The 72,089-nt window shown below is 32.9% G+C and overlaps 1 protein-coding gene across 1 annotated transcript; it reads right to left on the bottom strand.

Moving 5' to 3' along the window:
- Positions 1–35,773: 35,773 nt before the first annotated feature.
- On the bottom strand, positions 35,774–67,074 carry LOC123528167 (G-protein coupled receptor dmsr-1-like). Its single transcript, XM_045307906.2, has 4 exons — positions 66,871–67,074; positions 40,446–40,728; positions 37,547–37,664; positions 35,774–36,557 (listed from the first exon to the last, which is right to left on the bottom strand). Exons 2-4 carry the CDS (start codon positions 40,720–40,722, stop codon positions 35,870–35,872), a joined length of 1,083 nt encoding a protein of 360 aa, XP_045163841.1. The 5' UTR covers positions 40,723–40,728; positions 66,871–67,074; the 3' UTR covers positions 35,774–35,869.
- Between the last annotated feature and the right edge of the window lie 5,015 nt (positions 67,075–72,089).

The raw sequence follows: 72,089 nt of genomic DNA, 5'->3' as shown, positions 1-72,089 counted from the left end.
ATGATATACATCAGCAGGAACGCCTTCTTTATATTGTGATTTACACCAGGAATAACGCCCCTTCAATATTGTCATGTACATCACAAGAAAGGTCATTTTTTATATTTTTGTTTGCGACGTTGATATTTTGATATGAATAAGTTGAAATGCCTGTCTTATATTGCCATGTTCATCAAGAGGAACGCCCTTTTGATATTGTGATGTTTATCGAGAGGAACTCGACTTTGACTTTGCAATGTACATTAGGAGAAATGCCCGGTTAATATTCTGATTTACCTCAGGAGAAACGCCCTTTTATATTTTGATGTACGTCTGGAGGAACACTACTTTGATAATTTGATTTACCAAACCTTTTCGCATGTAACCATACCATATTTACATTTAGAGAGAACAACAGCAGTATTTCAATTTCTGTATTTGTTATATTTCTAGTTATTTGTATTTAGATTTTATTTGTCATATTTTCAATTATACAGGGGAAAATCTGAACACTAATCTTTACAAAGTATTATTCTCCATAATCAATGTTTGATTGAAAGTCAAACTTTTGTTTTATATTTCGTAGAATTTGTTGTGTTTGATGTCTGTTTTCACTGTATTTTATTTCTTCATTTGAACGTATTTGCGAGTGTACCCTTAATGTTTTCGGTGCCTCATTGCGCAGAGTTGTTACTGAATTATATTCATTTATTTACTAAACTCAAGCACCTTTTCATACAGTACCTTTTCTCTATCTATATGTTCATTTCTAACATAATGTGGATACACGTGTTCATGATAATTATTATGCAGTTTAAACTATTTCCTTATGTATTGTAATGCCTTGTTCACAATATAAACATGCCATAATAATAATGCATACTGACGTCTTGGCTCTGAAGATAACTATCAAAACTCGTTTACGTCTTTTAGTTATTTTTAAACAAGATCTTCTGACTGCTGATTAGTTCCACCATCTGTTAGAGTAGTCTCGTATTATATCCTCTCAAAAATACAAACAAATCTTACAACGTGAGAGTGATGGAAATTCAATATGGTTATTTATGATTTCATTTAACAGCCAAATAGACTATTTGTATGTTACAGGTTGAGAAACTGTATTGCATTATACCTCATGACAAGATCAATGTTTCTTGTCTCTAACTATTATTTGCATAATTGTGTTTCATCTCTATGCAACATAATAACTTCGTTGGGTTTTAAATAAACCTGATCCACAAACAAGTTTTACTGTATTCAGCATATGTATGAGTATTATGTTGCTGAAAGTGTACGAATGTCATGTTGTTTACGGCCTTAATTATTTTGCCTGTTATACTGAAGTATTATTTTCTTTGAAAACTGTAACATTGTTCAGTTATTATAGTTTTATTTTTCGTTTGTTGGAATTAATCAGTACTGTTTCAAAAACGTCTCAGTTCTTTTGTTTATATTTCTAATAAATCTCAGTCGAATGCCGGTTTTTATATTCATGTACCACACATATGCAGCGGTTGTGCATTCGATGTGTATCTAAATATCAAACGTAAAGTTAGTTTTTAGCTATAACTGTTTCTGTAATCTATGTATTTTAAGTGGTTTTAGTCTTTTTGCCCAATTTACTGGATTTGGGTTGTGGTGATTAATTTACTTTGTTTTGTATCTCCTTCTGTCATTAGCTTCAAATATATTCTTATTTTACGTGCTGCAATTCGACGTACGACGACAGTGATTAATAAAGACCCGGAAAAGCAGTCTCATTTCTTCACGAATCAAAAATCATTGAATTTTTGTTATAATAATTATAATAATGTAGTAAGGACATATACAGTTGAAAACCAAATGATATTTTTGGGGTAAACATTTGGTTCCCATGACAATATTATATAACGTTATCTGATCAACTTGTGCCTATAATTCTTTTCTGCTTTGATTATAACGTTACATTCCACTTACTCATTTTTATGTTTTCCTGAAATGGGGACGTAATTACGTTAAAAGTTCTTGTAAAATCAGTAACACAACTTAAATGTTTGATAGGCAAAGAAGAATTAGTACTTGACAATATCATAAATGACGCGATATGCCTATGCGATAAAAAATATTGAGAAAGTGCGACTGAAGCATGACGGATGATACCAGTTCTAAGTGAGAAACGTGCGACTGAAAAGGGCTAGTGAACTTTCCCGTTGATGATCATGGTTTCCGTAGTAAACAGTGGAGTGGGGTACATTAAATAACATGCGCATTGGTTCTGTTCTGATGCCAATGGGTCCGTTAAAGTTAAGTTGTACCGAAGCAACAGGAGACAAATGCATAATCGTAAGGTTTGTCTCCTGATACCGTCATAACAGAGCGCATTGTGTTACCTTATGCTGCAACGTTGGATAACACGCATTCGTCTTAACGTTTTGGCATCGCTCAGATGACATCTTGGATGTTCTAAACAAATCTAGTCTGAACAAGTACATATTTTAGTTGTGTTAGGTTTAACACACACAAAAAAGAACTAAACAAAAATCAAACCTTTATTAGTAGCAGATTTAAGAAAATATTCACGAATTTAGCATTTAATAAGGCGAAATAGCTGTTCGCTAACAGTTTCTCCAATTCCAATAGGCATTAAAAGCGAAAAGCATGGATCCTGACCAGACTGCGCGGATGCGCAGGCTGGTCTGGATCCATGCTGGTCGCAAACCCACTATGTTGGTTTTCTCATGGCACGGCTAAATTGATAATATGGCAGTTAATAAACCTGTAATGAGATACTTTGGAAGCATATCAGGCAACAAAGCAAACTAATTGCAGGTTCGATTTAATTTCGTCTTTTCATGAGGCGAAATGAAATATGCGCATCCCTGACGCTTCCCTGAGTGAATGATACATTGAATAAACACGAACTAAAGCCTGTGTAAACTTGTTTGAAAAGGGTATAAAGAAAGTTGCTTCTAATGAGGAAAATATCACAATGTAGCAAAATACGTGCACGTAACATTGTATTTAGTGTTTCCAGAACACTGGCCCAGTTAGACAAATAAATTGAACATATACGGATCCCGCATTTTGTATGACGTTGTACTGTTTCGATGTATGCTACTTAAAGAAAAGAAAAGCTGATGTAGCTTTATTAGGAAGGACGTCCTGACAGGTCATTTGTTTCTATTATAGTGAGGCTTTTTCAACGTGTTTCACATTATTTGATATATTGGATTTGTAGTTATGTGTATTTACTGGCACCGAAATGGAACGTTATAGAAATTGTCTTGGGAGCAGTGAACAACTGAATTATTAATTTTTTGTCAGGATATGTACCAGACAGTTAAGTAACGATTTGATCATTTTTATCCGGTCAAACATATTGTATTCTTCTTTTATACCCTTTACTAGGTCAGTTCTACTAGAAACAAAAACCAAAGCAAAAGAAGGTCGTGCAGTATACTTTTGCATGTAAAATATGTATCTGGTTTTCCTACTATTTATTGCTTTATATACAGCCTTATCATGATCATGATTGATCAAACGCACGCACGCACGCACCTATTTTGGAATAATCATTTCCCTACATTTATACGCTTTTATTACTGGCGTGAATGTCTTATCTAGTCCATGAGTTCGTATGGAAAAAATGAGGCATCATCAAGGACGATGCAAAGGCCGACATACAAGAAATAAAATGGATTAGTCAGTCTATGATCTGTGAGGAGATATTTTACATCAAATATCTAATACAGATTGTAAGATACATCTAGCAAAAATACCAATTATTTGTGTCAATAACAAGAGGTTAAATACATAAGAAGGCATTTGAAAATGTAAAATGACTTACGAAGATCCGTTAGGAGGTAATAATGCATTGCAAACGGTACATAGTCAGGCATTGTTAGAATATCCGAGATTGCTATTCCAGTGAGGATACAGTTGATATAATTTATCATTTTCTTCTGGCATAAGATGGCGATATTAACAATATTTGTGGAAATCCCAAATGTACAAATTATAAGACTGATATATGGATGCATATACCAATACGCAAATGCATAAGCTTCCATATTTCGATACATTGTAGATCGTAATCCGTCACTACCACTTTCGCTGTTATTCATCTTTGTCTGAAATGAAAAAGACCAGAGCTTTATAAATAATAAATACAGTTATTATAAGAATACAAGTACCTTGATCAGCAATGTTGTATAAGGCTCGAGAGGATTTTGCCAGACCTAGATTCAATCAGGCGCTGACGCCGAGCTTGATCAGGCTTAGCGAAATATGTGACAGCCGAATGCAGCAATGTACTCTTAAAATACGCTTTTTAATTTATATACATATACCTATGTCTTATGTTATATCATCTAACATTGACTATAATTACTGTCAAATGAGACTGAAACTCCCTTGAAATGGTGAAATGTTTGACGCATGGAACGTCAAGACGCCATCATAACGTCATTTCTGACATAACATTTTAAGTAAAAAAACTGAAACAAGTATGCCTACCATTGATTAGTTTTCCGGATGCGATGGGAGTTTAATACAGGGTCTAATATTTGCTAGTGAAATAAAGGCTGTACTTTAAATAGAAAGATAAATAATAAATGCATTTGTGTAGTAATTATAATTATGGATAACAGTGTAACAACAGCGACACGTTAAATTGAATAAATCGGGCTCATTCTAAAAAAAAATATTTTAACACATTTTAAGGAATTCAATCGAGAGAAGATGGTATTTTATTTATGCTATTAATTCCAAAATGATGAACAATCTTTGTGTACTGTTTTGATATCATATTATTTAAGCCAATAGGCTTTAGATAAGAACTTTTCATGACCACTCGATATGTTATTTTTATAGTACCAACAACGAAATATATTCAGTCGTATTTAATTCATGACTGAACAAAAGAAAGGTTGTTGAAAGTCTTATTGATCGAGGCCGCGATCATATTGAATAGGACAAGTATTTGCACGCAGGGGAAAATATTTCATGATGGACCTGTCAATTCTTTACTTATAGGTGAAACAGGTCTCATAAGCGTAAATACGACTAGCTTCTACTGATTATAAAAACATACCGTACGATTTGTTGTGAATTAACTGTTGTTGTACTTTTAGTAGTTCAACCGCCACCCTTGTTTAAGAGCAACATTTAAAAAACACGTTTTTTCATCCTTAAGTAGACTCGCCCAGTTTAATCAATCTTGACGCATAATCTAACTGTACGAGCGTCTATTTCACCCGATTTACATTCGGAACATTTTCACGCGTTTCGGGCTTTATCGTATGTTTAACATGGGATTTTTGAACCGTCCAAAGATGTTGGAAATGTTTGTCTCATTGTTTATTCTTTTTAATAAAACTGTTACTGCTTTCATTGTTTACCACTTTTTTTCCACCCTTGCCCGAAAAAACAGTAATGAGTTTGTACACTGTTCAGACAACTGTGCTCTGTTGAAATTTAACCAAACACAAGTTTACCTGCATAAACAGAAAGCATGATATGTCGCCATGCGCGGATCAAGAGGGGGGGGGGGCGGGGGTACCGGGGGTCCGGACCCCCGCTGGAAAATCTTTAAAAAAGGAAAGAAGAAAAGAAGGAAAGAAAATGTTTTTCGAAAAAGGCAACATTAGGACTGCATGTAAAGTATATGCGGCTGCTGCTACATACGACCCCGACATAATTCATATTATTTATCTAAGAGAAACTAAGAATTTTACCTGCAAGAAAGCTTGATTTTATCATTTTCCCAAATTTAACAAGTTAGTCCATAAAACTGTCCCAGAATGCAAAAAATGAAGTGCTAAATTTCAAAATGTCCAGGGTTGGGGGGGGGGGGGGAGCAGGGGATCGGCCCCCCTCTGGGAAAATTGGCTGTGTCCGTGCATGGTCACTATACCTGTCCAGTACTGGACATTACGGTAAACGCTTCTTTCCTACACAAATGACAATTTTGCAACTTCTGTCCGGTTTGTACTAATTTCTGGCCGCGATAAACCATTTGACTTGTTCTTGTATTCTTGTTTCAAGTGCGAACAGTCATGAGGGATAACGTAACATCATTCTGTATAGTCTTATGGAACTACACCACTGTCAAATGGTTCACAAAATACTAAACCTTAGCTAGAGATCCTACCTGAACGATCAGATTTATAGCTTTTTGTTTAATCAAATCTCTGTGATTGTGAATAAATATCAACATAGATAAATAAAACTACACGATCATATATCTTTCAGAAGATTCAGTCTCATTTAGTATTTAGATTCTAAGATTTCAATATGTAGCACTACTTTTAACTTGATCATCATCTAACCGTATAAAACTCTGAATGTAGAGAGTGAATAGATAATGGCAATCGGGCAAACTGCTTCTGACTGAAATACATCATCAGTTACCATAGCAAAGTACATGTATCTGAGAATTACGAGCCCTAATAAAATATATTTGTACATAAATATACAACTACATTACTTTGTAGTAAGTACAATGTTGTAGAGATATCACTCTTACGTACTAATGTACGTTGAATGGAAATATTGTCTTGATACATTTGATTGTTTTTGTAGATGCAGTGTATAAAATGCTATGTAAGTGTTAACGTTGATGCTAGAGTCATAACTGCTATAAAATTAATGCTAGATAAAGTTTTCATCCTGACATACTCTTAGGGAATAAAACATAATCATAACCAGATCGACAAAGACAAAGCATTTATCACTACCATCCCCAGAAACGTCTTAACAAATGCTCTGTTCAGTCTTCGTTTATGGAACCCTTAATCTAATAATGTGTGTAGCAACAGGGATAAGGAATAAAATGTATTGGTGTAGAAAAGACGTAGAGTGAATAATGAGAATTCAGAACTCATTCAGGAATAAAGAGTGCATAATGTGATCATTTATCTTAGTTTTAAAGAAAGGCTGAATATATAAGTCTGGAGGCTATCACACTCTTGTGTTTAATGTTGACAATATACAAAATATGTGCTTTTGTATCACTTGTATTGTCCTTAACAGAATAACATTCATTTTAACCTATTTGATGTCAGACATTTAGATTGGACGCATCGTGAAAACTGAGCTAGCACTGGCTCACAAAAAAGAAAACTATTGACTTATTTAAGTCAAGACATAATCAATTAAATGTTTATATTGTATCATTTATTCTATTCGAATTTTGCATTCCAGATGTTATGTTCTCTAACAAATCTACATAAACAAACCGTCCAAAGACGCTGCCTCCCCAAAACGAAGCTCACAGCAGACAGACGTGCACTCTACCAACACACACGCAACAAAGCAAACACACGGGTACAAAACAACACAGTGGGGCACCGCCTTGGAACTGTCAGATGCAAAAACACCACTGGGGAGCTTAAACAGGTTAAAGGTGTGCACCCAACCTCAGTCTTATCTCAACCGTGTTCCAAAGTCACTGGACAATGTAAATAAAACTACTCCCCGCCGGGTGAATCTCTAAAGACACTATATACTTTTAATTACAAATAGAATCTCACTTTTAATTACAAATAGAATCTCACTTTTAAAGTGGCATTCTGCGCATCTTACTGCACACAGTATGTTTTTGGTGAATGTTTTATAAAAGCAATTTTCGGTTACTGTGCATTTAAATGTGTTAAATCAACTATAATGCCGCACAAGTATTCGAAGTTGATGATATAGAAATAAAGAATCGGACTAACAAATAATAGTTTTTTTCTTCAATCTTCTACGCAGTGATCTCCCTTACCTATAGGTAGAGATTTCTGAAGTTGAAGGGAAGCAACTCCTGCGTGCAGTTTGACTTTTCTTAAAAAGACTGTCCCAGTCAAAAATAAGAAAAGTCATATTTGGAAAGTTATTATTTCGTACTGATAACAGGTAAAGTTTGGTGTATTGGCTTAAAAGCTATAATGTTCCCCATCCTTTTTACACACACATTTATTTCAGCTGGATTTTTCCTTGAAATTGTGCATAATTCCACATTAATTCGTTTAATTTTTAAAATTATGGGAATATTCTTGTAACAAAATGACATTACATCTATTTGCTTTACAATATTTGTATTAATGAATGCAATGCAATTAATGTATAAGTTAATTCTATTGTGAAATGAATTGCGTGAGCCGTCGCATATAATTTGTTAAACTGACATTAGCTTTCAACAATGTCAAATTGACCCCGTAAAAGCAAAGGTAGGATAAATTGCCTATCGAATTAAATCAGAAATGATTCTTGCATCGGAATACATAAAACAAACACCAAACACAAAGTCCTGTTTTGAAAATCAAAGCATCATTATTTACTTCAGTAATTCAAGTAACGTGCACTCATCACTAAAAGCCCAGATAGTATGTTTAAAGAATAATATGAGTGTCAGGGGTGTCTTACATGAAACCCCTTTACTCGAATGTAACCATTTTATAAGGCCGTTTCCTAACATCGGCATTTTGTTTGATACATGTATATGATTGTAATAATTCAAAAGTATCAAAACAAAATTTTATCGTTTAGTATAAAGTTGAGTAAGAATACATATTAGTTTGGAAAGGACATATCCGAAAACAAATGACTGTCAATAATTTCCTCAATGTGATCATTTATTTAATTCTTAAGGTAGGGCTGAAAATATTAGTCTAGATACATTACACTTCAATGTCTAATGTTCACATTATATGCAATATGTGCTTCTTATTCACTTGTATTGTCTTTAACGCTGATATGTTATATGTGATAACATATTTACATTGGGCAGGTTTGAAGGTTATTCTCAGATCTGGACTGAAGTAAAACATTGAGATGAAACATTGAGACATTGAAAAGATGAAGTTGCAAAAACACCAAAGGTTGGCTTGACTTGCGTTTGAAATGGCCAAAGAGTGCCAAATATGTGTCGTTTTTAATTTATGTTTAACGAGATCTAAACCATTAAATGGAGGAGCATGTCGTATTGGCAATAATAACAGTTACTGTATATAAATGTTAAATCAAATTATTTGGAGGTGTGCAGTAAATATTGCAACATGGAGAGAATACTGCCAATAAAGGCGTGGGCGAAGCAGACAGAAATTCTTCGAATTTAGATAATAAAAGCGTTGTGATATTTGTTTTATTATACTGAAAGATAATAGAAAGATCTTTAATTGTTGTCCTTTCTGATATTAAATTAGAAGTATTTTGCAGGAGGAAAAGATATTTCAGTCAATAAAGACATGCACATCATCAAATGTATTAGATTAAAACGCAATGAACTAATGAATAACTCTCAGTTTCGATGATAGAAAATATGTTTGCTTTCCTATAAATACACCCTATATTTTGTGAGGGATATAGTGACAATATGTAGCATTTTGCATATGGCATTTAGCATTGGTAATGAGAACAAGAAATCAGAATATTTATTGACCGACAATTAGTTATAAATTAGGCAATTATAGCTCTATTACAGGTTGCAACATGAAAAGGAAGCCTCGAATTAAAGAACTTAATATGCGAATTTATAAATGTTTATATGTCAAGCCGAAATGTTTTAAATGTTGTTAATGTTGCCATTTATGGACTAACTTACACACGTGTAGACTCACATTTTTAACACTGAACATATGTGGTGATTCTAAAAACCCAATCGAAATTACCAAAGATATTAGATTATATTAATTTCCCTGGCCCTGATATATTAATTTCAGTGGCCCTGATAATTCAAGAAAGAAACAAGAGTGCAAGAATGTCACAATATACGCCCGTCACAGCAAATTTCTTTACTCTAGCACCTGTATTTGCAAATGGAATTTTAATTTTGTGGTTGTTTAGTAATAACTAAGTGTTTTGTTTTCTAAGTCCACAAAAAAACTCCTTACCAGGTAGAGATACCTTAAAATACACCTAAAATTGGAAAGTAACATCTATGTTGTACCACAGAAAAGTGGTCTTGGTTTTTCCCTACAGTCAATTATAAAAAAGTTACAATATAAGTTATTTATAGTAACAACTAAGGGAAGTTAATCTTAAAAAAAAAAAAAAAAAAAAAAAAAAAAAAAAAAAAAAAAATTGTAAGTCCTCACAAAAATCTTTACCAGGTAGAGACTGGTCAAAATACACCTCAAAATTGGATGTAGCATGCATGTTGTACTACAGAAAAGTGGTCTCGATTTTTCCCTACGACTAGTAATGAAAAAGTTACAATATAAGCTATTTATAGTAACAACAAAGGGAAGTAATTCTAAAGAAGGGAACTGCGCATGACACTTCGTCTCATGATGGTGTATAATTGTGTCAAGTAACATCAAAATCCCTCCATGCATGAAGAAGAAATGCTTCGGACAAAGTCATTCTTGTATCTGACCTTTGGCCTCTAAGTGTGACCTTGACCTTAGACCTAGGGACCTGGTTCTTGCGCATGACACTACGTCTCGTGGTGGTATACATTTGTGCCAAGTTATATCAAAATCCCTCTAAGCATGAAGAAGAAATGCTCCGGACAAGGTTTTCATTCTTGTATCCTTTGACCTCTAAGTGTGACCTTGACCTTAGACCTAGAGACTGGTTCTTGCGCATGACACTCCGCCTCATGGTGGTGAACATTTGTGCCAAGTTATATCAAAATCCCTCTATGCATGAAGAAGAAATGCTCCGGACAAAGTTTTCATTCTTGTATCCTTTGACCTCCAAGTGTGACCTTGACCTTAGACCTAGGGACCTGGTTCTTGCGCATGACACTCCTTCTCATGATGATGAACAATTGTGCCAACTTTCATCAAAATCCCTCTATGGATGAAGAAGATATGCTCCGGACAAAGTCATTCTTGAATTTGACCTTTGACCTCTAAGTGTGACCTTGACCTTAGACCTAGGAACCTGGTTCTTGCGCATGACACTCCGTCTCATGATGGTGAACAACAGTGCCAAGTTTCATCAAAATCCCTTCATGCATGTAGAAGATATGCTCCGGACAAGGTCTGTGGACGCCGCCCGCCCGCCCGCCAACCCGCCCGCCCGCCCGCCCGCCAGGGGCGTTCCCATAATACGTCCCGTTTTTCAAACGGGCGTATAAAAAGATACATCTAGTAAGGTATCAACATAGTGTATATTTAATAAACGGAATACTGAACTGAATGTTCCCTTTTCGGATGTACAATGTATGGCAAACTAAACAACTGGTCAGACATATGATCTAATGAAAATGACATATATATTAAGTAAAATATATAAACTGACTGTTTGTCATACATCATTTATTTTTTAATAAAGCTAGAAGATAATCGTATTCCAGATTATAAACTTTCGCACAAGTGCGAATTATAAGTCATCATAAGTTAAACGGACAATGCACTTATATATGTTGGAAATAAACAATATATATATAAGTTAAATAAACAATGATCCCAGCTTATCATTTTGAGGAAAAGGAAACAGCTCTGATAAAATCTAGAGGACTAAATATTTTAACAAAGTTTGATCTCCTGCAAATCAAACATCATTTTCATCATTGAAAAAGAATGGAGCCCTAGGGACCTCGTGACATTTTCTGTATTGAAATTTGGCAACAAACAAGCGAGTTTCTAATAAAAATGTTAACATCCTCAGAAATTTACATGGTTGAAATTATTGATTAAGAAAAGAAAGATCTTGGCTATATATGTGTATGTTTCAAAGAATACAACAAATATTTCAAAATATGAAATATTCACATAAATAGATTGAAAAATGCTAGCAGCATGGTTGTGCTAGTTATTCTCTTGTGCATTAATACAAATACATTACTTTACCGTGGCTTTTGAATGTACACACTGAATATCTGATAAGGAATTATAAAGTGTACACGTCGATAATTTATATCGCTTAGACAATTAAGCAAACAGGCTGTTTTCTTGTAGATAGTGGCTTAAGGGAAAATGCTAAATGAAAAAGGACATAACGATAGGATGAACCCAAACACTTTTGTTTTTATCTTAAATGAACAAATCTGTTTTACAAAGATGTATATATGTTCTCATGAAGCATTCTTTATGTCTGGTACAAGGTTGTGGGGTCTAAAATATTTTTCGTCTATGTAACTTGACCTCATTAAGTAATAGTTAGATTTAATTGAACGCACCCTATTGTAATTGTTACATTTATCCGGGCAATGATCTAATTATAGCAATGTAATCGCATCTGTTGCCTAAGCTATAATCATATAAAGGGACAGATAATTAGGAAACGTTATAGAATTAGCTGTATCTCGTGTGAAATTAGTAAATGTAATCAGGAAAAAGCAGTTTGCACATAACGTGATTTGTGTTAAGTGATGATATTTGAAGAACTTTGGTTTAACTTTATCAAATTACAGCAATTAAAAAGAAACTTAAAGACATATCGGACAGTTCTCTATATGTATATAGGCAACAGTTTTTCTACGGACAGAATTTTTTTTAAACTTTGTGTACTGACCGAGAGTCAAGTTTAAAACGGAAATATGTATTAAAAATCAAAGATACACGGCTTAATCTTGAATTATCTGCTCTTGAAAATCATAAAATACTAAACAAATCAGTTTTCAGGGGAGGATAATTTAATATCAAGGCAAGGAAACTGTGCATTTTAATTTATATTTCTGAAGGAGTTCAAACTTAAACAAGGCTTCAATGTAAGATCACTGCTACCGTAAATCGACCAAGTTTTTCAGTATCCTATCGCTTTTTTTTTGAGATATAGTTTTTCGTTCATGCGCTTTCCAGTGGGCATTTTACAAATCAGAAACGGTCATTTCCCACGAAAAAGCCACTATCACATTCAAATTTAAAGAGAAAATAGAGAATAGTGGAAACTTCAAAGGTCGCTCAACACGACAAAAACGAAAATGTTGCAGGCTCGGTTTGATTGAGCCTGTTCATGGACGGAAGTAGAAAGGAAATGCATGCTACCGTCCACGCCCTCTAGCCTCGGGTTGAGCAGAACTCAACATATACACATACTAAAAGTACAAAAAGCAATTAAGAGACATCCGCAGATGTATTCAAACGGCGGTGAACATGGAACCTTCAATGATACACGTGTTGAGGCGTATCAAAGGAACTGTCAAAAGACAAAATTAAAAAGCAGGCACCATATCCATGGGATGATTATACAATACCCAAGGCTACATGTATGAAAGCCACTATTCCATTCCAATTCAAAGGGAAAGTTGTGTTTGACTATATACTCGTTTTAAATGATCCAAGAAGCTTTTCATATGCATAATTATAAGGGCCTAAGTTTGTACAGCACTTGAATTTGTGCACCAAGTGTTCTATTTGGGATTTCACTCAACCAGAGCAGAATTAAGGTCCTTGACTTAGTAAAACATACGCATAAATTTCTTAAAAGATTGTGTTGCATAATATCTTATAAAGATTTCACGTCATAAAACCATGTAGGAATAGTATCCATTATGTGAATTTGTGCACCTGAGGAGTCTTTTATTTTGGATTTCAATTTGTAAGGCCAGAGTTATGGCCCTTAACCTAGTCAAAAAATAAAAAAGTATGTCCCGTGTATCTCAAAATGTACTTGACCTAGAATCATAAAATATCAGAGGAGTGTTATATAGCATGTGAATTTGTGTTCTCCTTAGGAAATCACTTAGATTTGTCAGAATTCTGGACCTACTTTTATTGCAAAAGTGCTTAAAAGTTAATGCTGCATATGTCTTAAGAATCATTAACATTAAGTCAAATATAAATTGGCAGCCATTTTAAGTGACATTTAGGCTTGCCTTGCACTTAAGTTAAAAGATATATAAAATATGACAGTATCATAACAAGACTGAAATGATTTACAATTATGTATTTCAACTGTAGTTATTATAATTACATTGGCTTTTTAACACATTGTCATATAATCGAGAATGTCTTTTCAAATTACTCAAATTTACACGTAACTGTAAATTTAAAGTGTTGTACAGGACAAACATTTTCTGAAGAAAAAAATCAAAAAGTCAGTCCAAAAATGTATGTAATTCGGCAACCGTTTTAAGTTGTTTTTTTTTTTTTCAAATTAAATATCATGTTATTCATTGCATCTGCCTCGGAAAACATCAAAATTGATGTAAACGATAACCAAAACCTCTTTTACGCCACAAAACATCTGTAAGTGATTGTTATTTAGAAAGGAATAACACTTACTTAAACATAACTACTAACTGTCGGGCAAGTTTGAAATGAGATCAAACAAATGTACAAATTGTAAAACAGACGACTACGCATTAAATCTGTCACTCAACGGCACCATTTGTCTTGTATACAAATGTCACGGGTACATCTCCTCTAGCAAGTCAGTTAACCAGTTATTCAAGGCGCTATTAATATGAATAATAATAGACGACAATCGAACCATTATGCACTGCTACGCACTCGTGATTTAATTATTACGCATCCGAACTCCTGCCCATATTTTATTAACGGACATATTATTTTTCTTAATTAAATATGACAGTTGTCAACATGATTTACTGTTACACACATACATTTCTTGAAAATGGAAACATAAGCCAATTTAATTAAAGTAAATAAAACATTTATAAATTTCATAGAACGAACATGACTTAATAACCTTACACTTTGGAACTAAACCAAACAATTACGTTCATTGGATTTGCTTACATTTTTTAAAACGTCCGTTTCTGTTACAATTATACACATATGTGGTAATCAGATTTTTATGGACGAAAAGAAAATAGAAAAAAAAAATAAATACTGAACCATCAACTACCAATAAATGACAAAACTTAGCAATAGTTACTTGCTGATGTCGTATGCCCCTATTTGATAATCCATATTAATATTTTGTCGTTCTTTTTTGCCAAATCACGCATATATAAAAACCAAAGCTCTTCATTGGGTAGGATATACTTGTTTAAAAATAACACCAGCTGTATTTCAACAGCTGTATATCCTCTAGATATTCTCTGAACATATATCAGACGTAATAAGAGTATCGTGTGTGTACTGCATGATAAACGCATTGATCAATCAACTGGAAGAATACTTTATGGTTTTAAGCAAGCTCATGGCAAGTCAATTTGGAGTAGCAGATATTCTTTACAGTCTGAGAGCAGTTCCTGTGAAACTACAGGGATTAATCTGTTTTGGCTCTGTCAGTCACTGATATTCCAAACCAGATACATTAAATACTTCGAGGTTAGAATACATTTTGAAATCTTAAAGCATGTATTTTGTTTTTTATTATTTAGAATAAACGTCAGAATATAGATTGAATACCTTGAAATAACGTCACACATATAAATCTACACGAATTTAGAATAAATCGTTTTACATTTTATATATTCAAAGCTTCTGAAGTATGCTTTACTTAGTCAAAGGTTTCATTATAGACATAGTTGCTTGTTTTTTGTTTTCTGTGACATTTCTGTGACATTCTCTAAATAGTGATATATTTCGCATACCTGATATTCCAGTTAATTCACAATAATTTCAGTTAGTTCGTCAACGATTGGTTCACACTGGAACATACTGGTATATGTTTTCTCAAAGAGTGAACGGATTTCTTTCCTACTAAAAACCTAATATTGGTTGACATGTAACGATTCATGTTTTACAGTGTTTGAATGTACAAAAATCCAAAGGGTTAATTGCAGAACCCTGCAGGAAAAAGAACAATGTCTAAATGACGATTTTGCATTTTTTTTTTTCTTAATTAGAAATTTAATACTGTCGTTTGGAGCTGGATTATGAAAAATATATAGAATGTCACGTGTATTTTGCGATGGATTCCTTGGCAATCTAAAGGGAATTGATATTGCTGAGGGGTATTTTGTAAAATTACGCAAATTACGCTACATATGGTGGACGGAAATGACGTTACGACATGCCGTAATATCTGGTTGGGTGTGACATTATTTTGTTTCGAAATAGCTGTACATAACAACATGATTTTTAGAATACAATGATATAAAATATAAAACGTAGAAAACCAAACTTTCTATTTAAAAGATTTAGACCGTCATAGAGTTACTATGTAGAAAGAGAATACAATGAGTTAAAGTGTTTCGGAAAGGAAAACTATTTGTTAAAACGCTGAAAAGTAAACACAAAAAATGTTTTATTCGCTACTTTTTAGCACTGTACATCCATTATTTCCCAAATCCTTTTTGCGAAACATCATAATTAACAAATTGAAGCTGATGATATTTGGAAATGCCAAAGGAACGGTAACAAAACTCGAAGAAATGGGAAATCTTTATTAAGTGCCTTTAATTCCATCATATATCTTAATACTGGAGGAAAGAGTTAACAAAAGTGTCGCGAAAAAGTACATTCTACTGATTAATGTTTACAATATCAACAATGACATCGCTTCAATTACATTAAGCTCTCCTCTGAAAATGTGCTTCAAAACGTTTCATTAGATATCTTAATAATCTCTTTTCGCTGATTTATACGACAGGTGTTCAATAAAAACCAAAACCGGTTTCGTTTCTTCATGTATCATGAAAAATAAATGAAACAGTTGTATAATGAATATTAGAGAATACTTTGTTGATATGTCAAAATTATACTTTCTTTGGAAAAATGGTAAGTAAATGCTACTCCACATGGAAAGTCATGTGTCATCATCCAGCCCAATTCTGTTTCTTTCTTTATCTATTTTGCATTCGCTAAATCATACTTGCCACTTACCTATTTTTCAATGTACATTTTCTTTAATCGGGTGAATATTAACGTTACATGAATGCGTCACACCAATAACGTCAAATTATACATGTGGCATAGTGAAAATATTTAGCATGCAAATTGTGTTGGTCATCACTTGAAATCTGTGTTGAACGAACGAAGACATGAGATAACATTAGTGTTTTGAATCAAACATCAAAGAAAAAGGACAAATGCTATGCTGCATAATGTTTAGGGAACTAGATCTGAACACAACAACGTTTAATAAGAGGTACAGGATATTTAAAAGTGGTCAGGAGAATATTGCTTACAAATCGCGGTTCAGATGCCAGAGGACGATAACGTTTAGCCACGTTTTGACAAAGAGACGATAGATAAATCATGTGCATGTGTGAAATCTCTTATTTAAATATTCACATTGAATAATTATGTTCTTTTCAATCATACTTTAGAAAATTTATAAAAACAAATTCCAACTTTTAAAGCTGGAAAAAAATCAAACTCCTAAAATTGGAAAAATATCATTTTAAACTGACTAAAAACGTCGTTATTCACTATTTATGTTTAAGGGTGTTCATTGATCCTGTTTATAAGTGTTTACAATAAATCTGATTTTTTTTCTGAAAATGTCCAATCGGATTTTTTCCAGCTTTTTAAATGGAATTTTTTTTATTTACCATAGTATGGATCTCAAACCCAGACAAAAAGACAGTAAAACACAAATGTGACACAAATATGCCTTTAAATTTGTTATAAAAAATTAGTGTTTTCCGCCCGGAAAAAATCCAGCTCGTCAAAATATTGGAAAAATGTCCGATTGGATTTTCAAAAATTCCAATCGGACGCCACATATCCGATTGGAAATTGGAAAAATCCAATTGGGCAAATTTTTTAAATTACCTTTTTTTGTACATAAGAAAATTGATAATAATGCAAAACTATATCATTTATTGCTCATCGGCCCCTAACCTACCATCCAAGCTAAAACAGAAGTTTCTAAGTCACTTAGAAATGGTAGTGAACTTTGCCAAAATCCTGGTTTTGCAAAGATATCCTGGTGGCTGTTAAATATAGGACGTAAATAAAGATATTCTAATAATAGAACGCTTTCTTTGTATACAAAAAACTTTCACAATTGCTTGTTCAAAATATCAGGTATACAGTGAAAATATCTATATTGCTACAGTATACGATATATATTGTTACGCAGTAAATAAGTGTCATGACAGCTTAAGGAGGTAGGTTAACTTGTTATCAGGGTAAATTCAAATTAGTTGAACCGCAGCATTTTTTGTTGTATTTCGTGTAATATGATGTTTTAACTGCTACAGTCTCAATTTCGTTTATCTCTGTCTCTTCAAGTTCAGTTTTGATCCAGATTTGAAGAACATAACCCTCAAAAGGTACTTTATATTGAAAGAAAAAGGAAAATACGGATATTTATCACTTTTCAGTGTATTCTAGTTTCATTGATATCCGTAGAAGTCTGCATAATTCATAATTTTACTAGTATGCGCGTTAGCTTTCTAATATAAGCTTAAAATGTATATGTCGCGGGACTCGTGTTTCCATGGTAACGCATTTTCTCTTATTTTTAAACAATTATGTAAAACAACGGGGTTTTCGACGGCTTCAGTGCCATTCTGTTAATTACAAACATAGAATATTTGGGTAATATTATTAGCAAAATACCAAGCATTTTACATGGTACCCTCTTTTTTTAAAGTTTAAAGTAACCATGGCAACAGAGGTGTTTAAAATAGCTTATATCTTGCTTTTTGTCTTGATTTCTTATAAAAAATATTGAATAAAATTATCTTTCTTGTTAATGTAGCTTTAAAACACATTATTTCTAACATAAGTTATATTTTCGTGTTATTTGCATTTATTTAAACAAACTTCACAGCTTGAAATACTTACAGCAGAACCCTTCGTCTGGCATTTTTCATGGAAAAATCGTTCGGCATGCTGCTATTACTCTCATGGATATTGTTGAAATGAAAATAAAAAGCCCCAGCTGTGTTCCTTAAATAGACCATTGTCAACGCTTTTGAATTTTATATTTAGATATATAGGTCACGGGCTTCGTTTCCATGGTAACTTCAATTCAATTCAAGAAACCACAATTTTCTACTGAAATATGAACAATTTGAGAGCTTAGTTTTAATATATAAGTAACAAATTAACAACGAAAACTGAAAAATAGGTAAAACAAATCAAACTGCCAGTATTTTTTTTTTCGAAAATGGCCGTAACAAGTAACCTTTCACCCAACTATATTCCAAATAACATTGGTTACCATCATCCATTTTCTTACATTCCGCATAACATTTCAATATAACTACATAAAAGAAGCAAAATATTGATTATTATTCAGAGCAAAAGACTCATAAGAAATATTTCAGCAAATAATGGCTGTTTGAAAATATTTCAAATAAAGAAAATGCAAAGAATTACGAACTTTCAAAATAAAAGCTATTAATTTTGCGCGGTAACTAACACGTAACGTCATGACGTCAATAACGTCATTTAAGGTATCATTGTTTTGAAGCGTTTCTTCGGCAATTTACTCATTATTTCTACATTATTAAACCATACAGCATCAGATCGGATACAGGTTCATGATTTATTTTCAGAAGAATGGATATACAAACACATTTAGTTTGTCGTAAACGTTGTCGTAAATCGTCACGTTAGCTTCCGGTTGGACATGCGCACATACAAATATTAAGGTAACCTACCTCCTTAATGTATTACTGCTTTTACAGCTAAGCAGCGGTATACATTTACGCTTATATAACACGTTACTACCGTTTCCAGTTTTGGTGGCACCGAAGAAATACAGCACTCAAAACTTAAAACAAACATTTTTGTGTAAACTACGTAACGTAAGCATTTGCGATCGCAAAATAAGCTACTTAATAATATATAGTAATGTATGGAATTCCTCTGTAATCGGACGTTTAGAAGACAACTATTGAAACATGATACCATCAACACGTGTCAACTACTATAATAAAGTAGTGAACGATGAAAGGTAAATTTCAAAACTCACGTTGCTTCTATAACTGTCTTCTCATTATGTTTAACCTATTGCTCTGACTTCTGCAAAGGCATCGAAGGCAAGGTTATTGCTATTTTATATTGACTTCATGAGTATTTTGGTATTCTGCATATCATACCTTTTGTATATATTACTTGTATGAGGGGATACAACCATTCGTCGGGGATAATTATCCCCCATACTATATCAAACATTTGGAAAAGACCTAACTCTGACCGTGACCAACAGCGTTTCTTTATCTGTTATTATTATTACATCTAAGCATACATTGTTTTAGTGTCTGTATGGGGCTGCGTTGCTGGAAAGGTTCTATAAGTATCAGATTCTGTAGTATTTTTTATATATTTGCTGAAAGTAAATAGATAATATTTCATTCTGTTCATAGTTTTCTAATAACTTACAAGACATTTTTTTCAAAAACATGTAGGAATGATGACGGTCGTGCTGAAGACTGTGTCAGATATGGACGTCAAAATCATATGAACTCGTAGCTTACAAATTAATGAAAACATTCATATTACATTTTGAAATAATAAAAATGTGACAAAAAGAAAGCAATTACGTTTTGTATTTCTTTTGTATTTTATACACAGGATACGTGAATAAAAGAACATTTCACTGAATTTTGCAGATAGAAATAAACGCATTTGCAGCCGATGTAAGAGTCAGGAGCATCCCGCAGTATCTACATAATCCAAAACAAACAATAATGAAGTACATACAACTTGTATGACGTGTTTAGACTGATACAACAAATACAATGTATATATTACAGATATTGTAGTACTGTAGTACTATAGTATGTAATACTTTTCATATCTTACACAATATTTATAGATACGATATATTGTCAATTTATATCAGTATAGATTAGACTTAAGACATTCTTTTACATTAAAATAACACGTTTGAACCCTGCCGTAATATTTACATTCAATTTTAAATTTTCTGAATAATATAAGTATAATCTTACAATAACATTGCAATCGCATCTGTTGGCCTTACCACACTTATGATACGGGCCGGAAATTAGAAAATAGAGTATGATAAATTTTTTGGGAAATTAGTAAAACAATTAGGTTAAATCAGTTTATTACAATTAAGTAATCCGCCTCTTCTAATCTATTTCAACTGGTACAATAAGAAAATACATCTTTTAATCAGATAATGCAATTACACAGCACATTCTACTGATTAAAGTTGAAAATATGAACAGTACGGTCGTTTTAATCACTAAGAATTGTAGATTTTAAAGCACATCGGAACTGGGTTGCTTTTTGCACTTGTCTTCTGGCCCTTTGTAACTCGTCCTCCTACAAAATGCAGTGTTTTGCATGCAGTCTTGTTTTGCTATGATTTATAAAAATGTTTACAACAGTATCTTTATGTTTTATTCAAAATCGTGCAGTTGGTTACATTGGCGTGTATTTATATTATTAATTGGAACAGTTATTTCATTACTTAGTTCGTAATAATTATACAGTTCTTTTATTTTGTTTATGTTTTGTCCAAATGTTAATCATATACAAATTGGAACACTGTTGTAGGTTTCAAAATAATTAAGCTTTCCTAGAAGAATCTGGTTATTCCTATTTGGGTGTATGTGCTATGAATTCGTAACTGAAAGGCAATACAATAGTAGAATTCCGTTTCACCAGTGCTAGGGGGATGAGAGGGGGCGGGGGTTGGGGGCGCACTTTTTATTACCTCTATAAAGTGTTATCATTTTGCCTTGATGGTTTTTTATGCTTCAAGAAAAATGATTTATGACAAATCTATATATTGTCTTCAAGTTTGTTGCAGCAGTATGTGGTTTGATATGGTGATAATATATATTACTTCTGAATGTAGTTATGGCATTGCTGCACTTTTTGAATATCAATTTTGAAACCTGATGTAAAGTCTGTTTTTAATTTGCACATTTTCTCAATATCAAGGCAAATCTTATCATATTAATATAATCACATCTGTCGGATTTCGTATAATTGTATTAAGGGACGGAAATTCGAATATGTAAGATGATAATGCAATAAAAGCATATAAACAATCTTCAGGAAAATTAGAAAAAAAGTGAAACAAATTTGTAAATTACGTGATTCGTATCATCTCTACAGAGGGTTAATAGTTCACGCCAATATGAAAGACAATTGAAAAATGAGTCCTTCTCTAATATTATTTTGTGAATTCAAGACTTCTTGTGTATCGTAAATGAAGAAACACTGTTTTTATTCACACATATATATACTATATAGCAGGAATAAGTAGCATAATGTATGTATCATATATACATTAAGTATGCAAAATGATTTATATTTCTTAACGAACTTAGTAGATTTTTGGTCATTATTTTAGTTTTTACAATTATAACTTGTCACAACGAAAATATTTTGCATGTCACCTTTGTTTTACTTCAGCGTAATATAGGTTTTTAAAAGGTTTTCTTTTACGATGCTCACTTTGTTATTAACACTTCTAACTGCAAAAATGCACTTATTTATGATAGGTCTGTCTATTATTTACATTAATCTTGGGGCAAAATATGATTGGAAACTAACAGAAGGTAATATTGCAAATCAGATAATCATGCAGGTATTTTAAAGAAACCGATGTTCGCGATTTTTTACAGTTTAACTTTGCAGTGATGCATAAGCGATTTAACTGAAAAAATATAGTTCAAATACATGTTAAGCCACGTATTAGAAGAGAAAACATTTGCGTAACTCTGTAGTAAATATAACTGTAGGCAACATTAGTGACTTTACATAATTATAAACGAGAATGACTGCTGGGAATATTATACTGTCGGTTTTCTTAGAGATTTACACATTTTGCTTTAGAAAAAAAGGTTTCCTAATCGGCTAGTGCTTCACAAATATATCAAAATACCTGAGGCAGATATGTTCTTAATATCGATGATGACGATATAACAATTCCGTCGGCATTGGATAATGAAATCATTAGCATTGATTTATCAACATACGATTTTGTGTGGAATTGCACGATGAATCTGTACACCTGTTTTAAGTAGTCGTGCAGCATGTAAAAATTCGACTAATATTAGGAAAAAGTGATTTACATGCCAGAAAAAAAATACTCAATTCACGCATGTTTTCGTTTTGGCCTGCCTCTATGTCATTTAGCTACATTCTTTTCTTTTTTCCCCGGTTCAGTTTTTGGTGCGTATGCGGAACAGCCATTACTAAGATACTCATACGCGCAACGTGCCAGACAGAATACACGTGCGAATGAAGGGCGGGATTAAGGACGCTGACTGCAAATTCAGCGGGAACGAGACAAAAAAAGAAACGAAATGTTAAATGAAAATAAATAAAAGGAAAGATCGTATTTCTTAGATCGGTGATGTCAAAATTACGTTCCGTGTATCGCGGTCAGTTAAGTAGCGACTTGTAGTTAAAAAGGAAGGAAAATGTCCTTGCGTGAAACCCAGATAGCTGGTAGTGCGTCAATATTAGAAAGACTGATGCATAATAATGTCCCAAAGTTGTTGGCTCATGAATACAGATGAAATGGATCTAAGATATAATGCAAACGTCCAAAGCGCAACGATGCAAACAATAAGCAACGTCGATAAAACTTTGCGTTTTACGACCAAAAATCTGAAGGACAGTCTGTCTTCAACACAATATTGTGAAAAACTGAAAACGTTAAGTTCCCTTTTTTATTTGACATTTCATTTGAAAATTGATCACTTGTGTTGAAAATCAGACTTTTAATGGGCTTGTAGTTTTTTAAAGATATCATTTTTGCGTATATTTGCCGATTTTTTTTGTCAAAATTTTATATCAGAATGAAGTGGGTTGCTCAATAAAATTATAAATGTCCGTTGTAATGTGATGCGATACCACTTAAAACACAATAGTCCGTATGTAAATTAGTTAAAGTATGATATTGTGAAATTTCGCTTATTTTAAATCTTGATTAGATATTTTAGAAGACCTATTAGGGCGGATTTTGGGCATTTTGGCGCCCTATGTTGCGACGTTCGTGACGTCATCACTGATTATATATTGTTGCCAAGACGACTGAAAAACAAAAAAGGAACCATAGCGCTATAGTTGGACCAAGTTTCATCAAAATCGGAAGAAATGTCATATTTGACGAATAAGGTATCGACCTACCTTAAAATTGTTTTTACATTTTATTCTCGTATAACGAAACTTCACTTGCAACTATGTAGCAAAACGTTGCATATATATATAAAAATCACATGACTAACTTATATATGTGATCGATTTCTCCTATAGTAACAATTATTTCATGAGAGAGTTGTATATTCAAAGAGATGGGTGTGTTCCAAACATCGCAGTTTCAATACTTTTGATTCTTTACTCTATATTTCTTTTGAAAAAAAAGGACTTGCAATGACCGAAGATTAAATTATATTTGATTTTGAAAGAAGACAAAAAATAGGGAGAGAAATTGTAAATCTACCGCATTTAGCATGGTGTGATATTATGATCTTATTTCTTATCTAAGGGCACGTTCCATTCGCCAATCCTGAACCAGTTTAAGAGGATGGAATGCACCGTTCCTTATTCAAAATGACCGACCAAGTAAACTTCATCTGCTCATATTTATCTTGGAGTAAATGAGCGATGATGATAAAATAGAAAATTGTGTTATATCATATAAGATCTCTTTAGCGCCCTTTTTATAGGAAAAGGTGCTATACATAAAAAGGCAGCCACACAGTACGCCAAATTCATCCTCTACTGGCGCATACACAAACCGATATGGTTGGAGGGACACAACGAGAGAAAAAAGGCCTGTCCGGCTAAATTAGCCTACCTCCTTGCAAGAAGACAGTTCTTAAACGTGTCCGGTGTGTAGCACGGTTACACGCGAAGCCGTCTGAGAAGAAGCAGTATTTGCCTTGTCTTAGTTACAAATCTTTTTTTTTAGCAATGAAATTTGCTTTCATGGATATATGTTCCCACACAGCAATAAAAGTACGAAAGAAAATATCTTTTTATACACTGGTTTGATTATAACATTATGGATTACGAAACTTTCCCTGCTACCATCAGTTTTCTTCCCGGACAATCTGTTGTACTGTTCGAATGCTCTCTGGCAAATCAGAATGTTTAGAACTGTTACCAGAAATGTAAGCTTAGTTAAAGTCCAGCCATGTCATTTGTATCTATTACACTATGGATTCTTGTGTAGCTGCTGGAAATCGAAACGGCACATTCTAGAAACTCTCCACGGAATAATGGACAATTGAATAATAAGTGCTTGTTCGGATACGTTCTAGACACTCCAGTAATGACCTGATCATGTGTATCCTTACACTTACATGTATCACTCATTTGTCTGTTATCATCTCTCTGATTTTTCAGTTAGTAACAAAAAAGGTAAATTAAGTCTTGCAATAGATTTTCATCAGGTACAACGGTATCCACATTTCCTAACTTTTTGTTAAGATCTTTTACATACAGCTTATAATAAACGACCCGTCAAACTAACAATTTGAAACCTACTTTGAATGCATCATTTTCTTCAAATTAAACAGGCGTTAGCATAAATTAGACTTCCTATAGATCATTAGCAGATAAATTATAATTGATATGTTACCTACGATGATCACTTAAGAGGTAAAATGCAATGCATACGGATTTTAGTACCTGTTGTAAGAGCATCCGTTATTGCTGATAGATAACTAAATAAAATTGGTGCTAGGTGCATTCAAGGTTTTAATAACAAGTATGTTGCATTATTTAAAACTTAGAAACACAAACATGAGTAATAAATCATGCATATTAGTACCAAGGATAACACAGAAAAAATACTAAATTCCTCATTTTCTTTGTGCTAAGGATAACGCAAAAAGGGATAAAATCCCCTATTTCCATTGTGATCCTAGTTATCGATGGCATGACATGAAGAGACATGAAATATAAAATATCACAGATACAGATATTCTAAAAATATTATACTGATACTGAGCTCGATAAGAAAAACATAATGTTTTATTGACAGTTATAATATGTCATAGCTGACTGGTAAAAGTGAGACAAGTTAAAATATGTCATAGCTGACTGGTAAAAGTAGACAAAATGTAAAATGATCGACTGCCTAGTGTTAATTAACATAAAATGCTTTAAACAATGGAATGCACTGAGTGTATCCAAATAATGGTGCATTAGTTTGATAATAAAAATTATAAAAATACTGTTGACTTAAACAAATGTATTTTGACGGCAAATTTGAAGGAAATGACTTGTGGGAGGTGGTATCACATTTCATAGAGTAACACTAATGTAGGCAAAAGAAGTGATCACAAAACCTTGACCTTGGGAACTGTTAAAGAACCTCTCTCACTGAATTTACGTTCTGTTGTGGCTGTGGATGGTCTTGGAGGATAAATGTTCACACATATAATAAGGCGCTGTACCAGCTACTATCTTACAAACTTTTAATCATTTTACCAAAACGTTTAGATACAATATAAGACCAGCGTTCTTAATCTAAAACAAATTATTTGTTGTTTACAAGTTATTTCTCCACATTAAACTTAAATCATGATACCAACAACTACAGGCGTAATAAACATACACTGAATGAGAGGTTTTAGCATGCTATGTAAGATATTCACGCTTCCTATTCAGAATTGTTTACCTTGAGTTTGCCAGTTTAATGACTGGACGAGCCATAGAATCACAAGATAAACTTTGATATGAAGTAACTGACGAAGTCGGTTCAATAACCTGACCTTAATAAATTTTGTTAAATTAGGATCTGACATCGTTTGGACTTGGAGACAAACAGTACGGAAACTATTTTACCTAGATGCAATTATAATTTATTATTGATAAGCCACTTCTTTACTTAAGCAAGTTCTTCGTTCAAATTTTCACCAGCAGCCATTATTCCAGAACCGTCAGCATACATTAATAGTCTATTCATTTCAGCAGCGGACATACAAGAACACTGGTTAGGTTAACTGCCCGCCGTTACATAACTAAAATTCTGTTGAAAAACAGCGTAAGCCCAAAACAAACAAACAAATAATATAATATGATGGACGATCCAGTCATGTGTCTGTTGTATTACCACGTCTGAAATCGGACTGAAATGTATATGTAATAAATAATAGGTCTTAAGATACTCTACAACCTGATCTCACACTACTATTTCCTATAGTTTAGAAATAATGTTTAGAATACATATTTGGCAATAGCTGTCTACTTCCGTTTTGTCATTTTTCTTTAAAAAAGGATATAACACGAAGTATTATTCTACGCTATATGAAACAGTAGTGTAAGATCAGGTTGAAAAGTATCTTAACACCAATGATTTTTGTCAGTTTTCTTAAAACGGTGTAAAATACGTGCTGACTTTAAGTCGTCATGAACAACTCCTTGAACAGAAATAGATTAATAACATAGACTAGGAAATAAGATAAAATGGGAGCATTTTCCCTAAAGAACGAAAAGGTCTGTAATCTAAACCAGGAGCCCCAGTATATCTAAGATAATTCAAGTATTTCAAAATTTTGTTTTCAGAAAAAGAAAAAATATTATATGCAAAAATATCGGGTAGAACTCTTTCAGCTGAATAAAAACTTCAAAATGTCTTAGAGTATTTTATTTCAAAATTTAAAAACCGACGTATGAAGTTTTTCAAGTAGATTATAGGCGAACGTTTCAAAAAACGTATTAAACTAATTATCCAGCGACATTTAATTTATAAAACGAAATTGTAGCATTAATCTTGAGGCCAGTGCTATATTACATGAAGAACTTTGTTTTAAGACAACTCAATGTTTTTAAGAGTTTTCCACAAAGATTTTGAATCAGATATATTTTCTTTTTCAATCTTTCCTGAAAAATAATTTTCTTTGCATCTGAGTTTTATTTCTCTGCTGCATTAAGTGGTTTTAATTAACATCTGATTCTTGTACAAATTAAAAGTTTCATCTCTTTCTTTGATAATATCACATTGAACTGCTTAATTCTGATTTTTTTCACAGACGCAGTGTTATTCACAATTGACAAAATTAATGTTTTTATCACAGACAGAAACTAAGATGAGATCAATAGATGAACTGAATGCATGACCTTAGAAGTATGGTTAAATATTTACTGATTTGTTTAAAATGAAACATATCAATAATATTTTTAAAAATCAGTTGACGTTTTCACTGTAACCTTATCTCGATTTTCAGTTAATTCAACCATATCAAATAGTCAGGCAGACCTTTGTCCCTTGCTTTCAACAAATATAATATATTAACAGTTCATGGATTTATTAGTCCGCAGGTGAGTACTTATGCAAGCGGTCTATACGGAAAACACAAGGAATTAACTTCTATCTGTATATTCGTCTGATATCTTGAACTTTAAAACTACAATAATCATTCTGTAAAAGAGCCGGAAAATAAACACTTAAATAATTTTCTCTCTATCCTACTTTATAGCATTGTAAATCTGGTAATTTACAAATCCTTATTTTGTACAGAAGCTCTATTAACAGAAAGAGATTAAGGAGAAACATATAATGGAGAAGGCAGAGTGATTTCAATTGTTCCGAGTGGCGACCCGTGCTAAAGCGTTCAAAACAGGTTGTGGTAGGTCGATGGTTCTTTGTTTTGTGCCGGCATACGCCTGAAAAATGACATAAAAGGGACTCGTCAAATCTAAGAAAACAAAATTAATCAATTGTTGCTTGCCAAAACTGAGTACTTTCTTTTCACATGTCTTGTTATATATATTTAGTCCTGGTAATATTAGTTTCAGTTTACGTTGCATATAGAAAGGATAAATGCGTTGATATAAACAAAAACAAAACATGTAGTTAGTTTAATCTGTAATGCTACTAATCAGTGATTTTAAATAGGCATAACAATTTGTCTATTGTTTGGTGCACCAGTATATGGCTGCAGAAATCACCTTTAAAAGTAACATTTCTAAAAGCTTTTTCCCATTAAAGCAGCGTAAGCACAATCTATTGAACTGTTTATTAATCTTTAACTACCATTAAGGGTAATCTAGCTTTATCCCTCAGGAAATCAGGGAGATTATTCTAGGAGTTATGAGTGTGCAACGGATCATTACTAAGTGCATAGATAGCTCAGGGATTTAACAATGGACGTTTTATATCATATATCTCTCCTAATACTTTCTAAAATATTTTGAACTTAAATGCAATGTTTGCTAAATGAATGTACATACATCTAGGGACATTTGGCATATTACTGTTGCTATGACATCATGGCTATTAACAATTAACATTGTGTCGCATTTAATTCTGAATCAATATCTACATTTCATATGAACCATTTTTTATGATTCTTACGTGTCCAAATAGCTAACAAGACCATTTACTATATACATTATGCTTTGTCTAGGCAATTCAGTTTATAATTTATGTAAAACAAACATGTCACACTTTCACCCAGATATTTGTAAAAATATTAAGTAAAAAACTTCAGGTGAATTCATATGTCTTTTGTTTGTTTGATTTGAATACTTTATTCTCTACCCGCATGTACCATGAAAATGGCAGTTTCAATGACGGGTATAGTAACCTTCACAATAATGTAACGTCTTTCGTAAACAAAAACTGCTATCAATCGCAGGCTTTATTGGAAATAAAGCAGTTTTCCACTTCGAAAAACCTGTTATACATTTTATTTTTCCGGTATTTACTGACAGCAAAGCGTAAAATATCTTTATTTTAAAATAAAATACTGGAAATGACTGGTTAATCTGATATGGTATGTTTATTTCGTTTCACTGCATCTTCTCATACAATAGTTAAACGTTTCGTATCAGGTGGTCTCGTCTTTTTAGTAAATAATTTTAATGCTAAGCACGAAGTAATCCTGAACATGACACACTTCTGAATCTGTTTCGAGTTTTGCAATGCTATCATTTAAATGCAAAAATAACCTGTTTTGAAGATTTAAACAATTTTCTTGTCAAAGACTGAAAGAAATAGAAGAAAAATGGTAGTGACCTGTGTATAGTGTATCACATTACATCACGTAGTTTAAAGAATTCTTGGTTTGATCATATTACAGAATAATTTATGAAATCCGTTATTTGCAGTCAAATATAACTTTCCTTTTTGTTATGTTTTCATTTTATAAAGAACATTCTTGATTAATGAAATAAAATCTTATATTGCAACATCAATGGGATGTATCAAATCTTGTTCCTCCGTATTAATTTTAATGAGGAAATTTGTATGTTTGAACAGATTAATTATTTGCCATTCTTGTCTAATGATCGCAGCGTACAGGAACAAACGGGATTAAACTGTATCAGTTGTCAAAGAATGAATGGGTATTCTAACGATGATCAGAATACTCTTAATGATCAGTTGACGCGCTTTATTTCTAGACCATTTGATACGTAGGAGAAAACTTTGTACGGCTTTTCATTCCAAGTAGGTAGGAGCATACAGTAGGCACGAGCAATATATTCACGTTAAACGTTATTGCTAGATCTTCAGAAAAGTACGTTATATGTCTTTGTTAGTGAAAACCCTTATGGTACTATACCACTTCCTACGCGGAACTTTATTATTAAGGTTTTTATTATCAAAAAGTGCAATTACATAGCTATCAATGCGGAGTCAGAAAATGTCCAAAAATGACGGATCTAGTATATCAGCAGCTGATGTCTATATCATAATAACACGTGTCATGATATGATTTCAGTAAAACAAAATCCTATGACTGTCTTTATTGCATTTGCTAACGAGCAAATGTTGTAACAGGCCCGGAGTTAAATCATTTACTGATAAATGTATTACTTATACAGTTTTGTAAGTTCGATTGGCTGTTCAATATCTAAGATTAGTAAGAATAACAGAAAAAATGTGAATAAAGAGTAGTTGTTTAGATCGACCATAAAAGAGCATGTGTTTACTATTTACCTACCCATTCCCTTTTTACATCGAATCCCAATATTTTATGTCTTTCATATAATTAAAAAATATGATATATAGATGTTGCGTCGCAACCCGTCTACTAAATCTTTCTACAACAGTTTATATTTGTGACTGGCTAAGGTTCCTACATGTGGCTCTGGTTGCCTTTGCTACGCTCAATGCTTCAACACAGTTTACTCTGACCTTTTATTTTTTTTTTATTTTCATATTACCAAGTTATATTTTCCCGGTATTTGCTGTCGTTCTCAAATCTCAGTATTTATGATGTAATTGTCAACTGCGTGGATGTCGTTATTTTTATCATAGTATTACAATCCTTAATGACATCTATAATTATATGTTTCAGAACTCAGATCCCGGTCACCGAACGCAGTGTAAGATAAGAAGATCTATAAATGTTTGATATATACCGTTATTTGATATTATATGATATGATATGATATGATATCATATCATATCATATATTATATACCAAACGGCTTTTTAACGGATTATTTTTAGGTTGTGCTGATTTTATTTGGAATAGTTTAAACAAAATGATTGATATCAAGATAAACTGAAGTTATAGACCTAATATATACATTTTCTTACTTTTGATAAAACGATATTAAAAGTAGATTTAACGCAAAAAACACAGAAAAAGTAATAATTTACTCGGGATATGTCTTAGATTGACAGTTTGTCGTTTAATATCGACGTGAGGCAAAACATTTTGTAAAAGTTTCTGCCATCAGTATTATAGATGTCAGATATTTTTCTCCGTACAAAACATATTATGCGGTTATTTCAGCGCATCTTGTTTGATTCGAGATGCATTCATTGTCCATTAACATGATTAAAATAAAATTAAATTCATTTATAAAAGGTGTTGACATTTACAAAGAAGAAATACACAATTCTTCAGCATTGTTTGACATTGTTGTGATAACATCACGACGATATTGTGAAACTAGGAACATGGTACATATATATTGATCTTTTGTTGTGAAAGAAGTTTTATTACTTGAAATCGTATACATTGAAGTTACAAAGTATAAAGACTTACATTACAAGATATGTAGACTATTATTTTAGATATATAGACTTACAATCATAACATTAATTCTTTGAAAAGCAATTATGAAAAGATGTATTCCAGTTAGAAAACAGTCCCACAAGTGTCGTCGTTAAGCTCAACTGCCTTGATAGTTTCTATAAAAGTAATAGTTCATTTTGATGAAGTTTTGATATCAATGCCACAGCTAAACGCTCCATGAATACACGGACAGACATCCATAAATATATTTTTGATTGATGTCTTAAGTGTTAAAAAGGGAATATTTATAAAAGATTCTGCTCCAATAGAAACAATCTTCTTTACCTGATACCGACAAAATTGCGTCACAATTGCTTCTCAGCCAATTATCATTTACACATACAATGCCGCTTGATTTAGCGGAGAATAATATTTTTTGTTAATCTAGTCTGTCTTTTTGCTAAGATTCACTAAATGGAAATGGATATATATAAGAGAGAATAGAAGTAGTATTAAAATGTTACATATATGTCGAATAAATCAGATACTAGTGCCAATCCATGTGATTTATTGTGTGGTTCTATTGCTTAAATCTTTGTAATGGTCAGTTTAACATTTGTCGTTTAACAGGCTTTATTGGCATTGCACCATTATGATGAAAAGTTGAAAATGTTATAAAGTAAACGCTGAGACTACAATATAATTACATTACAATCATTGAAACGACATTCAATTATTTGGTGAAACAATATCCTGCTGCTCTCGGTGAAATCCGTCGCATACTTTTATCACATTGATAATGTCAAATATCGAACTCCAGCGCAGCTGTTTTAAATGTGTTTTCAACGAACTTAAAATGTACGAAGTACAGCTGCCAAGTAACACATTGTACTATTTATCTGGCTATTGAAGGAACGCCCATTTGATTTTATAGTGTACATTAGTAGGAACGCCTCTTTGATAATGTAATGTACATACATAAGGAAGAACGCTCCTTTCATATTACGCTGTACATTAGTAGGAACGCCTCCTTGACCATGTAATATATATACACCAGGAGGAATGCCCCTTTGATATTTTGATGTACATAAGGAAGAACGCGCACTTGATATTATGATATACATCAGCAGGAACGTCTTCTTTATATTGTGATTTACATCAGGATGAACGACCTTTAAATCTGTCATCTACATCAAAAGGAACGCCATCTTTTATAAATTTGTATTGATTATGAGAATTGCGACGTTGATATTGGGATGTTAATAAGTAGAAATGCCTCTCTGATATTGCTATGTACAGCTGGAGAAACACCCTTTTGATATTGTGATGTTCATCGAGAGGAACTCGACTTTGACATTGCTATGTACATCAAGAGGATTGCCCAGTTGATATTCTGATTAACCTCAGGAGAAACACACTTTATTTTGTGATGTAGATCTGAGGACAACTACTTTGATATTTTAATTTACCAAACGTTTTCGCATGTAACCATACCATATTTACATTATTATATAATAAGAGAGAATAACAGCAGTATATAAATTTGTATTTGAAATATTTCTAGTTATTTGTATTTAGATTTCATATTTTCAATTACACAGGGGAAAATCAACACAAATCTTTACAAAATATTATTCTCCATAATCAATGTTTGATTGAAAGTCAAAGTTTTGTTTTATATTTCTTAAAATTTATTGTGTTTGATGTCTGTTTTCACTTTACTTTTTTCTTCATTTGAACTTATTTGCGTGTGTATCCTTAATGTCTTCGTTGCCTCATTTCGCAGAGTTGTTATTGAACTATACTCTTTTATTTACTAAACTCAAGCACCTTTTAATACAGTACCTTTTCTCAATCTTTAACTTTATTTCTAACATAATGTAGATACACGTGTTAATGACAGTTATGAAATTTTGGTGCACGGGTCCATTGCAACAGTTTGAATTATTTCCTTATGTATTATAATGCACTGTTCACAATAAAAACATGCCACAATAATAATGCATACTTACGCGTGGGCTCTAAAGGGAATAACTATCAAAACTCGTTTAAACTTTACGTCTTATAGTTAATGTTTAAACATGATCTTCTGATTGCTGGTTAGTCCCACCATTCCCAGTATGTTAGAGTAGTTTCGTACTAGCCTCTCAAAATACAGACAAATCTTATAAGCGTGAGCGTGGCGGAAATTCAATATGGTTATTTATGATTTCTTTTAACAGCCAAAATAGACTATTTGTATGATACAGATTGAGAAACTGTATTGAGTTACCTCATGACAAGATCAATATTTATTATCTCTTACTATAATTTGCATAATTTTGTTTCATCTCTATGCAGCAGAATAACTTCGTTGAGTTTAAATAAACCTGATCTACAAATAAGACTAACCGTATTCAGCATATGTATGAATATTATGTTGCTGCAAGTGTACGAACGTCAGGTTGTTTTTAATATATTTTATCAATTATCAACACAAGTGTTGTTTGTTCAACATTCAACATAAATTATACAAGTTTCAACATTCATTATTTTGTATGTAGCTAATAAAATGTGTACAAAGATCAATTGGAAGCATAGAATGCAACCAAGAATGATAAAAGCAGACTCGGTTTGATTGAGTCTGTTCATGAGAGGTGATAAAATGTGCAACACCTCTCACGCCTTTTGGCACCGGCTTAAGTTGAACTCTATTACGCCTATATTGAATGGACTCCATGATCCCAAAGGACCAGAAAATATAACAACACTGAAACCAAGTACGGGAAGACTTTTTACAGCCGCCATACGGCACTTAAAGATTGCTATTTTGATAGTTAATAAAATCTGTAAAAAGATCCATCCATTGGAAGCATAGAATGCAACCAAGAATAATAATAGCAGACTCAGTTTGATTGAGTCCGTTCATGTATTAATTGTTTTGAAAACTGTAATATCTTCGATTTATTATAGTTTTATTTTTCGTTTTTAGAAATAATCAGTACTGATTTAAAAACATATCAGGTCTTTTGTTTATATTACTAATAAATCTCAATCGAAATCCGGTTTTTATATTTATGTACCGCACATATTCAGCGGTTGTTAATTCGATTTGTGTCTAATATCATACGTAAAGTAGGATTTTAGCTATAACATTTTCTGTAATCTATGTATTTTAAGTGGTTTAGTCTCTAGGCCAAATCACTGGATTTGGGTTATTGTGCCAAATCACTGGATTTGGGTTATGGTGATTAATTTATTTGGTTTTATATCGTCTACAGCCATGGCTTCAACTATGCTCTTATTTTACGTGCTGCTATTCTCACGTAGACCCAGAAAAGCAGTATCATTTCTTCGCGTATTAAAAATCAATGTATTTTTTGTTATAATGTAGGTAAGGAAATATTCAGTTGATATCCAAAAGATTTTTGGGGTAAATAATTGGTCCCCATGACAATATTATATAACGTTATCTGGCCAAATTGTACCCGTATTCCTGTTCCGCATTGCATTACTTTCCACTTACTCATTGTCTATGTTTTCCTGAAATGGGTACGTAATTACGTTGAAAGTTCGTGTAAAGTCATAACAGTACCACAACTGAAATGTTTAACACTCAGACGCCTGAAGATGATTAGTACATTGACTATATCATGAATTACGCGGTATGTCTATGCGATAAGAAACATTGAGAAAATTGACTGATACCAATTTGCTGGACTGCGTTTTAAGTGAGTAACGTTCGACTGGACTGGCCAAGTAAATGATGATCATGGTTTTCGTAGTAAACATTGTAGTAGGGTACACTATGTAACATGTATAGGGACTATTGTCCTGTTCTGGTGCAAGTGAGTCTGTTAAAGGTACATAGTACCGAAGCAACAAGAAAAACTGCAAATAATTGCAAGGCTTGTCGCCTTATGTCGTCATTAGAGAGCGCATTTTGTTATTTTATACTGCAACGTACGCTAATGCATACGTTTTGCCGCTTTGGCATCGCTCAGATGATTATTGAATGTTATGAACAAACCTGTTCTGAACAAGTATATATTGAGTTGTATTAGGTTTAACAAAAAGTAAATAAGGAACTAAACAAATATCAACCCGTTTGTAGTAGCAGATTAACAGCTGGTCAACAAGATATTTGCTTTTATACTGAATATTATTCACGAATTTAGCATTTAATACAGTAAAATAGCAACATGATTTATGTGACACAAATATACTACGAAACACAATACATATAAAATTTTCGTTTTCTATTCTATTTCAGTGACAGATTTGAGCAGTATTACCAGCGCGTGTATTTCCCTCCGATGTCCTAGCGGACTTGTATTGACTATACGTTGCATGACAAAGCGGTAAATTTTCACAGAGACAGTCTCTGAACTGGCGGCTCATTATACAATACATTATGAAATTAATTGCGTTATTTGTTAAAGAGAGCATGTCAAGTGTATCTGCAAACAACATGTAATAATCCATAAAGAAACCTTCCTGAAAAACGGAAATAAGAACTAAAATTGCTGATGGTAATTCAGAAATGATAAACATTGTAATGATAGCTAAAAGCATCACAGTTGTTCGTTTATGCGCTCGCATTCGTCTTGAAGTAGCCGTAAGTTTAAGACTCTCACTAAGTTGCTGACTCTGCCGTAATGTTTTCAAAAGAAAGCAACCAAATACACATATTAAAACACATGGCATGGCTTTCCCCACTAAGATGAATAGCCAAACATTAATGGCATTCATAGTCGTTGAGTTTTTTAAATAAATCTGTAGATTTTTTATCCTGTAGACTGTTGCGTTATGGGTAGGAAGATATACGGGTAGAACATCGGTTACAACGTAATTCGGAATACAGACAATAATGGAAGCTACATAAACAGCGACAATGGCGGCTCTGGTACGGCTTACACTTATGTTCCAACGACCACGTGAGCGGATAAAAAAGTACCTGAAAACAAAAAAGGGGAAAAATTCAATATTACTATAAAGATGGAATTGTTGTAGAACATACCGACTAATACTGCGCAAAACTGTATACATTACATCCATATTAGCTGAAATAACACCAAAATGTAATGCACTGAGATTGCAGTGATGCTACGAGAAAGTTGTTTCAAAAAAAGGAAAAAAAAAAAGAAAAAAAAAAAGCCGATATTGATATTTGGTATCATTCATTGAAAATAAAAATAGTATTCTTGAAAAAAAAATGTATGTTTACAGCATTTCACAATCACTGCAATGACTGATTTTTTTATACTTACCGAGGTTGATCGTAAAGAAAAAATGTGAAAAACAAAAATGATATCTAACGCTGAAAGTGAAATTGTAATGACACAATAGTGGCGCGGATATTGATATGGTATACAATATAGGTATAATTTGAACTTTACATTGAAAACTAACCAGTCATGAATACTTCTGTAAATCTTGTCTAATTAGCTATCCAACACAGAGATGACAAATATGTGACAAGAGATTTAAATTTAACAAATCAATACAGTTTACATGTTTTACAGGATGTTTTAGTATCGTTACGCACAGTATTTGACACAATGATAGGTCACTAAAACTAAAAGTCTGGCAGTCCAAAGATTATGACACGACTTCTTTTGACTAAATTTTCACTTTCCATTCTTTTCAATTGCAATTTACCAATTTTAAGTGTCCGAATACTCAGGTTAGTGAGGACAGGACAGATGATGTATATGCTTCTTTAGTTGTTTTCAGACCTTAAACTTTTATACTTGAAAATGAGTTAAGTAAAACATTCTTACTAAATTAAGAAAATAAATTTCTTTACGTTTCAATAATCCGTTTGGTTATTAATTTTAAGATTCATACGACAATATGCTGAGGAAGACATATACAAATGATGCAAACAAAAGAACAGAACAATCGATTTAAGTTTAAACAAAAATAGAAAACGTATTGTCCTACCTAATTGCCGACATGAGAACGGCAAGCCATAGTGATATCGTATGTGTTGTTATACTAAGGCAAGAATGAACAGCTAAATAATGACTCCATGTGTATGTGTATCTTCGAAGTGTATCATCTGTAATAAAAAGTAAACCATCACATATATGTTTTTTTAGAGACTTTAATAGCCTGTCAAATCTGTTCAATTTATTCCTTATAACACTATAACATTTGAATAATTAAATAAATTGCAATATGATGTTTGAAAATGTCAGACTTTGATGAACATACTAGTATGTGATTGTTTCATTAGACTTTGCAAATTCCAAGATTTGGAGATATCAGTTAATTGATAAGATCATTTAATATCACACAACTGACATACGTCGTTGCGAAAACTATATACACATATAAAAAATAAAAACATTTCTAAAATAATGCGATATTTCGTAAGACTGCATGACATGATATCTGATTCACAATTGATAATAAAACTGAATCTTATCAAAACTGTGGTTCAATTACTTGTCTTTATTACAACTGATATTTAATATCAGTTTTTAGAATTGAAAACAAGTTATTTGTCAATGCAGATAAATGGAAGTACGAAATAGGGATTGTAATACACGAACTACCTATTTTCCCATTTAATATGTTACGGTTCCAGACAATTGAAATAGATACGAAGAATTACTCAGTAATAATCCCTAGAATGTTTAAATACGTAGGTTGACAGATGTGGTAAATTGCAAATAAAACAGAAAGTTTTCAGTGAACGTTAGGTTGTACTTAGAACAGTTACTTGAATGGCAATAATAATTATGTGTTTTCTCGATCTGAACATACAATATAAATACATCCGTTGTAAATTCTAAGCTAAATTAATGTTTACCTGAACAATGTAAATTTATGTTGAGAAATATTTTAAGGACATTCACATTTGATTGATGGCATATATTTTTGGTATTTTGAAATCTTGAAACACGTTCATATTTTTCTTAGATTTTGAAATAGTTTGCAACAAATTGTCTTTTTTAGTATATTATATTAAATAACATTCAGTTTTCATTTTTTTTCAGTATGTATATCCTTTGAACGATGAGTGGAACGAAGCAAAATAATAATAAAAAATAGTTACGGACTAGTGTTAATTAAGTGTATCCATGAAAAGTAATACGATGTAGGACACCCCTAACAACTCGCTACTCTAACTCTGGCATAAATGGAATACTATTTTACATATACATTGAATGGACTCAATGATCCCAAATGAATATATATCATAAAAACGTGGAGTATTTGATGACGATTACGGTCACAGGACGACAGTTAATGAACTGATAATATGGCAGGTAAAAAATCTGTAATGAGATATTTTGGAAGCAGATAAGACAACAAAGCAAGCTAATTGCAGGTTCGGTTTAATTGAGTCTTTTCATGAGGCGTAATGAAATATGCGCATCCCTGACGCTTCCCTGAGTGAATATCTATTCTACTGATACATTTAATATACACGAACTAAAGCCTGTGTAAACTTGTTTGGAAAGGGTATAAAGGAAGTTGCTTCCAATTAGGAAAATATCTTAGCGTAGCAAAATACGTGCACGTAACATTGTATTTAGTGTTTTCAGAACACTGTCCCAGTTAGAGAAATAAATTGAACATATACGGATACCTCTTTTTGTGTGTCGTTATACTGTTTCAACGTATGTTACTTAAGGAAAAGAAAAACTGATGTAGCTTTATAAGGAAGAACGTCCTGATAGGTCATTTGTTTCTATTATAGTGAAGCTTCTTCCACGTGTTTTGTCAGCTATCCACATTATTTGATATATTGGACGTAGTTATGTGTACTTATTGGCACCGAAATGGAACGTTATAGCAATTGTCTTGGGAGCAGTGAGCAACTGAATAATTAATTTTTGTCAGGATATATACCAGACAATTAAGTAATGACTTGATCATTTGTATCCGGTCAAACATACTGTATTTTGCTTTTTCATCCTTAACTAGTTCAGTTCTACTAGAAACAAAAACAAAGCTAAAGGCGGTCGCGTAGTATACTTTTGCATGTAAAATATGCATCTGGTTTTCCTACTATTTACTGGTTTATATACAGCCTTATCATGATTAATCAAACGCACGCACGCACGCACCTATTTTGGAATAATTATTTCCCTCAATTTATGAGCTTAGTGGCGTGAATGTCTTGTCTAGTCCATGAGTTCGAATGGAAATAATGAGACCTCATCATGGTCGATGCAAAGGCCGAACATGAAAGAAATAAAGTGGATTAGACTGTCTGTGATCCGTAAGGAGATAGGTTACACCAAATATTTAATACAGATTGTAAGATACATCTAGCAAAAATACCAATTATTTGTGTCAATATGACAAGAGGTAAATGAGCCGCATCAAGCAAAATGGGACCTTATAGTATTTTAATGACATTTCTACATTTTTGCATACTTGATAAGTACATGAAATTCTTTACATAAAATAGAAATTTCAGAATTGTAACTTAAACCACGTAGTGGAGAACGGGATTTAAATGTAGCAAATTTCATTGATAGATTGCTATATCTTAAGGAATGTAGAATTTTATAACGCTTTGTTCGTTATTTGTTCTGTGACATAAACATGGAGAAGCAAGCATTTTGAAGGATTTTTGTTCAATTAAATGCTTTTGAAATTATTACAGAAGATAAAAAAACGTAGGAAAAAGTACTCGTCTGAAATGAGGCATCATAGCATTTGCTCAAATTCAAGAAGGCGCGCCGCCATGTTTTAACGTCTAGGTGATGTCATATTACTTTGACGTCATTTACACAAAACAGCATCATTTACGTTAAGGACCTTTTTGGCTTGACGCGGCTCAAATATATTAGAAGATATTTGAAAATATAAAATGACTTACGAAGATCCGTTAGGAGGTAAAAATGCATTGCATACGGGACATAGTCAAGCATTGTTAGAATATCCGAGATTGCTATTCCAGTGAGGATACAGTTGATAGAATTTATCATCTTCTTCTGGCATAAGATTGCGATATTAACAATATTTGTGGAAATCCCAAATGTACAAATTATAAGACTGATGTATGGATGCATATACCAATACGCCAAGGCATAAGCTTCCAGATTTTGATACATTGTAGATCGTAATCCGTCACTACCACTTGAGCTGTTATTCATCTTTGTCTGAAATGAAAAAGACCAGAGCCTTATAAATAATAAATACGGTTATCATAAGAATACATGTACCTTGATCAGCAATGGTCTATAAGGCTCGAGAGGATTTTGCCAGACCTAGATCCATAGGCCATTTTTTATTTTTTTTCAGATCAGATCGGAGTTTAATACTGGTTCCCATACTTGCTAGTGAAATAAAGGTTGTATTTTAAACAGAAGGGTATATAATAAATGAATTTATATAGTAGGTATAATTATGGATAACATTGTACAACTCCAACTCATTAGTTTAAATTGTGAAAGTCTTTTACCAAATCTTAAGGAATATTAATTGAAAGAAGATGATATTTTATTAATGCTATTATTTCCGACGTAATAAACAATATGTGTGTATTGTTTTAATATATAGTTTAAGCCAATAGTTTTTTTTTAAAATAAGAACTTTTCATAATCACCCTGTAAAAAACAAGAATAAATATCCAACAGGGAAAGCCACGTTCCAAAAACGTAGCCTTTCCAAACACTAACCCAGCATGCGGAGGCGCACACAACCAACCACTCGCACATAAGGCTAACACACTAGGACAAAACAATCAAATAAAGGAACACAGTGGGGTCTTGAAACGGTGAAACACAAAGATGCTCTTGAACGTTAAGTGCTTGTACTCAATGTATTTGCATAAGACAGAGCAACAAAGGGAAACACCCTTAAAGGCCCGACGAAACAGGCAAGAAGACAGAAATCAAAATAGTTCAGTCCTGGTTTCCCATCAAAGAGTCCTCCACCTGTTATTATGTCTGATGTATGTAAGCTAGAGTCATAACTTCTTTAAAATTAATACTAAATAAAGTTATCATACTGACATTCTCTTAGGGGATAGAAAACAATCATAACAAGATCAAAAAAGACAAAGCATTTATCACTACCATCTCCAGAAACGTCTTACCAAATGCTCTGTTTAATCTTCATTTATGGAACCCTTCATCTAATAATTTGTGTAGCAACATGGATAAGGAATAAAATGTATTGGTTTAGAAAAGACATAGAGTGAATAACGAGAATCCAGAATAAAGAGTCCTTAATGTGATCATTTATCTTATTATTAAAAGAAAGGCTGAATATATAAGTCTGGAGGCAATCACGCTCTTGGGATTATAATGTTGACAATATAAATAATATGTGCTTTTGTATCGCTTGTTTTGTCCTTAACAGAATAGCATTCATCTTAACCTATCTGATGAAAGACATTTAGATTGGACGCATCGTGAAAACTGGGCTGGTGTTGGCTCACAAAAAAAAGAAAACTATTGACTTATTTAAGTCAAGACATAATCTGTTAACTATTGATATTGTATCATTTATTCTTTTCGAGTTTTGCATTCTAGATGTTATGCTCTTTAAAAAATCAATATAAACACTCCTGCAAACCGTTCCAAAAACGCAGCCTCTCCAAAACGTAACTCACAGAACACAGACGTGCACACACTGGCATACAAAGCAAACACACAAGGACAAAACAACATTGTAGGGCACCACCTTGGAACGATCAGTGGCAAAAACACCACTGGGGAGCTTAAACCGGTTAATGGTGCGCACCCAACCTCACTCTTACCCCAACCATGTACCAAAGTCACGAGACAATGTAAAGAAAACTACTCCCCGCCAAATTTTTAAAATTATTGGAATATTCTAGTACTAAAATGACAATACATCTATTTGCTTTACAATATTTGTATTAATGAACGCAATGTAATAAATGTACAAGTTAATTTTATTGTAACAAAAAGAAAAGAATGAACTGCGTGAGTCGTCGCATGTAATTTGTAAAACTGACATTAGCTTTAAACAATGTTAATTTAACCCCGTAAAAGCAAAGGTAGGATAAATTGCCTATCGAATTTAATCAGAAATGGTTCTTGCATCGGAATACGTAAAACAAACACCAAACACAAAGTCCTGTTTTGAGAATCAAAGCATCATTATTTACTTCCGTAATTCAAGTAATGTGCAATCTTCACTAAAAGCCCAAAAAGTATGTTCAAGGAATATTATGAGTGTCAAGGGTGTCTTACATGAATGCCCTTAACTTGAATGTAATCAAAGTTTCCGGAAATAAATTGCTTAACATAAGACCATATGACTACATCACCTTCTTGTAGTTGAATACAATGATATTTAATACAATTATGAACATACATTTTGCAACATTTTAAAGTATGTTACCGCCTAGTAAGCTTTGCCCTTGTACAGAAAAAAAAAACTTAAAACTAGAAATATGAAGTTTGTACCAATAAATAATTGGAACTTTGTATCTGTTTTCTTCCTATGGTAAAATGTGTTTTGTCGAAAAATTGTTATCAAAATCCGGCTAGTGTTTTAGGCTGAGGCAGGTCCCATATTCCCCTTTGAGCATACATTTATTAAACGAACGGGCACCTGTATAGAACCAGTTGACTAACGCTAGCCAGCTGGATTCTTCAAATGAAATATATCGCTACTCTTAACGAGGTTTCGGACCATTGCAAGGGCAGCGTAATAATACTTTTTCATCTTTGTACATAAGATTCTATGTAAGTATCAATTTTTGATACTTAAAGCTCAATATCAGATCAATGATTTTATAAGTCCTTAATCCATTTATGTTACAGGCAGTCTTTGCTCATAAGCATTTGTCTTCTTAATTAATGGACAGTCTTTTAAACTTACAAGGAATATAAAGAAGTTAATTATACTGACGCTACGCGCTTTAAACCTCTAAATTGAATGCGGTATAAATTAAAGCCATGAACTAACATATTTGTTTGGAAAGGACATATGAAGAACAAAAGGAATATTTTGATCTCGCCGAAAACAGATGTCATTAATTTCCTCAATGTGATTATTTATTTAATTTTAGTCTGGATACATTACACTTCACTGTCTAATGTTCACATTATATGCAATATGTGCTTCTTATTCATTTGTATTGTCTTCACATTGGGCAGGTTTAAAGGTTATTCTCAGAGTAAAACATTGAGATGAAACATTGAGACATTGATAAAGTGAAGTTGCAAAAATACCAAAGGCTGACTTGACTTGCGTTTGAAATGACCAAAGAGTGTCATATGTGTCGTCTTTAATTTTTGATTAACGAGATATAAACCATTAACTGGGGGAGCAGAATCTAGCCCGAAATGTTTTAAATGTTATTAATGTTCGCCATTTATGGACTAACTAACACACGTGTTGACTCACATTTTAAACACTGAACATTTGCGGTGATTCTAAAAGCCCAGTCGGAATTACCTAAGATACTACCTTTTATTAATTTCCGTTAACAGTGGCCGTGATAGTTCAAGAAAGAAAAAATGAAACAGGTAGAAAGGTATCAACATAGTGTATATTTAATAAACGGACTACTGAACTAAATGTTCCCTTTTCAGACGTATGGCAAATTAAACAACTGGTCAGACATATGATCTAAATGTAAATGACATATATATTAAGTAAAATAAAATAAACTGACCTGTTTGTCATACATCATTTATTTTTAAAGAAAAGCTAAAGGTTAATCGTATTCCAGATGATAAACTTTCGCACAAGTGGGTACAGTTCTATCGCAGACCTTTTGCAATCATTATAACGGACAATTCACTTATATATGTTGGAAATAAACAATATATAATTTATATAGGCTAAATAAACAATGATCCCAGCTAATCATTTAGGGGAAAAAGGAGACAGTTCTGATAAAAACCTTGAGGACTAAATATTTTAACAAAGTTTGATCTCCTGCAAATCAAACATCATTTTCATCATTGAAAAAGAATAGAGCCCTAGGGACCTCGTGACATTTTCTGTAGTGAAATTTGGCAACAAACAAGCGATTTTCTAATACAAAATGTTAACATCCTTAGACATTTTCAAGGTTGTAATTATTGATTAAGAAAAGAAAGATCTCGGCTGTGTATGTGTTTGTTTCAAAGAATACAACAAATATTTCAAAATTTGAAATACTCACATAAATAAATTGAAAAATGCTAGCAGCATGGTTGTGCTAGTTATTGTCTTTTGCACGTAATACAAATATATTACTTTACCATGGCTGCTTTTGAATGTACACACTAAATATCTGATAGGAAATAATAAAGTGTACAAGTCGACAATTTATATCGCGTGGACAGTTAAGCAAACAGGCTGTTTTCTTGTAGATAGTGGCTTAAGGGAAAATGCTAAATGAAAAAGGACATAACGATTGGATGAACCCTAACACTTTTGTTTTTACCTTAAGTGGAAAAAAATGCATCCATACTGACAAAACACTCTTGTGTATCTATCATCCCAAACAAAGACTTTTTCAAAGAACAACGTGACATCTTTAAAACAAATTTGTTTTACAAAGATATATATGTTTTCATGTAGCATTCGATATGTCTGCTACAAAGTTGTGGGGTCTAAAATATTTTTCGTCTATGTAACTTGACCTCATTAAGTAATAGTTAGATTAAATTGGACGCACCCTATTGTAATTGTTGTTACATTTATCCGGGCAATGATCTAATTATAGCAAGTAATCGCATCTGTTGCCTAAGCTATAATCATATAAAGGGACAGATAATTTGGGAACGTTCGGAAGGTAATGCAATAGAATTAGCTATCTCTCGTGTGAAATTAGTAAAATGTATCAGGAAAAAGCAGTTTGCACATAACGTGATTTGTGTTAAGTGTTGATATTTGAAGAACGTTGGTTTAACTTTTTCAAATTACAGCAGTTAAAATGAGAAACGTTATACAATACAGACAGAGTAGATCTGACTTTGACTATTTTTCGGTTAAAACTAGAGCTATCACAAAAGGTGATGAATGTACCCCCGCATGCACTGACACAGTACATTGCAATCTGACGCACACAAGATCATGTGGACTGTATATATATAGACTGTATGTATACAGTATAGTAACAAAAAACAAAGTCCGATAACTATGCAGAATATTTATCTCAAAGAACGTAACATGCACAATGCACAACTAGGGTGGTACTGACCACTTGTTTGAAGTTTCATTAAATTGTGTGCAAGGGTTCGGAAGATTAGGCTCGCACAAGATTGCATATGTAGACTGTATGTACATAGTATGTTAACGAAAAACAAAGTCCCATTACTCTGCATTTTTTTTTTTGAAAGAATCTAACATGCCCCATGCACAACTACTGTTGTTACTGATCACTTGTGTGAAGTTTCATTAAATTGTGTCAAGGGAATGAGGAGAGATGGTGCGCACAAGATTGTGTCTCTGTATATAGTATAGTAACAAAAAACAAAGTCCCGTAACACTGCAAAACATTTTTCTGAAAGAACCTAACATGCCCCATGCACAACTACTGTTGTTACTGATCACTTGTGTGAAGTTTCATTAAACTGTGTCAAGGGGATGAGGATAGATGGTGCGCACAAGATTGTGTCTATGTATATAGTATAGTAACAAAAAAACAAAGTCCCGTAACTCTGCAAAACATTTTTCTGAAAGAAATGCCCCATGCACAACTACTGTTGTTACTGATCACTTGTGTGAAGTTTCATTAAATTGTGTCAAGGGGATGAGGAGAGCTGGTGCGCACAAGATTGTGTCTACGGACTGACAGACAGACAGACAGACGGACGGACGGACGGACAGACAGACAACCTGAAACCAGTATACCTCCCCCCCCTTACAACTTTGTTGTTCGTGGGGTACAAAAAAAAACAGTGAAATATAAAGATTCAAGTTTATCTTATTTTTGTAAGGGAAGTTTTATGAAACTTATTTTTAAAAGTTGATATTCGTAAATTCAGTAATACAAATTATATGGTCAAACTGAAGAAGCACGATTTTCACGTAATACTGATGACGAGTCACGTGTCAAGTGTTGTACTATACACTTTTCAAATAAAAAAAATAAAAAGTTGATAAAGATGAAGCAACACCCTTGCATACAATTGTGACACTTTTCACATGCTTAAACTTGCCGCCAATTTAAATTTGCAGTAAAACGTTTTTGGCAAAAATGCCGATTACTTCTGGGTTCAATGTAAGATCATTACTACCGTAAATCGACCAAGGTTTTCAGTATCCTATCGCTTTTTTAGATATTGTTTTTCATTCATGCGCTTTCCAGAGGGCACTTTCCTATCCGAAACGGTCATTTCCCACTTAAAAGCCACTATCACATTCAAATTTAAAGGGAACGTTGTGTTGGACTAGAGTTTTAAAACGCCCCGTCTATACTTTTAAAAATGATCCAAGAAGATTTTCATATGCAAAAAAAGGGCCTAAGTTTGTGTCGCATTTATCTCAAAACGTAGTTGTCCCAGGATTATGAAACATCACAGGAATATTATTCAGCATTTAAGTTATGGCCCTTGCCTTTATCAAAAATATGCATAAGAGGGCATGATTGTATATATCTTATGACAGTATTTGACTTGGAGTCATAAAACGTAAGGGGATAGTTACAGGACGTGAAGTTGTGCACCTAGTGTTCTGTTTGGGATTTCACCCTACCAGATCAGAATTATGGTCCTTAACGCACTGTCATAAACTTCGTGTAATTTATGAAGAAATTTACTGTTTGTTATGTACTTTGTGAAGCTCAAGATGAAATAGATGCACTTATTTTTAAACTTTAAGGAAAATGTCTATAAACATTATATCGTTTCGGCAGTGTGTATGAGTGTGTTAAAAAATAGATTACAGTCGTCTGGTTTCCTCAGAAAGCAATAACGCTTTTAAGAGATACACAGGTGATAAAAGACTCGACGAAAATATAGTAATGTGAAAAGGATGAACTGTATTTCGTCTGTAAAAATGGAATTTTCTAAACAGTTCATACTTTTCTGATTTTATTTGAAACTCAGTCTCACAAACAGCATCGGGCATTATAATTTTAAATCAAGAAAAAACCCTAACCGCGATAACATATGGTTATGTTAAAAATCATTTGAATGTCTAATATGAATATATGACAATTTAACTGAAACCACCCATCAGATTCTTCTTATCAAACACTTTTACAATTTCATGGTGAGCAGGATCAATTTGTTTCCGAATGATTTGTTTCTCTTGTTAATTTAAAATATGTCATCATTTTGATTAATCGATAGAGCATCGTGTTCATTATACACGAAGGAACATTTCGTCGTTGAATATATAACTATTTAATACGTAAACGTGGAGAATTTTAAACCTTAGTCGTATTAATACATCAACGTTCATTTCAAAAGAAAAAAAAACCTTACGTGATACGAAGCTTCAGATCTACCGACATAGTGACGGACATAGAGTAAATGCTTCTTAGTGTAATTTCAAAGAAAACTGCATGCAGACTGACAGTACTTTATAAGTTTTAAGCACTAGCTTTATTTCTAGAGGCATAAGCGATTTGTTAGAACGATAGTTATAATATAAGATACATGTGTATAAGGTAAATAGATAAATTTACAAATTTATAGTACATGCAGGAGTCATTTCAACTCTTTTTGTTAAATACAAAACATTTTTTTTTCTTTTAACATTTGTTTTTAATTTTATTAAGTTATATAATAATTTTTTTCTTTCGTGAGAATCAAAGGGACGCATCGTCCCTGTTTAGTTTATACACGTCCGAGGTAATTATTACATTTTGATGGACGAAATAACTAGAATAGACAAAAACTGTATCATCAACTGTACGTAAATGATGAAACTTAGAAATGATTACTCTCTGGTATCTTTTGTCCCTATTTTGTGTAATATCTTACTGTTGTTCTTGAATTAATTATATCTGTCTAAGAACGATATCTGTCTAAGAACGTACAAGGGGCCTCCGTGGCCGAGTGGTTAAGGTCGCTGACTTCAAATCACTTGCCCCTCATCGATGTGAGTTCGAGCTTCACTCGTGGCGTTGAATTCTTCATGTGAGGAAACGATCAAGCTGGCTTACGGAAGGTCGGTGGTTCTACCCAGGTGCCCGCTCGTGATGAAATTATTCACGGAGGGGCACCTGGGGTCTTCCTCCACCATCAAAGCTGGAAAGTCGCAATGTGACCTATAATTGTGTCGGTGTGACGCTAAACCCAACAAAAGAACGCACAAAATAGACATATTCTTTTAAGAAGTTGCTACATATTTTCAGAAGTAGTTTCAGCCGTAATAACAAGACTTAGTGTGAATATCGTATTTGTATAGTATGATATACGAACTGATCAATTAATTAATCCCTACTCAAACGGCATGGGATCTCTGATTTTGTTGCCATGCACTTGTTTCACCTGGCGCGTATCTGGTTATTGAAGAATGATATTTTGGAAACTTCTAAAGATTATTTCAAATGTGAGCTGGCACCTAGATAAGTCTGTAAATAATGTCATTTTATGCAAAGTAAAAAGACAGTAAAGTATGAAGCATTATGTCTCGGACACAGTCTATCCTTGTTACTATGACTACATTTTATGCAATGAATTATGTTAGATAAATACATACAGAGGAACGTATTGAATGTCAATACCATTGTATAATATAATTATTATGGGAAAATATTTCAGCTGAATAGATTATGCATTAAAATTGGCAGTTATTCCGTCACATATGTAAATTATCCCTTACCGAATATTCGTTTAACGATTTACTACATTCTTATAGCGTAGCGCTGATAGAAGTAAAAGGATTGTTTTTTTCGAATTTCTCATAATTATTTCACAATGTATCATCTATTTGTTCAGTAGAGTAGCATTCTTTTGATGTTGCTAACTGCACTTTTTACCTCTATCTATTCCTTCGGTTGGCATAATGTTTGAGATGGATAATGTACATTAAAAAATACATGAGAAATTATCTGTCAACATGATTTACTGGTACACGCCTACATTTCTTGAAAACGAAAACATTAGCCCATCTGACTGAAGTAAAAAAAACCTTCATAAATATCAATGAATGAACGTGACATCATAACCGTACACTTCGGAACGAAACGATTACGTTCATTGGCTTTGCTTAAATATTTCGAAACGTCCATCTTTAATACACGTATATGATAATTACATTTCTGTTGAAAAAGAAATAACAAAACATGGATAAAAACTGAATCATCAACAGCCCATAAATAATAAAACTAATAGTTTGCCCCTGTTTGATATAATATTAAGCTGTTGATCTTGACTTACTAATATATGTCAAAGGAGGCAAATATAAAAAAATCAAAGATGTCTTTGGATAGAAAATATCTACTACCTGCTGCATTTTAGCAAGCCTCTAGATATTCTCTGAACATATATCAGACGTTATAAGAGTATCGTATTTGTACTGCATGATAAACGCATTGATCAAACAACTGGAAGAATAGTTTATGGTTTTAAGCAAGCTCATGGCAAGTCGTTTTAAAGAAAAGTGGAAATAAATCTTTACAGAGCAGATCCTGTAAAACGACTGGGATTAATATTTTTTAGTTCTGTCAGTCACTGATATTCCAAAACATTAAATACTTCGAGGTTACAATATATTTTGAAATCTAAAAGAATGTACTTTATTAATGATTATTTAAAATAATTGCCAGAAGTTAGATTGAATACCTTGAAATAACGTCACACATATACATACATGTATACGGACATGCTTTAGAATAAACGTTTTACATTTTGTATATTCAAAGTTTCTGAAGTATGCTTTACTTAGTCAAAAATTTTATATTATAGGCTGAAAAACATAGTTGCTTGCATTGTTGTTCTGTGACATTCTCTATATAGTGATATATTTCGCATACCTGATATTCCAGTTAATTCACAATAATTTCAGTTAGTTCGTCAACGATTGGCCCACACTGGAGCAAACTGGTATATGTTTTCTCAAAAAGTGAATGCATTTTTTTCCTACTAAAAGATTTAATGAGCCGTGCCATGGGAAAACCAACATAATGGCTTTGCGACCAGCATGGATCCAGACCAGCCTGCGCATCCGCGCAGTCTGGTCAGGATCCATGCTGTTCTCTAACGGTTTCTCTAACTGCTATATGCTTTGAAAGCGAACAGCATGGATCCTGACCAGACTGCGTGGATGCGCAGGCTGGTCTTGATCCATGCTGGTCGCAAACCCACTATGTTGGTTTTCTCATGGCACGGCTCTAATATTGGTTGTAACGGTTCATGTTTTACAGTGTTTGAATAAAAAAGCCAAAGGAATATTCTAGAACCCTGCAGGAAAAAGAATAATGTCTTAATGACGGTTTTGTGTTTTTCATCTGTTTTATTCATTAGAATATTAATAGTGTTGTTTAGAACTGAATTGTGAAAAATATATAGAATGTCAGGCGCATTTTGCGATGGGTTCCTCGGTAATCGCAGGTGAATTGATAATGCAGAGGGGTGTTTTGTACAATGACGCAAATTACGCTATATATGGTGGACGGAAATGACGTAACGACGTGCCGTAATATCTGGTTGAGTGTGACATTATTTTGTTTTGAAATTGCTGTACATAACAACATGCTTTTAGAATACAATGATATTAAACATAAAACGTAGAGAACCAAACTTTCTATTTACGAGATTTAGACCGTCAATGAGTTACTATGTAGAAAGAGAATACAATGAGCTAAAGTGTTTCGGAAAGAAAAACGAATCAATCAGGATAACTTTCAGAACTATTTGTTAAAACGCGGAAAAGTGAACACTTAAACAATGCTTTATCCGCTACTTTATAGCACCTTACATCCGTTGTTTTACAAATCCTTTTTGCGAAACATCCTAATTAACAAATTCCAGCTGATGAAATTTGGAAATGCCAAAGGAACGATCACAAAACTCGACGAAATTGGAAATCTGGTATTAAGTGCCTTTAATTCTATCATTTATCTAAATACTGGAGGAAACACTTAATAAAAGTGTCGCGAAAAGTACATTCTACTGATTAATGTTTACAATATCAACAATGACATCGCTTCAATCACATTAAGCTCTCCCCTGAAAATGTCCTTCAAAACGTTTCATTAGATATATCTTAATAATCTCTTTTCGCTGGTTTATACGACAGGTGTTCAAAAAATACCAAGAAAAGCTTTCGTTTCTTCAAGTATTATGAAAAATAAATGAAACTGTTGTATAATGAAGATTAGAGAATACTTTGTTGATATGTCAAAATTATACTTTCTTTGGAAAAAATGATAAGTAAATGCCAAATGGAAAAGTAATGTGACTCATCCAGTCCAATTCTGTCTCTTTCCGTTTTTTATTTCGTATTCGCTAAATCATTACTTTCTACCACCTACCTACTTTTCAATGTACGATTTCTTTAATCGGGTGAATATTAACGTTAAATGAAAGCGTCACGCCAATAATGTCAAATTATACATGTGGTATAATAAAAATGTTTGGCATACAAATTGTGTTGGTCATCACTCGAAATCAGTGTTGAACGAACGAAGACATGAGATAACATTAGTGTTTTGAATCTAACAACAAATAAAAGGACAAATGCTATGCTGCATAATGTTTAAGTAACCTAGATCTGAAGAAAACAACGTTTTATAAGAGGTACAGGATATTGCTAACAAATCGCCGTACAATTACCAGAGGACGATAACGTCAATGCTTGACTCCTTGATCACAACTCAGTGTTCCATTTAATCAGTACGACAGGAATATCATATGAACAGTATTAATTTGTTCGTAGGAAGATGTACAACATGCATTTAATGGCAACTGTATCATAGCTCGGTGTTTTTTCTTAACAAATTTGGTGCAGGTAAATCGTATACACTGACTTCAGGGTGCGGTAACTAAAAGTGTGCAGGTATTTAATACCCGCACGCTAGTTACCGCACTGTTGGATAGGAAGGTATGCCAGCGTGTCTGGAACAGTAGACAGCGAAGTGTATTTTATTGATTTTCTGCTCTCGCATTAGTTTATTTCACCTGGGTTTTACACATATGTAATGCAAGGATTTCAAGTACTAACTGAACTGCTGTATATGGCAATGGGGAACGACTTCAACTACCATATATGGAAGGCTATGATACAAAACAGAAAGAACATTAAAACTCTCGGGTAAACGATTTATACTCGGGGGCTACGCCACCTCGTACAAATCGTTTACCCTTGAGTTTCAATGCTCTTTCTATTACTAAACATTGAAACACTGATAACCATGAGTTGTATTGATTAATTGTGTGCGATATAACAACCTATTTATAACGAAGGGCCGTAGTGACGTTTTCTTAGAGACGACAGATAAATCATGTGCATGTGTGAAGGTATTGGACCACTAATAGTAATGTTTAAAAAATGGCATTTGCTTGGTATATTCTTAAAGTTGATCGTGTTTTTCACTGTGTTGTAATTTTTACAACTGTAACTGTCAGGATACAAGTTATATGACCCAGGGAAGTGCCTACGCCTTTAGTATCTTGAACAATGAAATGGGTCCAATCGCTAAGGTGACTATGTCTTAGATTAGCTGACAAACGATATAGAAACTTTTACCGTGTCGTATTTTTTATAAATTTTGTAAAATTTATGGTATTTCCTCAAGCTCAAGTAGAGACAAATTTCAAAGTGATGGCCTCTATCCAAAAGGTTTGCAGAAAATTCATTTTACCATTAATTTTGATAAAAGTAACATCAAACTATTGGTAAACAATTTTAAAACACAAAATAAAACGGTCAATATCATTTTCTCTAGGGTGCCGCAAGTAAACGGATTTAATGAGACAGAATTCTAACTCCAACATTGGAAAATTAAGGTCGAATCCTGCGAGTCTGTTTTGAATTTTGCTCACTTTGTTCAAAAATAACCTTGGGGCAGAAGTAAGACCTACCTACATTTCTTCCACAATATGTAATCTAAAGAGTGAAGGCAAAATAGAGAACTTTTAATGCATGCAACTCAGTAGTTTTAAATATGTCTAACTCTAACACCTTCTGTTTCAGAGGTAAATTCCCTTTGAACAGCAAGAAATCGCTTATCAAATGAAATGTTTCCACTTTTGTACAAAAATCAATAATAAGTCTTGAAAGAAGTAAAAACTTACTAGAAAAAAGGAAAATAAGGGAAGAAAATGTTGGTCCCAGTGGGGGTTGAACCTACGCCCCACTGAAAATTGCAGTCAAAGAAGGGTTTTGGTAGGAAATACTCTTCAAAAGGGAGGTACTCAATTACGGGTCATATTTCAGAAATATAGGACGTAAATAAAGATATTCTAATAATAGAACGCTTTTCTTGGTATTTTGTTAACTTCCACAGCAAACTTTCACAATGCATTATTCAAAATATCAATGGAAATATCTATATTGCTACAGTATAATTTTGTTAACGGTCCGTAATGAAATATCAGACACCAATTTACGGTTAATTTTATGCAGTAAACAATTATCATGACAGCTTAATGTATTACTGCTTTTTACAGCTAAGCAGCGGTATACATTTACGCTTTGTGCGAGGTGTAACACTAACTATATAAATATCAATATTCAAACATTGTATTACAGGCAAACATTTGCAATTGGAACCTGGCTTGCTCTTGTTAAGTTGTAACAACATTTAGAATTATTTGCATATTAACTGTCAATTATAAAAAAAGAAAAACGTACATGGAACACTTCCATCACCGATATGTTGGTTGAGGTGATCGTGACAGGTTTTATATTATTCATTACTACCGTGAAAATTTTATTTTTTCCACTTTGGGTAGCACCGAAGAAATACAGCACCCAAAACTTAAAACACGCAATTTTGAGTAAAGTACGCAAGCATTTGCGATCACAAAATAAGCTACTTGTTTAGTAATGCATGGAATTCGTCTGTGATCGGACGTTTAGAAGACAAACATTGAAACATGATGCCATCAACACGTGTCAACTACTACAATAAAGTAGTGAACCATGAAAGGTAAATATCAAAGCTCGCTGTAACTGAGTTGCTTCAATAACTGTATTCTCATTATGTTTGACCTGTTGCTCTGACGTCTGCAAAGGCATTGGAGGCAATGTCATTGCTATGTTATATTGACAAGAGTATTTTGATATCTGCGTATCATACCTTTTGTAAGTTGTAACCATTACGCGTATGAGGGGATACAACCATCTGTCGGGGATAATTATGCCCCGTACTATATCAAAGTTTGGAAAAGACCTAACTCTGGCCGTGACCCGTTTCTTTATCTGCAGCCGATGAATGAGTCAGGAGCATCCAGCATTATCTACATAATCCAAAACAAAGAAGAATGAAGTATGTACAACTTGTATGACTTGTTGTTTAGACTGATATAACAAATAAAATGTATATTTTACAGATATTGTAGTACTGTAGTACTATAGTATGTAGTACTTTTCATGTCTTACACAACATTTCTAGATACGATATATTATCAATTTATATCAGTATGTATTACACTTAGGACATTCCTTTACATGAAAATAACACGTTTGTACCCTGCCGTAGTATTTACATTTAATTTGTTATATTCTGAATAACAGAAGTATAATCTAACAATAACATTGTAATCGCATCTGTTGGCCTTACCATACTTTTAATACGGGTCGGAAATTAGAAAATGCAATAACAGAGTATGATACATCTTTTGGGAAATTAGCAAAACATTCAGGTGAAATCAGTTGATTACAGTTACGTGATCAACCTTTTCAATCTAGTTCAGCTAATACAATAAGAAAATACATGTTAATCAGATAATGCAATTACACAGCATATTCTACTGATTAAAGCTGATAAAATGAACAGTAAGATCGTTTTAATCACTAAGAATGGTAGATTTTGAAGCACACCAGAAATGGGTTGTTTTTTTGCACTTGTCTTCTGGCCCTGTAACCTTTGCTTTTGTTTGTTTTGGGTTTAACGCTGTTTTTCAACAGTATTTCAGTCATGTAACGGCGGGCAGTTAACCTAACCCTGGTCCTGGATTCTGTACCAGTACAAACCTGTTCTCCGCAAGTAACTGCCAACTTCCCCACATGAATTATCAGAGGTGGAGGACTAATGATTTCAGACACAATGTCGTTTATCAAATAGTCACGGAGAACATACGCCCCGCCCGAGGATCGAACTCGCGACCCCGCGGTCCGTAGACCAACGCTCTTACCTACTGAGCTAAGCTGGCGTTTAATTGGAACAGTTATTTTATTACTTAGTTTCGTAATTATACAATTCTTTTATTTTGTTATGTTTTGTCCAAATGTTAATCATATACAAATTGGAACACTGTTGTAGGTTTCAAAATGATTAAGCTTTCCAAGAAGAATCCGGTTATTCCTAATTGGGTGTATGTGCTATGATTTCGTAACTTGAAGGCAATACATAGCAGAATTCTGCTTAACCAGTGCTAAGGGGATGAAAGGGGTGCACGTTTTGTTACCTCTATAAACTGTTATTATTTTGCCTTGATGGCGTACTATGCTTCAAAAAATAATCTTCTTACAGATTTTTTATATCAAAGCTATATTTTTTTCTAAAAGTTTGTTGCACCAGTATGTGGTCTGATATGGTAATAATATAAAATTATACTGTTTCTGAATTTAGTTATTGAATATCAGTTTTGCAACCTGATGTAAAATCTGTTTTTAATTTGCACAATTTCTCAATATCAAGACAAATCTTATCATCTTAATATAATCACATCTGTCGGATTTCCTATAATTGTATTAAGGGACGGAAATTAGAATACGTTAAGATGATAATGAAATAAAAGAATACAAACAATCTTCAGGGAAATTAGAAAAAAAAATAGTTTGCGAAACAAGTTTGTAAATTACGTGATCCGTCTCATTTAATTTATATCCACTCAATTAATGCTGTTAGGAAAGCGATTGATTTAACTTCATCTAAGTAAGCAATTTCAAAACAGAAGAAGAACGGGTTTTATTTAAAGTTTCATAAATATTTAATGAATATTTTGAATTTTATATGAATTTTATGTAAATTTCATGTAAAACAGACAAAACAGCTGTCGAAATAGATACATCTATTAGTCAGATCTATAAATGGAGGTAACCAAAACAATGGATTCAATAAAACTGTCTAACTCAAAAGTTTGATAAAATATGTAGAAAAAATGATTATAGAAAATTGAATTTGACGAGTAGTTAAAAATATAATAATTTATGTTGATAATGAAATATGCGACAACCTTGGTATGAACAAAGGCATAAAGAGCCTTTAAATAATGTTTCAAAGACAATAATTATTAAACGACAAAAAAAACCTGACTTCAATTAATTTCATATAAAAGGTAGATATTATGTATTGTCTGCATATTCGTCTAAGTATGTGTGAAATAAACACTAAAAGTTATCGGTTAGTTTTTTTCAATTAGGTTCTTACCTTCTAATAAGTATTGGTAGAATACACCAACACATTTATTGTTAGTTCTATACGTACCTTTTGATAACTATATTCATACAGTATGATCGGAAAAAAAACAATATTTACTATTTATACTGAACAATAAATTCCCCGATATTGAAAATGATACTGCTTTTTTCCCACTTATCCTTAAAAACATTGCATATCCTTTGTTGAATGGTCTCACAGGGATGAGATAGAACGAGCTATTAGTGAAATAATATGAATCAAAATGCATATATTATTTTAGTGATATTACTTTGTTTAAAACTTTATATTGAGCGTATATTCCTTTGGGAAATTAGCAAAAGACAGACAAAAGTGTCTACAAATATGAAGACACACCGTTTGATTCATGTCTAGTGTAAAGCCTCGCAAAATAATTTAGATAAATGTATTTATTTCGTAGACACTATGCACTACTTAACCTGGGCGATTTTGACATTGAGAAATTAGCAAAAAGGCTGTGAAAAAAAGTGTCTATAATTATGAAGCCACACCGTTTGTTTCATGTCTAGGGTGAAGCCTCGCAAAATATGTTAGATTAGTGTATTTATTTCGAAGACACCACACAGGTGTTAACCTAAACGATTTTTGTGTTTTGTATCACAAAAATATTCACCAAGGGATAGCTATTGACTATGGAAGCCCTGGAGGGACAATTGACCTCAGTACTTCCAACTTTTGACTTCTAACTTTTGCACTTCTCACTTCGAACTTCTTGACTTACTACTTCCTACTTCTAACTTCCGCACTTCTAATTTCTACCTTCCACACTTCTGACTTCCAACTTCCTGACTTTCGACTTCTGATTTCCAACTTCAACACTTCTTACGTTGCTTTACAAGTCCAGGAAGATTGTTGAAACATTAATACTGATAGCTTGGTTTGTTCTGAATGCCGCAAGAAAAATTAAAAAAAAAAAACTTAAATCTTTCATTTGAACAAATCCATCTTTAATTCGATCGATGTTGCTCACTACGCGCATGTCACAAAATCATTATCATCGAGCGCGCGGCAAAAAACACGCAAATTATATGTCCGCACGCATATTGTGAATAGTATGTTTAACATACTGACTAAAGGTTTTGGTAGGATTACCCAAATATATACATTAAAGATACTCGTCATTCCAATCGTTTAAATCCGGTATTTACCGGAGTCTGTAATATATCGCATGCGCTCCAGGTCTGTTTTAGTTATAGTCTTTTTCTATTTATTTGAGACACTTTTTACTTTTCTGAACAAAGTGCAGCATCATGATTAACAGTGTATATTATTAAAATGAAAAACAAAACAAAAGTTGATTGGCTGGTCAAATTTGCTAAATTGCAAATGTATTTTTCTTATCTAAATGTTCACCTTCGAAGGACAAAATGTGAAGCAGAACAGCTGAAAGTAGCACACTAATATTTTGTAATCATATAAGCTAAATACATTTGTATTGTAATTGTAATATGACTGTTTGAATGAGTAATTTAAAATAATGTGTTTTTAATGATTACCATTCAAAACCGGTTACTGAAGGAGCTCCAATCATGTTGTAAGGACCCGTTTTAGCTAATGTCTTGTTGGTATATTAATATACTTGTTGCGATTTAATCTCCTTTTGGGTTATTTCAGTTCTGCACATGGAAGAAGAAGGTCGTTTGCAAATAAAGGCCAGGGTTGTTTTTGCTTCTAATCGAAGGAATCCTCGATCATTTAGTTGGAAAAGGTATATATTTTATATAACTGTAGATCATTTTCTTACATTTAAGTCCTATAGTATACTTTCGTTGTTACCAAACCGCAAGAAAACACTTCTAAGAGAATGCCATTCTGAGTTCTCAAAAAAAAAAACCTTTAATAATAGGTCATGTCAAACAAACTGTTAAATTCCCAGACAAGTATCCGCGCTTTCCCAGACAAATATCACAGTATTATCTATAGATGGCCTTATAGGCCATGTAGCAGAAGTTTATCAACATAAGGTCAACAAAATCAAATATTTTCGACACAATTTCTTTTTAATTTGTTAGGTTTTTAAACCTTTTTTTATCTAGGCTCAACGCCTTTATGTTAAAAACCATTTTGTATGTAAAATTTACATATACATTGGAATATACAGGCTTTACATTGCTTACTTTTATCATGCACGGACGATACAAGATTCTTCATGATACCATGTAAAAACTGGTTTTGCTCCTGTATTGATTTTCATTATTCTTCATTTGATGAGGCCTATTCAACCAAAGTAAAATTAATTTTTTTAACCTGCACTTTTTGTGTTTCAATTTTAACTCAGGAAGTAGTTTGAAATAAAACTATGATTTAGATTCTATGCTTCGTAGTACAATGCCAATATAGGGCTTGCACTTTTGCATGCTGGAATAGGCCATATTGCATTTTACATATTAATCATATATATCATTAATGGTGATCCAATATGCTTTTATCCCGGAAGCACGCATTGCTTATCGACAGATATCAATAAAGTATATAAAAGATCCTTTGAAAACAAAGAATGCAGCAAAGCAAAATAATGGCAGACTCGATTTGACTGCGTCTCTTCATGAGAGGTGACCATCCCAAAGACAACACTAAAGTACAAATAAGATAAAATAATAGAATGGATAAAGGAAGTTAATAAAAGGCGAAATTACTAATGTCAGCTATATTTTTTTGAAATAAGAAACAGTTACGTCAAAAGACGGCCCATAAACATGCTTGCAAATCCCCGCTCTATGTTTATTTCCGGAAAACATAGTAGTGGAGTATTTCTCGCACTGTTTAATTTTATAATTTTGTGGGTTTTTTATATAAAAACATTTTCGCATAGCATAAATAGTAAACACAGATCTATGCATTGAACAGAAGATATTTGTGTCATTGTATTTTTATTGAACTAGGCTATAAGACGGACAACGAATACATTTAAGTTAAATTGAAGACATAATTGTCTAGATGTGTCTAGATTTAAACGTTTGGTCAGATTTTCAACAAATTTCGTTATGTTCAAGAGATTTTAAAGGGAAAAATACATTTCAAACAGTGCTGAAAATTAACAGACATTTTAATCAAAGCATTTTCGGAACATATGTGGAACGAATTCCTTTATTCATTTGTCCGTTATCTTTTGAAATGACAGAAATACATTACTGTTTTTTTTTTAAGATGTACAGCGAGGATATCTTCTAGACATCATTAAACGGTATATTTATATAGTGTTAAAACAGTTTCCATCCTTTGTTTGAATTCCCTGAACAAATATATTGAAAGAAGATTTACAGAATCTAATAAATTCAACAGCATTCGGTGTCTTGGAGAAATGTCGGACTTTTTTTAATCAAATTCTGTCTAACTTAACATTTTTGAAAATTTTCTTTTGTATCAAATGTCGTTTCTTACCTTGTGTTATTCCAACATATATAAAATGTCCAAGTCAGTTATTATACGTCAAGGATAGTTCTGCAATATAGCATGAACAATAGTTAAAGGATGTCTCAGTATTGCTTTAAATTGTGTAGCAAATTAAATTTAATTGCATTGTAGAATATATCCTTTTTATTGACGGTAATTGACTCCAGACACAAGAAGAACAACTTTAATTTTAGCTTCTATTGGAACCGCCTCACATCGTCATTCGATTACACTATGGATACAGAATTATTATCAGATACTGCAGGAATATCAGCTTTTTTTGCTGGTATAGGTCTTTTTGATTTCATACTAAACTTTATATGACCGTTTAGGCTACAAATACTTTGATAAGTTAAGTGCATTGCTGTTCAGTCTTTTTTTATCTTATAATAGTTCGAATATTTCATTTCTTAAAACCCGCTCAGAGTCTTCTTTAGAGTTTTATTTTGTGGAAACCCAACGTAAAATATACAGTATCAACATCATTTTATATTTTATCTGCAACCATGTACAACGTTACAATCATATAGTTGATGTTAACGTTTCTTTGATAATGTGTACAATGTAATCTTTCATAAAAGATAATGGAATGTGCAACACCCTTCACGCCCCTTAGTAGCGGCTTAAAGGTAATTCTTTTATTATAGTAAGATTGACTGTCCTCCATGATTTCAAAGGACAAGAAAATACAAGTATAGAGCAGTTTAAGACTGCTTTTGTGTAGGGATAATACACGTTTTTTTGTGTATTAACATCTGCAGAAACCCTTGGGATATGTTTGTGACCTCGACCTTCGGTCTCGGTCACAAACAATCCCGCGGGCTTCTGCAGACGTTAATACACAAAACAAACGTGTATTGTCGCTATTCTTGCATTAAAGAAACATTGCACGACGACTGAATGCATTGTTTTCATATGTGATGACTTTATGATTCACATGTTCATATTTAGTTACCATTCGGTTGTTCTTGGAAACGGTAAACATGTTTTAAATATCCATAACCGGGGCACACATATCAACAACACTACCAAAAGCGTGATTTGAAGGTTTTTGAGCATCTTATTTTTATTCCTAGTTATTACAAACGTTACATTACCCATAATTCTGCATATAACTTAAAAATTTGATGAACAGGAACACAAATTTAAGAATAATAACTTTACCTTCGAATTATTTTGAGTACGTACACATTTAGAGTACGGATGAGTACGAACGTAGTGACAAGCTTTCAAAATGTTTTATCCGAATTCTTCGCAAAATTAGATAAAAACAATCCGACTGATACTTACAAAAATCATTAAAATGATTTCTAAAAACAAACAATTGCGCAAGTTACACGCAGTTCTTATACATTCACGGTTATCAACAAAAAATGAATCGACTCCGACTTCTAAAAGGGGGTGTAAACAAGGGTGGAGCGAGTACGTACATGTTTGGGGGTAGTGCCTTTGGTTTTGGTAACTGATACAGCAAAACATACTATGGATTAGATTGCATCTTTTATGCTACAAGAAGAGAATATTATGGAAGAATCAAGACACAGATACCAGATGTCAATCTGCGCAGAAATACATATATACATCCCTGACAAAGCATTTCACAAATAAAAATCATGTATTAACAGCACGTGAATTGCCTTGTTTTCACGTGATTTTTCTCCCGTTAATACATGGGCGGATCAAGTAAAAAAAGTAGTTTTTATGCAAGAATTGTGGTTAATAAAATCTCTTAGAAGCACAGAGCACAGCCCAACAGGAAAAATAACAAACTTTTTTGTTCTGTATCAACTGTTCCATGTGGTGTATCAGGACTAAAATCAAGTATCAGCATCTTCATGCCACTTAAAGACTGAATATTTATTCTATGCAACTGAATGTGATAACAGTGAAGTTATTGCGTAATCCCATAGCTGTATAAAAATCTGAAAATGAAATGGTTAAATGACAATATGCAATAAAAAGCAGCCATATTATAACCTATTATATTTCATCAATGTTCTAAAGGTGCCTTTAAAAAGGAATCACAAAATTGCAATTTGTAAATTTCATGATCCATCTTATCCGCCGTAATCTGAATCTACATCGAATACATATTACCTAATAAAAGCAGGAATAAAAAGAATTTTCACATGGTAAGCCAGGGTAGTGTTATTGTTTTTATAATTCAACGAAAATGAATTTTAGAAAAAAACTGCGAACGTCTGTGACAAAAAATATATAACATTTAATTTTCATGCGTCTTACTACACTTCTTTCGTATATGGTACTCGGTTTAATTACATCAATAAGGATAACATAGAGATTAAGAAATATATATAGTATACGCTTAAAGCGGAACATCAGCCAATTTTGTCCATTAATCCTATCAGTCAAACTAAGCCTAAAAGATGTCCCGTCATTAGTACATGGTAATCAATGTCAACTTAAATGTGGCTTGTAATATTTATCAAACCGATATCAGACGGTTGAGAAAAAATTCCGCATAAATCTTCTGAATATATGTTCCGGACATTACAGCGAGTAATATATACGATGGATCAAGATAGATATTTTATTTCAACATACGCACGTACGCACACATTAATTTTTTTGTCATAAACAAATTTGTTCTAGATTCCGCTGCAATACAGCAAAAAAAATAGCACATTAAGACTCGTTATGAAATTGTATATCGTTGCATTATTATGGCATTGCACTAAGTATACGTCCATTAGAAGTTGTATAGTTGTATAGGGTCTCTGATGTACATCAATTTTGCACTTGTGCGTGCCTTACAAAAAGCAACGTGACCAGAGATCAGTATAATTTTCAAACAAAAGCCGACAAACATTTCTTTACGCTAATACGCGAAGTAAAATAATGTCATACTTTCGCTGATATTGGACCCGCATGCCGTATCGTACTAGCAAACGAGTGTTTGTTTCTATAGGTACAGCGTAGTGTAAAACAGATGTCGGTTCTATTCGTTAATAGAGAAGAATTGGTCAGCTCTTTCACCTATCTCTGACTTTCATGACAGTAGCAGATCGATTATTTGTCCACTGTGACGTTAATTTTCCTCTCGGGACTAGTGTTACAGATATTAAATGTCTGCTCAGGTTGCCTAGCAATGATGTAACATAGATATCCAACTTTATTACGAAATAAGCAAGGTCACCAGCTGACATAAAATATTCCTCAGAACGATATGTGACTTAACGAATAACAATTGAACCGCAAAATATTTAATTATTTTAAAAAATGATAATAAAATTTATTTGTTTTTTTTTCTATGGATATGTCCGTAAAGTAGCAAAACATCAATATTTGTAAAGAAATGTGTTCTGAACATTTAATTAAACTTGTGTCCAAATGCGTCTTCCGCCCTTTTTATGATATCAAAATATATACAGTCTAACCTGTCAATAGCGGTTGGCTAAGGGACTGAATTAATGAAAGTGACCACCATAGACATGTTTTCATAATCAGTTTTTGAGTTTGTTATGTCTCTATTGTAGCAGGTACATGCATTTTAAAAGTATAAACCATATTCCCGTGATACTTAAACCTATAAATACATTAAAATGATCACATTTTTCAATAATGCTATAAGACAAAGCAATTTTAATGTTTACGAATTTGTAATGCGACAGTGACCGGTATATCACAAATTCGGTCATTTTTGCATTAGACAGGGTCATGCTATATCAAGGAGGGTCGGTACGTTATTCGTCAAATATGACATTCCTTCCGATTTTGATGAAACTTGGTCCAACTATAGCACTACAGCACTATGGGTCCTATTTATTTTTCCGTCGTCTTGGCAACAGAAAGTTATCAGTGATAACGTCACGAACGTCGCAAATGCCCCAAAACCTCCGTTATGAGTCTTCTAAAATGTCTAATTCCGATTTAAAATCAGCGAAACTGCACAATTTGAAACTTTTTTTTTAATTTATAGAAGGACTAGCTTGTTTATCAGTGGTATCGCACTACATTACATTTGCCATTTATCATTTCATTGAGCAACCCGTGATATCCTTCTGATATAAAATTTTGGCAATCTAATTCAGATTAGACTGTACTTCTATTATTGGAACATGCAGGTCTAGGTAACTCTTAATGTCGTTATCTCTTACGAAGACCATAATGCTATCATTTTATTTATCAAAATATTGCTAGATTTCTTACTATACGTACACAGTGTCAATGGGGGCTTCTTCAACGGCATTTGGCTATATGATAATTGCGTCATAGGATTCCTGTTTATGACTAAGTTGTATTTTGACGCTACAAGTTATCGAATCCTACACACCATATTGAAACAAGAATGTTACATGTGTTATAGTTAAATCTACAACACTAGTATGTGAGAAGATGATAATTGTATGAATGATCAGACACCCCATCCACTCACTTTTGAGGTAAAAATTCAGAACAAGACTTATATAAAGATCTTGAGTATTCGGTTTATTATATTATGTTTAGCTAACCACATAGAGTATAGAGATGGTACCTAAAAAATCAAACTACATCTGATATTACTTTCTGTTGAAAAACTTAATACCGGAGTACCTCAATTATACATTGGTTTCACTTTCATACTTCAGTTTTCATGCTGAAAGGTAATATTTAATCCGAAAAATTTGTTCCTACCTGGAAAAGTGAAGCCATTGGCAGATAACTCTTCTAGGACTATTTAGTTATGTGAACAAAGTATGCATAGATTCGGATGTGTTTCCCAAAAATATAGTTTAGTTCAAGATCTATGAACAATCATTCCAACAAAAAAATTGAACGTTATATTAATTTTCATATTCAAACGAATTTATTCAAAGACAATTTATTTTATTTATTACTGCCAATAATTTACAGGTGTGGTAATATCATATGAAAGAAAGCATTATTCGTGAGAAAAATATAAACAGACTATATGAACTTTACGACATCGAATCCCTCAACATTTTACAAAATTCGTTAAAACAGAGCGATATAAAAATGTACATTCTATCTGATGGTCGCACAAAAGCCATACCAAAAACTGTGCCGAAAGACGTTATTTCACTTTTTATGACACGCACCTTGTGTTTACAAATGTACCTAATTTGCATATTGACCGAGGCGTTCGGAACAGCATTTACCTTGCAGAATCTACTGTTACAGAAACTTCTGTTGATAAAATGCAAACGTTTTTTATGTTAAGTGAAAAGCAATGACAATCACCTTTCTTTAGCTACTGCACAAAAACAACGAAGCCGATGTCGCTGTCTAAAGTTCCCGTATTTACTGCGCGGTGCTATGTTAAAATATTTCTAGTGTGAGAAAAGCGTTATGCGCTTTCAGTTTTGCATTTGATTTGTTTTTGTTGTCATTGAATACGTAGCTTTAGGTACCGTCTCTATAGAGAAGCCTATTAAAAGAAAATGCTTTATAAACAGTTTATTACTTTGTTTAAAATTGATGAAAACGAATTGAATTATTGATCAAGAAAATAAAGAAAAACTATATCTAGATTTGTTTGTTTGTTTGTTTTGTCGCCGTTTCTCAACAGTATTTCAGTAATGTAACGGCGGGCAGCTGACCTAGCTAGTATTCCTGGATTCTGTACTAGTATGATTTAGGGATTTAAGATTTTAAACTACAGGTATTATTTATGTAATGCAATAAAATCAATTCGAATCCGTTATTCGTATTCTTTGCTCTCTCTGATTTGATTTACTTTCATTTATATTGCTACTTCCTAAACTACACAATAATCTTATAACTTTTGTTCGTTATGAACAAGAGTTATAAGATTATTGTGTAGCATGCTAGTTATAAGTGCATAATGTTGAGTGTTCATTCGCATTATCGTAACTAAAATTATTTGAAAACGTTTTTCAGAAAGCATCAGATTAAGTGACATGTGCAGAAAATTCCAAGCAGGGCTATTGTAATACATTCAGATAATGATAAAGTCCAAAATGAAACGGAAATGTTGAATCAATTTAAAGCAAGTCATTATTAATAGGTGATACAACAGTTAATACGAAAATAAAACTGTGCCAGAAAATTAGTCAATTTAGCGATTTGAAATAATTAGTCTCAGTTATTTGAGTAATATTTTCTCTTTTATTTTATATCTTTATCTATTTTACTCAAGCAATGTTCTGTGTTATTAAAATTGATGGGATTTGAGATAGCATCGTATCTGCAGCAAAGGCATATTATAAATGTAATTACAATCACTTTCTATTTAACCTGTGGACAGAAAAATTATCTAACGACTTTAAGATTTAATGTAAAATATTAAAAGTGTTGTGGCGAGCAATTTAAAAATTTTCATTGGATAGGACAGTCATAGCTTACTTAGCCAGCAAAACTTAATTTGTTTCGCATATTTGCAATTTCAATCAAGTCTTACCGTTTATTGATGAATAAAGTGTTTGTGTACCTGATATTATCCCAGAATATTGAAAAAAAATCCCTAAAATATTAAATCCACCAAAGTCTATTTCACATCATAACATATACGTTTTGTTCTCCTTAAACACATGTGATATCGTGTTTATCTTACCATGCGTTTAACAGTATTTGATTCCAAATAAAACAAAAAGGGTTTATATTGAAGCCGGTATTGGAACCGCCTGATATCGCATCATCAATACGTTAACTCTGGAGCCGCAAGAGAAGTATTGGCTATTTGCTGTTACCAGATTTCCTTTTGTTGTCATGATATCAAACAGTATATAAGCTGCATTATCTAAATATGCAGATGCTGCAAAGAAATGTTTATCACATTAGGGATTAAGTGTCAAGAAAACAATATGTCAATATTTTGAAGAAATCATTAAACTCATACGCACCAGAAAAGTACACGTATCATTTAGATTCATGCAAAGTATCCGTGTTCAACAGTCACTTTATGTTTTAAAGAATCTACAATTGTGTGTGTGAGTAACAGAAAAGGCAAACATCATGTGATAAAGTGCTTGGAATCGGTAAGACTAAAGAACACGTGTTTAGTCATAGGGATTGCATGACTTCAGTTTTTAAAATTTGGATCATTAAACCGAACTGAATTTAAACAAAGAAATCAGAGAAGACTAAGCTTCTGTTTATTTCTATTGTGTTTTCATTTTTGATATATCATTTTCGTGTTTCAAAGGTACAAAATACTTGATCGGTCTCAGGGTAACAACTAAGAACGTTTATACCAAATCGGCACGCGTTCTTGTCATATTTGTTCTTTATCACGGTCAAATTTATTTGCCGATATTAATATATGTGTTGTGTACTGTACCTCTATATATAATCTTTAAAGAAATAATCATGAAATGTTTTCGGTTGACAGGAGTCCTCTGAAAATAAAAATATGTGTCATAGGAAGGTAATATAATGCTTATATATTTTAATATATGTTTAAATGCGACCAGATCATGATTCTGGTGTTAGTGATTTAACTAGTTATACTAAGTACTCGTGTATGGAACAACCGATAAACGAATTGTTTGTCGGTTTCGATGTGCTTTATCATTTCGTAAAAGTACATGTAAGTTTCATGTTTAAAACCGTAATTGGAACATCAATCATTTCATACGATGTTAATACGGCTGTCGTGCTGTTTATATGAAAAATAGTGCTATATGTCGGAAAGAAGGTCACAACATTAATTGATTCTATACATAAACAAAGAATCCCTATTTCAACGCAGAATATACTTTATTGATAGAAAAACCTATCACGCCGATCGTGACAAACCAGAGGATAATTAACCTACAAGTGCAATTATTTTTCATTACAGTCTTTTAACTCTACTCAGAATATTGTACCCCAAGGTGCGGCATTAATTTATGAAACAAAGAGATTTTAAAACACTCAAACCGATAGACACATATCTCATGTTATTGTTACGTTCAAGATTGGTTCATTTGGAACATGGTTACAACTGCATGTTCAGATTACTTACAGACATAAACGCTTCTTCTTGCATTGGTTTAGAATTATTTTGCTACTCGTGAATTTTACTTAGTTAAGCTTATTAATACGGTATTGTTTTCTTACTTTCTAAAGTTAATATATTACTATCACGTATTTTTTTTGTGATAACAATTTGCTTGTTTCTATCTCATATAATGGAATATTATTTTAAAATGTTTAAAGAGAAATGTATAGGTCTTGTATTAAAATCTTCAAAAGCCACATCACAGCATTGTGCCTTTCAGATATTTACAATTTATACTTAATTATTGAATACCTTTAATAATATACATGGAATGACATAAAGTCTGCTAATGAATTACGTGTTTGAAATGCCATACAAATCCTTGGCATTACTCAAATGGTACGTGACAATCATTAACATTTTACGTTATTGCATGTGTGGAATCGTTAGAGTCTGGCGCTGATTTTCATAGAAAGAGAAGAACCATGGCTCCATCCTTATATTTCCCTGATATTATATAAAACAAATGTTATATTTTGTACTTAATTAGATAACAATATTAATGAAATTAGTGTATCTCAAGATGAAACACATTTTGATAAACATACAGTCAAAATGAAGCTTACATTTTACAACGGTCTCGTTTAGGCATTCAAACACGTGTTACTTTTCATTAGATGGCTAGTTTTGACAAATGCTTCCACATATATATTAGAGGATTTAGATATAAAACAGTTCAGCTGTACTAAGAAGAGGAAAATAAATACTGCATCTATTCATACTTGAATTATACATACGTGAAGTTATCTTAGCTGCTTTACACAAAATATGTCAAGAAAGAATGTTTATGAATTTAACTAGTGTCAATTAGTTTGTGCAACCGGGCCCTTCATTATGATTTGTTTTTAGTATTGCAAAATAGTTTCTAAAATTCATTCATTTAGCTTTTACCTCTTAGCTTTTATTATATACGTGTGTTCTGGGAAGTAAAGGTGAATGATTGGTAAAATGAGGACTGAGAGAGAAGCAAGAGAGTGTCTTCGTTTGATCTTTATACTGAAACTAGAACTTTATCTTTTATCTTTATACCGTTTTCTAATTAAAAATCTCTTAATCATGTAATATGCAACAAGAGCTGTCTCCATAGGATGACACATGCCCCCAATGGCACTTTGAATGAATAGTTATGGCCGATGTTAGAGTTTAGGACCTTTGACCTACGGACCTGGGTCTTGCGCGCGACACGTCGTCTTACTATGGTACACATTCATGCCCAATAATTTTAAAATCCATGCATGAATGACAAAGATATGGACAAAACACGCCCATCAATGCACTATCATGAAATATGACCTTTATCGTCTAAGTGTGACCTCGACCTTTGAGCTACGGACCTGGGGCTTGCGCGCGACATGTCGTCTTACTGTGGTACACATTCATGCCAAGTTATTTGAAAATCCATCCATGGATGAGAAAGATATGGACCGGACACGAATGCACTATCATGAAAAATGACCTTTAACGTCTAAGTGTGACCTTGGCCTTTGAGCTACGGACCTGGGTCTTGCGCGCGACACGTCGTCTTACTGTGGTACACATTCATGCCAATTTATTTGAAAATCCATCCATGAATGACAAAGATATGGACCGGACACAAATGCACTATCATGAAAAATGACCTTTAACGTCTAAGTGTGACCTTGACCTTTGAGCTACGGACCTGGGTCTTGCGCGCGACACGTCGTCTTACTGTGGTACACATTCATGCCAAGTTATTTGAAAATCCATCCATCGATGACAAATATATGGACCGGACACGAAAATTGCGGACAGACCGACAGACTGACAGACCGACAGACGGACAGACGGTTCAAAACCTATATGCCTCCCTTCGGGGGCATAAAAACTGGAAACTGAATTTCACTTCCACCTAGTATATACGTTATATCGAAAATTAGGAATGAAAATATTTCTATCCTTATTATTTTTATTAGGAAACCCACCGCTTTGTCAGTTATTTTCAACCTTGCGAATTTTATGTACTTCGCAAAAATAGTTATCAGGTAATAAATAACTGTTTGAAAGATGACAAAAATATTTTTTTATGTTCATGCATAACATTTGTTGATATTTGTTCCATTGCCCTCACTGCATATTATGTTCTTATTAAATGCTGATTAAATATTTTGAAGGTATTGAAAATTGTTAACAACTGTAAACTGAAATAAGATATTACAAAGTTAACAACTAACTAAAATAACTAATTTAATTCTGCGTTAAAAGTTTATGATTAAAATAATTGTAGGTAAAAAACTGATTTGATTTAGGAGATATCCCGCTCGATGCACCATACAATAATTAAACGACATTGTTATTTTATATATGATTATGAATATTCTGTGCAACTTTTGTCCCAGCCTTAAAGACTAATACAACATCCCATATTAAGCTAATGTTTTATGTATCACCTTATAATATGTCTGTATTCCAAGTTTGATGAGAATATTCAGTTGTTAATAAATTTAAATCTAATTTTTTTCATAAAAACATCGAGGTGCATGTATAAAATAAAGTATTTCAATCCCCTATAAAACAATGAAATAAATTGTATGAAAAGTTAATATCACACTGACAGCAATCACCTCTAAGTAAAAAAGATACTGACCAAACGTAGCCAGACAACTTTAAAATTGGCATTTCTCTGCAAACGGAAACCACAAGTAATGCTTAATATATAGTTATATATGCAACTATTAAACAAACGCGAGAAAACGTACAAATAATGTACCAAGGGAGGTAACGCCTTAAAAACATTCAGTGGCAAAGCGGCACCTTGGAGTTGAAACAAGTTGTTTTGAATCGGACATGACTCAACTTAATCGTAACCGTTATTAAATTAAATTGTTGGCACATAACATGCATAGCTGAATCATTCATCAATCAAGAAAAGAACACAGGTGATTTAAATAAACCGCATCTATATTACGTTATGCGAGGCGATAAAGAACGTATAATATCATTTTAGTTCTTTGACTTAAATGAATCAATTACATTTGGGCGGGCCATGGTAACTCAAATCAAAACACACTGGCTTTTCCAAACGTATTTTAAACAAGTGAGATATGCATGCAATGTATTCAGTTAATTTTGTTTGCACATATTTCGTTGCTCTGGCCAAAACGACTATTTCTTTAGGATATAAATCAGAGGATTTCGACATTTGAACATAAAATGAAAGGGATTTTAGGGATCATTAGGATGGAATTAATTTCGTGCATTGACTCAACCATGGAATCCACGAAAATTAATCCCGAAATAATATTAATAATGTACGGTACCTCTTTGTGCTATGCTTTCCGTTAATTAATCAAAACTTATTCGATATGATTTTTCAAAGGCTTCCATTTGGTTAATATTAAACGTGATAAAAAGACCAGTCCAATAAATTGTTAGATAACATTTAACTGTCAAATGTTTTCCGTCGCTAAAAGCTTTCTGTAGCCTTAATTCAGTTATTCTCTATTTATTCAGAGAGATAAAAATCGAGTTTGATCTTTTTGCCTCGTTTCTCGTTCTGCTTACGTGACGACGTGCCCACTCGGATCTTAAACGAAGATTGTCCTTTATATTTCAGAAAGTGTTTATCAGAACATACCAAACATCATATGTACACTAACTGCAAGAGGCCACAGTTAAGACAGCTATAAGGTATATTTATCACTGATTAA

Source organism: Mercenaria mercenaria, chromosome 14, assembly GCF_021730395.1.
Source record: "Mercenaria mercenaria strain notata chromosome 14, MADL_Memer_1, whole genome shotgun sequence".
NCBI classification, from domain to species: domain Eukaryota; kingdom Metazoa; phylum Mollusca; class Bivalvia; order Venerida; family Veneridae; genus Mercenaria; species Mercenaria mercenaria.
The sequence above is the reverse complement of the archived record's forward strand: the minus strand, read 5'-3'. Positions and strand labels throughout refer to the sequence as shown.

Coding starts and splice junctions, on each gene's coding strand:
- LOC123528167 (XM_045307906.2), bottom strand. CDS start 40,722: ATGAATAACAGCTCAAGTGGTAGTGACGGATTACGATCTACAATGTAT. Junction 37,665..40,445: donor TTACCTCCTAACGGATCTTC/GTAAGTCATTTT, acceptor TTTTTATTACAG/ATGATACACTTCGAAGATAC. Junction 36,558..37,546: donor GTTCTCATGTCGGCAATTAG/GTAGGACAATAC, acceptor TTTTGTTTTCAG/GTACTTTTTTATCCGCTCAC.